At 41.7% G+C, this 72,089-nt stretch overlaps 2 protein-coding genes across 8 annotated transcripts in view; both read left to right on the plus strand.

Moving 5' to 3' along the window:
* Positions 1-4,467, plus strand: part of PRKAG2 (protein kinase AMP-activated non-catalytic subunit gamma 2) — a 262,399-nt gene extending 257,932 nt beyond the window's left edge. For 3 of the 6 annotated variants that reach the window (XR_014176763.1, XM_081970169.1, XM_081970172.1), the window contains 2 exons: positions 937-1,030; positions 3,801-4,467. Coding sequence is in view for 4 of the 6 variants with exons in the window: in XM_081970169.1 (XP_081826295.1) it covers positions 937-1,030; positions 3,801-3,832 (126 nt within the window). In the remaining 2 variants the exon portion in view is untranslated. Of the gene's footprint in view, positions 1-890; positions 1,031-3,800 lie in introns of all 6 variants that reach the window. The other 3 variants (XR_014176764.1, XM_081970168.1, XM_081970171.1) reach the window with 1 other exon arrangement.
* Positions 4,468-10,335: 5,868 nt separating this feature from the next.
* On the plus strand, positions 10,336-43,051 carry RHEB (Ras homolog, mTORC1 binding). 2 transcript variants are annotated; one of them, XM_081931919.1, is made up of 8 exons: positions 10,336-10,605; positions 29,706-29,777; positions 34,240-34,310; positions 35,347-35,429; positions 38,323-38,379; positions 38,499-38,546; positions 40,955-41,036; positions 42,577-43,051. In XM_081931919.1, exons 1-8 carry the CDS (start codon positions 10,554-10,556, stop codon positions 42,667-42,669), a joined length of 558 nt encoding a protein of 185 aa, XP_081788045.1. In that variant the 5' UTR covers positions 10,336-10,553; the 3' UTR covers positions 42,670-43,051. The 2 variants fall into 2 exon arrangements, with proteins under 2 accessions (XP_081788045.1, XP_081788046.1); XM_081931920.1 differs by having other exon boundaries at positions 10,339-10,605; positions 34,240-34,307.
* Positions 43,052-72,089: the final 29,038 nt, after the last annotated feature.

Genomic DNA, 72,089 nt, shown 5'->3' on the forward strand with positions numbered 1-72,089 from the left:
GAATGTGTGTACGTGTGTACACACACACACACTCATAATTTGGTAATGTTATACATAAATTAGTTTTTGCTGTCATATAAACTTCTTTCAAATCTCACGATCTTCCAAAATAATACATGACATAGGTTAGCTACTCAAAACATTTGCTGGGAAAATGCTATCATACTATACTCTTTGGAGCATAAATTATAAAAACACGCAATTAGGATGCAGCTTTTATTAGGTTGTTCTAATTTTAAATATAGTTTATGTTTGAAAACTGTAACATTACACTTCACTTTTATCGTAAAAATAGACTTGTTGGCTTTATTCTGTTCCTTGTTAGATTATGTTTCAGTATTTAGTTATAATCTCTATTTTTATCAAGAATCTTCTACTTAAATTTATTTATAACCAGTAGCTATTCTGTTGGAAGCAATGAATAAATACCTACATACAAGGGAATCCTTGCTGTTAAACTAATACTTTGTTAGCTTTTCAACAATTACTATTGATTAGCTGTGTGAAATTCACCTGTTCTAGCGTAGAATATGTATGCCTTTAGTTTCACCTAAGTTCACAGAAAGGACCTATGTGCCAATGCACACAGCACTGATAGTTAAGAACAGGACTTGGAATGTGTTGCAATGGCATATTGTTAATAAAGCTAAATGTAACTTGATCCAGACATCAGATGGGAGTTTGGGGAAACAGATGTCATTGCTAATGTTTGCTCTTTGTAGACTACATAAATCACTTAAGTAAGAGTTGCTCTCTAAAGGAAAACAAATCCACTTTTTAGAAAGTGCTTAAAATGTTCACGTTAATTTGATTTGGGAAGTAACCATTCCTCTACGTAAAATAATCTAATTGTTTCTTAACCTGTATATTCTTATTTTTATTGTGCTTAGGAGGACAATTGGACAGCCATTACTGTTATGTGCATTGTGTTTGCAGGTCCATCGATTGGTGGTTGTGAATGAAACTGATACTATTGTTGGTATCATCTCCCTCTCTGACATCCTCCAAGCATTAGTGCTTACACCAACAGGTATGAGTTCCGCATTTGACTAGTAAGCATTTTCTCTAGGAACATGACAAGTATTTTACATTGCTTTTCTTTACAACTCCTCCTAAAACATAGGTAGACTATGAAAGGATTCCCCATTGAAATTGAAGACAATGAATAAAGATATTTTTATGCATGTGCCTCTCAAATGTAGTAATAATTCATTTTAAACCAGCATATGCTTTAGATATAATCCTCCAACTTTAAAAAATCATTAAAACTTGGTCCAGATGCAATTATAAAAGTAGGAATCTCATTTCCGATTTCTAATTGGCTAAGTTCTAGGTTTAAAATCCAGTGATCCTCCAGTGGTTAAGACACCAGGCTAGATACCAGGTGAGTTCTAGTCCTGCCTTAGGCGTGAAAACCAACTAGGTAACTTTGGACCAATCACTCTCTCAGCCCAGCTCACTTTACAGGGCTACTATGAGGAAAAATAGGAGGAGGAATAAGTATTAGGTAAGTTTATTTTTATTTATTTATTAAGTTTCTACGTCACACACTTCACAAGTTGAGCAATCTTGATGTTTGCCACCTTGACTTATTTATAAACATATAAGAAAGATAGGATTTTAAAAAATCTTTAAAAATAATATAATGGGTGAGTATGTTCTTACATGTAGTTTGTATACTGGGATTTCTTAAACATTACAAGTGAACAAGAGAATTATTATTATTGTTAAATACATTTGACATTTACAGAGTCCTGATTCAGTCTCAACATAAAAGTTTAAAATAAATGAAAGACATTAATATATTAGCTGCACTAGAAGTTCTTTGTACTAGAAGTTTAAAAGTATATTGTAAACTAGAAATATTCCAGTTGATCTAAATATGCATAAAAATATTTTTGACAGAACGTAAAAGATGTTTTAATCTATTGTGCATATACAGAGGCCTGGCATATACAGTGCATTCAGGGTGTTCGGACATCCTTGACTTTTATTGATTTTGTTATGCTGAAGCTTGACTCTACAGTTATTGAAATTCTTTTCCCCCCCTCATTAGTCTACATTGAATACCCCATAATGCCAAAGTGAAAATAGAATTTTAGAAATTACTGTAAATTTATTAAAAAGAAAAAACTGAACTAAACTTTGGCAGCAATTACAAGTCCATTGTTCTTTGCAAATCCTTTCAAGCTCAGTCAGTTTGGATGGTCACCGTTGGTTGTCAGCCATTTTAGAGGCCTCTAGAGATGTTCGATAGAGTTCAAGTCAAGTCTGGCTAGGCCACTCACAGAGTTGTCCCTAAGAGACTCCTGTGTTGTCTTGGCTGTGTGCTTAGGATTGTCCTCATGTTGGAAAGTGAATCTTTGGCCCAAACAGAGATCCTGAGCACTGTGGAACAGATTTTCATTGAGGATATCTCTGTACTATACTCCATTTAGCTTTCCCTTAATCCTGACCAGTCTCCCAGTCCCTGCTGATAAAAAAAATACCCCCACAGCATGATATTGCCACCGCATGCTTCACTGTTGGGATGGCATTGGGCAGGTGATGAGCGGTACCTGATTTCCTTTGAGATTTAACATTTAGAATTGAGGCCAAACAATTCAATCTTGGTTTCACCAGACCAGAGAATCTTGTTCTTCATAGTCTGAGAATCCTTTAGGTGCTTTTTTACAAATTCCAAGTGGGCTTTCACATGTTTTGCACTGAGGAGTGGTTTCTGTCTAGCCACTCAGTGGAGGGCTGCAGTGGTGGTTGTCCTTCTGGAATTTTGTCCCATCTCCATACAGGATCTCTGGAGCTGAGTCAGAGTAACCATTGGGTTCTTTGTCATCTTTTTAAGGCCCTTCTCCCCCAATTGCTTTGATTGGGTGAGCAACTCTTGGAAGAGACCTGATTGTGTCAAACTTCCTCTATTTGAGAATTATGGAAGCCATTGTGCTGCTCGGAACCTTCAGTGCAGCAGAAATTTTATTATAGCCTTCCCCATATCTGTGCCTTGCAATAAACCTGCCTCTGAGCTCTGCTGGCAGTTCTTTTAACCTCATGGCTCTTGGTCTGCTACAGTATGCATTCTCAACTGTGAGGCCTTCTGTAGTGATGTGTGCCTTTCCAAATAATGTCCAATCAATTTAACATAGGTCGACTCCAAATCAAGGTGTAGAAACACATCAGCAACGATAAAGAGAAATGGGAGGCACCTGAACTAAATTTCAAGTGTTATTGCAAAAGGTCTGAATAATTATGTCAATGTGCTATTTCATTTTTTTCTTTTTAATAAATTTACAGACATTTCTAAAATTCTGTTTTCACTTTGTCATTGTGGGGTACTGAGTGTAGATTAATGAGAAAAAATGAATTTCAACAACTGTAGAATCAGGCTGCAGCATAACAAAATTGACAAAAGTGAATGGAGTCTGAATATTTTCTGAATGTATTAAGCCTTTATATAGGAAGAACAAAAGTGTGAGTAGCACTGAGGTGAACTAGACAGTGCTGGGCCTAATCCATCTGTGCAGAAATCCTTAGCCCTGTGATATAAGCATGGCATTATCTTGAAATGGGCTCAGATTTTAAGATGCGCAGTCTCTATTTCTTACAAGGAATAACATGAGATATTAAAGTAACTAATTTCATGAAGTACAATAGGAATAAAAAAGAAGGGAAATAATTCTACAGATAATATACCACAAAAGAAACACATTTTAAGGGAAACCATGAGAAAGCAAGCTGTAAATGGGAAAATACATACTTGCTGCACAGAGATGCCAGAGATTTATCTATTTGCTGTTTATTAACAGGCGCCCGGCAAAAGGAGAGTGGAACTGAATGACTACTTTAAACAGAACCACCTTGGAAAGAATTCGAATAAAGTGGCCGGGTCATCTTTGCCTCAAGAACATTGATGGCAGTAGAGAAGAGTCAAGTGATGATAAGAATGTGTGTGTATTAGGCTAAGTGATGGATAGTCTATTATTTCCCAGTGACTGTCGCAAAACAAGCAGCATGACAAAAAGCTTCTGTATTCAATGCAGGCTTGCATATCAACATGTTTGCCAAAAGATTTCATCTGATGTCCATCTCAAATGCACTGGAAAAGAATAGCATTTAATGTTATGTTTTAATCTGATGCAAGTCACTGGTCAGCAACAGATCTCCGACATAAGGCAAGTGTATGGCATATTCATATCAGAGTGCCTTATGTCAAAAAGCCAACAATATGTCATCACTGTTGCCCATCATAGTAAAAGAACTTGCTCTGCGAAACAAGATACTGTATTTGAAAATTCAAGTCGCTAAGCCTAAAACCAAATCAATTTCAGTTATCATTAGATTTGTTCTAAAAGCTGTAATTTAAATATCAGTAGATTACTTTAAACTTTAATTACAACTGTGTGTTTCTAAATGTTACATTCAGAACAGAGATGGTAAAACAAAACTGATTAAAAGCAGCTTTATTTATTTTTATTTCTGCAATTTTTACACATCTTTGGTGGATAGTTAAACTTCACCATATTCATTAATAAAGCATTGATTCATATGTAAGAAGCAATTCTCTTATTACTGAAACAGATAATAGAAGCCATCTTTACAGATGCATTACACAAAAGGCTGAGAAATTGTTTATTAAATGTATTGCTACCCAACATGTTTTGTTTGTCCAGAGCAGAGAAATCATATAGTGGTATTCTAAATGAATAAACTATGTTAAATTTAAGTTGCCAGAAGGTAAGAATGTAGTGCTAGAAATCTATCTCCTACTAAAACTCTCTTTGGGATAAGCTTTAACTGGGCGAAATGATGCATCATAGGACAACAATTTTTGAACCAAGGGTACCTCAAATAGTTTAATTTACAGAAAGTGTTCAAAATCTGGGATCCATGATTCCTGAAGGAATATTAGGGAAATTTGTGGCTTCTTCAGCTCTGATCACATGATGCTCATTTTGAACAGTTCTGTGAAATCTACGAGAGTTTCCCAGCTACTTAAATATTTGTTTTTTTAAAAAAAAATAGAAAATTTGAAGTCCAAAGCACATGGATACACAAATTTACCTGCAGAGTTAGTTCATAATTTTTTAAAAAATTATCAGTACTACTGGATTTTTCTAAAATATTGAATGAGGGGAATTTTACATTGCCTAACTGCATATTGGTAACAACCTCTTGAAAAACAGGTAGATTTCAGGCAGAGTTAAAGCTTGCTTAATTTTGTTGAACAGATGCTCAGCTTTTAGATTAACTTTTAAAATTATACAGACTAAATAGGTACACTGATGGAAGAAAACAATCTGGAAAAAGCACCCATCTGCCCTGTTTGACTATGCTCTCTTTAAATAAAGGCAGAATTCAAATTGAGGTGTGCAGATGTACACAATTTGCTGGTGAGAACATTTTATTCCACATGTAATTTTTTTCATTGGATAATTCTTCAAACTCATTTGCACTTGCCCAACCTCCAACATTCCTTTCTCAGGGTATGATGACCTGAAGTGAGCACAGCCTTCAACTTGTCAACTAGTCTGTTTCTGCTCCTTTGCTCATGACGCCAATCATTTGCCATTGTTTTTTTCTCCAGCAAGCATCACTTTCTTGGTCATTCACCAGTAACTCAGCAAATATGTATGTAACTCCCCCCCCCCCCCCCCCGTTAACTACTTTTGCCATTTTCATGCCCATTCAAGGCAGATCCTTCAATGCAGATCTCTTCAATGTCTCCTTAAAAAAAATAGAGTACCTTGCTATCAGTATAAACAATGCCTGAAATTTTTAGGCTGATCTTTCAAATTTATCCTCTATATGGCTGGATTCTTTCAAGCATTACATAAACAATCTGGCAAGTGCTAAAAATCTAATATTCTATATTATGCTCAATCTTGATAATTTTCATATATGTGGACTTCAGTTCCTAGAATTCTTCAGGAGGCTGGCAAGGAATTCTGGTAGTCCACATATCTTAAACTCACCAAGATTCAGAAATTTGAATTTACAATTAATCAGAAACTAATCCCAGCAACATATTCAAACATGATTGTATTTTCAGCACATGAATGGTTCATTCATTGAATAAAGACTGAAAATATGTTTTTTATCAACAGAGCCTACAGTTTTACTCCTCCTGGCATGTACACTTAAGATACAATAAACACCTGCATGCAGTAAGGAGAAAGGTGGTAAAACTGCCATTATTAAACATGAGAAGCAGGGTCGATTTATGAAGCGGTTGCAGCCGGATTAAAGTTCCCGGTTTGCTGAATCTGTGCCTACCAGCTGTGTTCTGCCTACTCTGCATTGCACCTGTCCCAGCATATATATGTATAAAATGTTAGAACTCCTGAGACGAGTATGCAACTCGTAAAGCAGAGAAACCTGATGTGATGGCCGCCGAGGGAAGAAAAGCAGCTGCGTCCTTCTGCATGCAGACCCCCTGCAAGCTGGATTAAGGGAAGCCCCCTCTCCGTCCTCAGCATCTTGAGACTCAGAGGCTAGAATTATTGATGCTGGGCTGCACGTGGAGCCACCGCTAGATGGCAATAGAGCAGTTTGGAAACCAACCTCTGGTTATGGGCGAGAAAAAGTATGCACATACATGTGGAGGAAAAAAATAGAGAAAAGTGGGCTATTTACAGGGACTGGGTGTAAAGGAAGATACATACATGTAGCTACATTCTCAGTTCTGTTTATTTCCCTTTGTCCAATGTTTCTCAACCTTGATGGCTTGAAGATATGTCAACAAACTCCCAGAGTTACCCAGCAGCAGTCTGGCTGGGGGTTTCTGGGAAATGAAGTCCACATATCTTAACATCGTTGAGAAACACTGGGCATAAGATAGACAAGTATGTTACCCAGCAGAGAATATTGCAAATCACATTGTTTCAACTGTATCTGCAGGAAGGAGATCAAAATCTGCAAGTTGGTGCTGTGTTGAGATCCAGGACCTGGCCCTTTTGTACCTTGCAAATGTTGATCTTGCTTTTCAGAGCTGATTTGATCTGTCCCTGAAGCTTTGATTTGATCAGCTGGAATTTCTACAGATCTTGTGAGCATTCTGGTTTTCAGGGCATGAACCCTTAATTCCATTCCAGGATCTCTTATAGGTTGTGATCAAGATGATGGCCACAATGGTACAATCAAAGCTCCCGTTTTTACATACATTTTTAAAATCCACATGTGCAGAGCTTTTATTGCACTATTTTGACAGATATCTTGATTTTTTTTGACAGTATCTCACAGACACTCCTACTGCTTGCTCAGAATTATTTTTTTTCCATTGCCCCCAAAGATGTGCATCAACTCTTCATGCAGCCTGCCTCTTTCTGTGTGCATTGATTGGAATATATTCCCAACCTCTAGTCCATCAGTCATAACAGCAGGAACTAGGACTTCTGCTCTTGGAGAAAGCCCCTAGTTGCTCAGTAACTTGCAAATGCCCCTTTATTTTTTACCAGAAGAGTGTACCAACTACTATTACATTAACCTGGCCCACCAGGACAGGATGGCAAGGTATGTTACAGATCCCATCGAATAGGTATGTACCTCTGGTGGGACTGCAAAAAAGGGCCTTCTCTGTGATGACCCTTTCCCTATGGAAGATAATTCCAACTGAGTAACAGTTGGCTCCCACCGTGTTTGTTTGTTTGCTTATTTATCTTACCACCAGGTAACTGGGCAGCTTACAATATTAAAAAGATAAAACTATACAAATAAAAAAAATCATAAAAATATAATACTGAATGTTCCTTTTCTAAAAGGCAGTAAAATGTGGTTTGGTCAGAGACCACATATGGAGGTGAAGCCAAATAAGTAGTTGATTTAATTGTGTGACTGATGTCGTGGGTGGGGTGTCATTTTTAACGGGCTTTTATAATGTGATTTTTAATGTGAGCTATTTGGAGGCATTTATGTATGAGTTGCATGGCCCTGTAGATTTGTTTAATTAATTAGATTAGATATTGTAATATATTTGGGATGGAAGTAGAAGACGACCAGGCTGAGCCCCAAGGACAGGGTCAAATTTATCATCATTGTGGAGTCTCTATGCCCCTGAAAGAGATCTAAGACCAGCCACCCTTGAGGTTTGTTGACTCTTACCTGGCGCCAATTTGCCTTGACTGTTGATACATCAGATTCTTGTGTATAGTTACATGGAATAAACTTACAGAGCTTTTGAACTCTATCCTGGTTCCTAGTTTCTTGCGCCTGATAGTGAATACATGAATGATATTGGTTGGTCTCTGCACCTCTGTACTAAATAATGGAGAATAACTTCATTATTTTGTTCCAGTCTCTGGACATTTAGCCACTTTTCAGACAAAAGAATCTGAAGCGCTTAAAAATAACTATTCCTGGGAAGCAGCCTGAAAGGCTACAAGCAGTCCAGACTTTTTCAGACTTTCTTTGCATCTGCCATAAAGTCAACACTAGACTCCCCAATCTCTGCTTTCCCAACATCGTCACTGTAGTACAATCCAAGTGACATTTTGAAGCAGCCTTACTTCACAGGAAACGGAGAACAATTTACAGTGCAGTGATTTTGAACAAATGTTTCTTTCTCCACCCCCCACCCCCCTCTTCTGACATTTTGCTCAGAATGCTGTTTGCTTAAAGGCTGGCCAAGAGAGAACGGGTATGTTTTCACTGCGATGTGCTGTTAACAAGGGCACAAAATCCATGGGGGTTTGTTCAGGGAACCAAACCTTAAGAGCACTTGAAGGTTGCACTCTTCTTTCACCTGGAATTGCAAGCTCAGGTGATGCATTCCTACTCTCCAAAAAGAACATCATATAATGTAGGCATCTCTGAGCTGACTTATTAGTAAATGAAGAATTGTTGGGGAGCACAGTGCATATAAATCCTTAACTTACAACCATTCATTTCGTGACTGTTCAAAGTTACAGTGGCATTGAAAAAAGTGACTTACATCTAACTTATCCTCACACCTATATCCATTGCATCATCTCCACGTTCACGTGATCAAAATTCTGGCAGTAAGCAACCGGGATGTTCGCCATTTGTAACCTTCCCAGCCAGCTTCCAACAAGCTAAATCAATGGGGGAAACCAGATTCCCTTAACCAAATGATTCAGTTAATGATGTCAATGATCCATTTAACAACTGTGGCTAAAAAAGTTGTAAAATATGGTGCAACTCACTGTACAACCACCTTGCTTAGCAATAGAAATTCTGGTCCCAATCGTGGTTGTAAATAGTCCTTACCTGTAATGGGCTCCCTGAGTTTCAGTTGCCTTTTTCCCATCCAAAACTGCAAGCAGAAAGCAATGCTATTCTGTTTCTTCCCCCAAGGAATTTTTTTATTGTCCCTAATTGCATATAACTACCAAAATCCTAGATTACAGAATATTCTAAGATTACACGAACTAGTCAGTCTTAACATCACAGAAGCTTATTGCACGGGAAGCATTACTACTGTGTATCTGGCTTCATTCTAAAAATTTCATTAAAACAAAATCAATTCCGCTTTTATTCTGGGGCCGCAAACTTTTTGGAGTTTGCTTTTCCAAGGAAAGCCAAAGCCTTCATCCTGAAAAAGGAAGATTTTCAAATGGAAACATTTCCATCGTTCTTTAAAGCTCTTTTTGTTACCTTGACCATTTTAATGTTTTGTGGACTTCAATTCCCAGAATTCCACAGCCGGCTCAGTAACTTGTTAAAAGGAGCAAAGTGCAACTCCCCAAAAGTTTCAGCAAGCATATAGCTGGGAAATTCTGGAAGCTGAAGTTCACACATCTTAAAATTGTCAAGATTGAGAAATACTAATTGAAACTGAAAATAAAAGTGTACCAAAAACCACCACTATTCATAGTCTTGTTTAGGAAAGAGGCTGTCAGGCGGCGCCTCCATTTCCCCGCGAATTCCGGCAGCCCCGCCCACCGTTCGTATTGTGAACGTTTTGACAATGAGTCCTGCATGGAAGCATGCATAAGCGGCGTACACGCCCTTCTGTCCTCGCGCAACCCCGCCCTGCCGCCGCTCACCAATCAGAAGGCAGTATCCTTCCCGACCCCGCCCTTCTCGCACTCCTGTGGCCAATAGCCGAAGCATCGAGGAAAAAAATCAATAGCGAGGGGGTGGGAAGCGTGCATCCCACGATCGCGAGGAGGAGGAAGAGAGGAGGAAGAGGCGGGACCCCGGCCGTTGGGCGGAGTAATCTTCGGAGAGCAATGACGCCGCGAAATTTCGAGGGCCAGCGAGCGCCTCTGGTCGGCCAATGGGCGGGGCCGTCGCCCTCTTCTCCCCGCCCCCTTCCGGGGGCGTCCCCACGCTGGGGGGGGGATCCCGGGCAGGCAAACGGGGCGTGGAAGCGCGAGTGCGCGCGCGCGGGGGCGGGGCTCGAGGAGGATGGCGGTTGTCGTCACATGAACTAAAAAGCCGCCGCCGCCGTCGCGTCCCTCAGACAGTCCTCACGGGAGTCCCGCGCAGGTCACCCGCAGCCAGTTCAGCAGAGCCTCCGCGCCCGCTCGCCTTCTCTGATCGGCCGCCGCTCCTGCCTCCGCCACAGCCCTTGATGCCGTTGGGTGCTCGGCGGGGAAAAGATGCCACCGTCCAAGTCTCGTAAGATCGCCATCCTGGGATACCGGAGCGTCGGTGAGTCCCGCCCTGAGGTGACCGGAGGTGGTGTTGGGTGCACGGCGGGCTCTGTCCCCGCTTCACCCGGCGGCGGAGAGGCGGCGTGGGGGGAGCAGGCGGACGAGGCCTTCCTGTCAGAGCCCGGCGCTGGCAGGTGCCAGGGATCTGTCCGGGCCTCTCCCGCACTGGCGGCCGGTGCTGCCCTGGCCGATCGGCCGCCGCCGCCGCCGCCTGAGCGAGGTTTGCATTTCCCGCCTGGGCAGAGCCAATGCCACGGGCCTTCCTGGGCGGGAGGCGATCCTGGGAGCACGCAGGGATGCTCGCTCCGCTCTCCCGGAAGGCGCCGCCCGGGGTCTCCCGATCGCCCCCACCCCTGGCTTCCACCCGGCAGCCCCGATCGCGCCTCCCTGGCAGCGGCAGCGTTGGGAGAAGGGGTCCGGGTGGGCGGAGGCGCCTCCTCTCGCCCACCTTGTCCCCTGAGTGGAGGCTGCGAAGGGCCGGTCCGATCTCCGCGACTCTCGCCGCCTCAAAAGGACCCAGCTGCTTTTACGGCCGCCATAAAACTTTGGGCTGAGTTGGGTGGGAGTCACCGGCCCTTTCGGAGGGCATCGGCGGGGAAAAGGTTAACGCGGGTTACGCAACCTTTTGTTTTGCTTCCTCAAATTACCACACTGGCTTTTGTGTGTGTGTGTGTGTGTCGGTGTCAAGGTGATTTGGGCTTTTTGTCCCCCTTTCCCCTCTCCGCTTTCGGGAATAAAAAATTAAGGGGATGCTGTGAGCCGGAGGAGGATTAATAAGACTACCTTGAGTTTCACAGTAGAATAAATGTAAACCGAAGGTGACTTTTAAATTGTAATGTTCATTCAGCCTTGACTTGTTAAGTTCAGCAGGTGTGCTTGGAGTAAAAGTTTTCTTTTGTTTTCCTAGTAATTATAAATACACCATGTGTTAACAGGGTTGGGCATGCCACAAAAGTGAAAGTGATGCTTTAGGGAAAGCTATTTCCACTTCTCCAGCACCAATCGCATGAAGAAGACTACTTGTGCATTCTGCTTCTTGGGTTAAATTTGGACAGCACTCTCTTTCTCTCCCTCTTTTTGTCTCTCTCTTCCACTTTCCCTCTCTCTTCCCTTTTTCTCTTTCTTTTCTTTCTCTCTTCCCCTTTTTCTCTCTCTCACTCTCCTTCCTTCCCCCCCTTCCCCGCTTCTCTCTGTCTCCTGTACCTTTTCGTACCTTTATATCTTTGCAATCCATTTGGAATGTTCTCCGAAGGACAAGGAAGTGAAGAGTCAAGATGGAGAGGATGGCCACATGTTCTAAAACCCACCCTTTACTGTGCAGGTTGCCTAGTGTTTTATGTACAGTATATTAGTGACCTCCTCTCTTGTTCCACCACACATACTTCTTAAGTACTCTATTCCCACCATCTTCAATTTCCTTATATGTTACTCCAGACATTCCCACAGCTCTCTTCCCTATGAGAGGCAGAATTATGCTCTTCTAGGTAGCCATCTTTTTTTGACACACACATCACCTTCTGCCTATTTTTCCTTCTGTCCCCATTTCCCTGGCTTACATTTTCTCCCATTCTGTTGCAAATATTTTAGGAATATTTTGTATACTTGTCCATGATGGTATAAGGACTCCCGCATTGGCCAGGGAGTAGGACTAGAAGACCTCAAAGGACCCTTCCAGCTCTATTGATTCTTTCTTTCTCCCCCTCTCCCCCAATTTCATTTCCATTGTCACCTGCTTGCTCAGAGTTTTGAAGTTGAAGGAGGCTTTATTGTCCCTTGAATTAAACACATAAATAATGCTGTTAGTAAAGCTGCACAGTTGTATACAATTGGAGAAATCAAGAGATCTAATTCAGGAAGACTAGGTATTCCCAAATTTGCTTTCAGAATGCTAATTTTCAGATCAAGAAGCAATGAGGCACATTTTGTATTCCCAATTTTTTTGTGGTCTTTGTAATTCTGTAGGATTCTCAGTGTTGAAAACTGTCCAGAATGGCCTCCTACTTAAAATTAGGTTCCCCCTAATTCTGGCCCCCTTGTGGAAAAAAGTGAAGACAGAGCTCTTTTGCAGGAGGTTGGGAGGGGGAGTATGTCTGTGTGAGATGTCAAATGGATGGGTCATATGTGTGTTATGTTTTCATTTTTGGAGTTCTTTCTATTATCTTGCTATCATGCTTTATAAATAGTTGAGAGTCAAATTAGATTGCAAAGGCTAAACAAAATTTTAATCAATTAATAAACAATAAACTATTACATTCAGAGGTCCTTAAATTACAGGATTGTTATGGTTTGATGTCTGTGTTTTGACTTTTCTCTAGGAACATCAAGGCAACATAATTAGTTCTTCACCAACCTTCAACCTGTTATTCCTGCAATAAACTCAAGCAGTAGTTAGGCTGGAAGAGAGTAACTAGCACAAATTACCTAATGAATTTCCTTTTTGACTGACTAAGAATCCTAGAGAATTACAAAGTGAATTTGAACTTGACCCATGCCTCTAATCTTCTACCAGGACTCATCTCTAGTTAATTTTCTTCACCACCTGATTGTGACTTATTTAGGTGACCATCAGGAAGAGTAATAAAGTAGAGGCAGACTAGTTTCCTTGTCTGGTAAAGAAAACTATCTGGGTATTTATAGAAAGTCAGCAGAAAGCAAGCTAGATAGAAAATTTACATTTATTCTGCAAGCCATACAATCTCCTAATGGCTACTGAAAAACTAAATGCAGAATCAGAAGAAAAATTAAGAGTAGTCTAGAACAAAGCCCTCTCAGATTATTTGACAATAAAATGAGATTTGTTGAACATGAAATGTGAAGTTGTTCCTAAGGAAATTTCCCTTTTGCTAACTGCTGAAAGCAGACTGAAGCTTTCTTAGGAATTACAAAGACTTTGCAATTTGTATTGTTTCTCATTATTTCCCCTAACTGGCATAACAAGTAAATATAGGTTAACATGCATTCATAGTTTCTTCTATGGCTATTGCATTTAAACATGCAGTTGACAGAACATACTGAGTAATTCTAATGTAGATTTTCTTGCATTGAAGAAATGTGATCACCTAGTTGCTATTGGTGACCTCAAAGCTTTTCCTGGTAATTACATTTGTGAATGATTTTGAAGGAGGAGCTCCTTTTTAGAATCACGTGAGTGTGTTGGTGATATTCAGGAACAAACTAATGATCAGCTAGAGTGGATGTCCAGTCTTATTCAGATAAATGTGTTAATTTTAAAAAATATTGGTTAAGGTGAACAGAATATAAAAGTCAATTATTTTAGGACTGGAAAACACTGCCTGGTTAAAGACTTACAATTAGAGATAATTTGCAGACATAGACTTACAAAACAAAATGTAAGTGACAATTACATGCCATGTTTTCATGTATTATACAGCATATTGTTAGGGAGTTACACATGGCAGTAATCTCTTCTGATGCTTATGCCTGGTTCAATACTTGGTTTGCCTACAAGTGCAATAACTGAATGCTTATTGAAGTTCTCATAACATAAATCAGTTTTACTAGTATTCTACCCCCAGATGATTACAAGCTAAACTGAATCTACTTTAAAGATGTATTGTCTGCTTCCCCCTTCCCCTTTCCTTTAAGGGCTTTAAAGAACTTTAAACAAGGAGCCATTGACATTCTTTACATATTTGTTCTATTGTAAACAGTGATGTTAAAGAACAAGGTGAATCAGAGAATAGATTCAAAGTCCAACCAGGTATGCAGGCTTGGGCTGCAACATCTATGTACATGGGAGGATTGCATAATAATGAATTGTCTGAAATCAAGTAATTTCCATGCAAACTAAAGAGAAAATATCAAAAGTAAAATGATTAGCAGTATCACAGTAAACTTTGGGGTGTGTTTACTATATAATGTGGAAATATAACAGGTAATTCAGTCAGAATTTTTATATTATATTCCTATAGAGAGCTGAACATTGGATTTAATGGCCTAAACACTTTCTAAGGCATCTTTCTGGCATTTCTCTTTCATTTGTATGAATTTTGTCTTGTAGCATGTATATTTTTGAACAAGAGGTTGAACCCCAAGAACTAAGGATGATAAGTATGCAAGATTTACCTGTAAAGTCAAGCTTTATTTTTTTATTTTTTATAAGCAGACAAATAACGTCATCATATTCATTCCCTGCCAAAAAGTATAGATTTCCTGTTTGAGGTAGATTCAATTGTTTTATTAATATCTACAAATAATTACTAAGACCTATCGTATATAGTTCTAAAACAGTATATGTTTTGTAGAGACAAGGCAATTGAATTATTATAAAAGAATCATTATTCTAGTCTTCCTTTTCTTAGCAAACTAATGGGAATATGGAGAACCAGTAGATAAGTAGTTTGAGACTCTGTTAAGTGCTTTTTAAATGACCAATCAGCATTTTCCAGCTCAGTCTACCTCAAAAGTTTCTCATGGGGATAAAATGAGGGGAAGATCTCTATGTGTTCTCTTTCAGTTCTACAAGAATGGTTGATAAAAATGTAATACAGTACAGTAGTAAGAATCAAAAGGATGCAGTCTTAGTGAAACAGATTGGCAATTCCTGTTGAGGTGTGACAATAACTCTCATGGGGAAGAGGGTCAGACTTTCAATTGAAAATTATATATAATAAAGATATATCTAAGACCGTCTGTATGCTTACTTGTTTTCCAGTTTTTTCTCCTTCTTTTCTGTCTTCCCGTTTTTATTCTCCAAGGACACAAACAGATGTATCCTGAAATGGAAAAAAGAGAATAAAACTACATGTGAAAATTGGAGAAAAAAATATCAATTTGCTTTAAATAAACACCAGAATTTGTACTATCTATAGTCCTCAACTTATGACCACAACTGATTCCAACATTTCTGTTGCTAAGTAAGAGAGTTGTTAAGTGAGTTTTGCCCCATTTTACAACCTTTCTTACTACAGTTGCTAAGTGAACCACAGCAGTTAAGTTAGTACCCGTGTTTCCTGGGAAATAAGACCGTCAATGTTCCCTCTAAGGTGCGTGGCTGCGCGGCCGCGCACGTGGCAAGAAAACACCACGCAGCAGTTTTCAACTGCCGCGCAGTGATTTCTATTGCCACAGGCTCCAGAAGCTGGGGAGGTCCTTTGCAGGCAGCTAGAACGGGCCGCCCGCAAAGGACTTCCCCGGACTTGCTTTGATGAGCACGGGCGACTGAGGGTAGTTGTGAAGCCCCAAAGCCCCCGCCGCCACCGGAATAACTGCTGCCACCTCCTCCTCCTCTAACAGCACTGCCAGATTTGCCGCCCAGCGCTGCGGCTGAGAAGCCGCCAAAGCTCCAGCCGGCATCCCCGCGCATGGCAGCGGCGCCTCCCCTCCGCTCGGAGCACCTGAGCTCAGCGCTGCGTTACCCCTGCTCCCCCTCCTCCTCCGCCGTGCTTTTGGGGAGCCATGAGGCTGCAGGAGCCAGTAGGAAGGCGGGGGGGAGCAGGGGGGAAAAAAGCCTCATGGCTCCTCAAAAGCACGGCGGAGGAGGAGGGGGCAGGGGTAACGCGGCGCTGAGCTCAGGTGCAAATCTGGTGGTGCTGTTGGAGGAGGAGGAGGAGGTAGCAGCAGTTATTCTGGTGGCAGCTCGTCGGCATCTTCAGCAGCAGCCCTGCCCACGATGAAGAAAGCAAAGATGGAGCAGATGCACGCAGATGACGTCGCTGCAACATGACTGGAGGAGGAATTCTGGGAGTTGAAGTCTACAAGTCTTAAAGCTGTCAGGTTTGAAGATCTCTGCGGTTTTTTTCTAAAGGGTTAGGGGTGCAAGGGTCTTGTAACTTGACAGCTTTAAGACTTGCACACTTCAAATGCCAGAGTTTCTGAGCCAACATGACTGGAGGAGGAATTCTGGGAGTTGAAGTCCACAAGTCTTAAAGCTGTCAAGTTTGAACACCCCTGGGTTTTTTTTCTAAAGGGTTAGGGGTGCAAGGGTCTTGTAACTTGACAGCTTTAAGACTTGCGTGCTTCAAATGCCAGAGTTTCTGAGCCAACATTTTGGTTGCTAAGCAGGAGCGTTGTTAAGTGATACTGATATTATATAACACTTTTAATTAAGCGGGTACCTTGAAGAAACATAACTTTGAGTTTCAAATAATACTGATTTCGTTTTTGTCTTAGGTGACATCTGTGAAAAAAATTCAGGTGCTCAGGCATGAAAATGTGCGGCTCAAACATTATACTTTTCTGCTCACATTGAAAAAAAATTAGAGGGAACATTGAAGACCGTGTCTTGTTTTCTTTGACCTCTGAAAAACCGGCTAGGACTTCTTTTGGGGGAGAGTCTAATTGACTCATCTTGTGGCGGCAGCACTGACAGCCCCGCCCATCAGGAGCCCGTTGCCAGCCCACTTCTGGGGCTGCTTGCCACTGCTCACACGCATCACACCTGGCCTTCATTTCATCATCAGAGCCTTCTGAAAAGCCCTCTGCAACTGAAAAATGGGGTCCAGATTGATGCGTGCGTCACCCCCAGCTTCCATTTTGCCTTCAGAGACCTTCCGGAAAGCCTTCTACAGCCGATAAGAGAGCTCCAGATCAATCTGGAGCTCTTTTATTGGCTACAGATTCTTTCCAGAAAGCTCTTTGCAGCTGATAACAAAGCTCCAGATTGATCTGGAGTTCTCTTATTGACTGCAGAGGAGTTTTCGGAAGTCCTGTCAAGGCAAAACGGAAGCCAGGGGTGCAGCCAACGGAAGCCAGGGGTGTATCAATCCATAGCCTGTTTCTCAGCTGCAGAGGAGTTTCCGGAAGGCTCTGGTGGCAAAACAGAGGACAGGGGCAACATGTGTGAGTATTGGCAAGCAGCCACAGAAGAAGGTGAGGCAGGTATCAAGGTGTGCGAGGCTTGGTAAGTAGGTAAGCTCCACCCTCCATCCCCACCCTAGCTTAATTTTTACCTGTGTGCCTCACCCCACTCTCTGCTCCCTAGGGTGGGTGGGGTCTTAATTAGGGCTAATTTTGGGGGTAGGGCTTAATTCAAGTGCATGCGTTAAAAACATGATAGGGCTCACCTTTTCGAGGTGAGTTTTATTTTAGGGGAAACATGGTAAATGAATTTTGGCTTCTTACTAACATTGCTTGCCGGAAGGTCTCAAAAATTGACCATGTGACCCCAGGATATTGTAACCATCATAAATATGAATTGGTTGCCAAGCATCTGAATTTTGATCATATGACAATGGAGATTCTACAACGATCGTCATGTCACATTTTCAGAGCCATTGTAACTTTGATCACTAAACGAATGGTTGTAAGTTGAGGACTACCTCTATTTAGGCATTATGCAGAGAAATTATTCTGGAGATGCAAAATACTGTATTTTTCAGAATATAAGACACACTTTTTCCCCAAAAAAAGAGGATGAAAATCTGGGTGCGTCTGATACACTGAATACAGCATTTTTGCCCTCCCGAAACCATGCCCCCTTTGCAAAAATGGACATGCAGAGGTTTTGGGAGGTTTGCAAAGTGCTCCTGGGGGCTGGGGAGGGAAAATATAAGCAAAAAACGTTCCATTTCTGTTCTCCCCCTCCCAGCCCCCAGGAGCACTATACAAGCTTCCCAAAGCCTCTTCATGCCCTTTTCTTTCTTTTTTTTTTTGCAAAAAATGAGCCTGGAGAGGGTTTGGGAGGCCTGCAGAATGAAAAAAAACATGCTTTTAAAAAAAATTTCCTCTTCAAAATCATGGTGCGTCTTATACTCTGAAAAATACGGTAGTTTTCTTATGTGAGAAGTCAACTAGAGAATCCAAAGTGAGAAAGTTCTAATACTGTGCTGAGAAAATAAAATATCTGATGAGCATTGAATAGATCTAAATTTGCACGGATTTTGATTTTTTTATTCATTGACACATTGAAGATCCAATCCTATATTGGTGTGCTTCAACCGTAATCAGAAAATTATCCACAGAATACTCGAATAAAACTCATCCTTAATTATTAAAAACGTAGACAAATACAATTAAGGATCTCAGTATAAATTTGATATATAGAGGAGAATTGGACAAAGAAAGAGATTTGTTCCATAAAGAAAGAATTCATATCATCAAATCATCTTGGAGTACTGTGTGCCAATTCTGACATTAATGTGTTTCATTTTGCTGCTCATTGTGTTTTAATTATTCTAGTGCTGTGGAGAATTCATTCAGCATTAAATGCATTTGGGTGGGGGGTGATTATGTTACATAGCTACACTTTGCAAAGTTGCCAAATCTTTAATAATAAAACTGAAATAGTAGTTCAGCAAAAGTTAAACATTATGTTGGGTAAGGAGTTTCCACTGGATTCCCAAAGTGCTAGAGCCTAGAGATCATGCTAGCATGTTGGCTGTTCCTCAATAGTAGCCTAAAATGCCAACTTTAATTAAAAGCTTCATTTTATGCTTGCCTACCTAGTGGCAAATCTTACTGCAGTGAACTTGTAAGTGGGAGCAGTAAGCACTAGAGGCAGTATTCTTAACTGTAATATTGAGCCAGAGAAAGGGTTGTCTAAGGACACTGTGCTAGAATTAACTCTTGAATTACCTGTATGCATTTGCTTAGCTTTGATCTCACTTTCAGAAGTATTTGATTACTTAAACAGCACCTTTAATACACTATGTCCCAACATTTAGATGTTTTTACTCTACTTTCTAGCTGTATTTATTTACAGATTGGCTTTTTTAAGTGGGCTGCATAACTTATATATCCCATCGTAATTGAATCTTGGATCACTGTGCTGTGGACATTTCTGATATAAGTAGTTCCAAAAGGAAGCTATTTGATACAGTGAAATCAGCATAGTTCTAATATTCTAAAACTCCAATAGTTGTGTTTGAAAAAATGTGCACAAGTGCTGTCTTAGAGGATGAATTGCACTCACTTATTTCAAATATTTTTGTAGGAAAAAATAAGCATACTGGATTGAATTCTCAGGACCACATGGAATCCTGAAAGCCAAAAGTCTTAAGGTGCCTTGCCTATTTTAGTTTATAATTTCCATAATACAAATTTGGAAGATGTTGAATATATTGCAATTTGTTTGAAATTCCTCTTATATTCTGCATGAAATAGAAAGGTCATACTTTTATGAAAATCAAGTTAGGCATCACTCAGATTATAATTAGAGTGTACAGCAGAATGTGATGAAGTTTAATCTTAGGTTGATTTTGGTCTGACAAGCACATTAAATGGATTGTTGAAATATTAAGTTTTGGTTCTGCAATTTAACATTGTGAAGGAAACTACAATATCCAAAGAACATAAATTGGGATCCTCAGTATGCCTATTTGCTTGCAAAATGCTAGATTTCTAGAGAGAGCATTTTTCTATAAAGAAAAGGGACAACATCATATATTTATTTGAATGTTGAACTTGCATTTCTCACAGTCCTGACACATGGTAAAATACTTTCTGAAATGGAAGGATTATTTTCCCCAAAAGCAATTTATTATATGTGATGCTGATTTGTTAACTATATTAAAATCACTCTAAAAAGGCCTGGAGACAATGTTCTTTACCCTGGCTTTGGTATAAGATTCAAAAGTTTAACATAGTCTTTCTGTTCATATTTGACTCAATATTATTTGGAATTTGGTCCATCAAGTGCCTATAATTCTGTTGACAACTTCATAAATATTAGTATTATTATTTGTTTATCAGACTTTATCTTTCTTTCATTTTTGTCAGCTCAAAGCAGCATGCATGCCTAATTCTCCTGTCTTTTATTTTGCCTGCAACAATAACACTGGGGGCAACTGTCCCAAAGTCGGCCAGCCAGCTTTTATGCCTAAAAGGATTAGAACTCATGGCCTCTAAGTTTCTAACCCAGGACTTTACCTACTCTCTCAATTCTCTTTCTTTGCTTTCATCAACGTCTTCCAGATTTAAAGCTCTCTTACAGGTATACAGGTAGTCTTCAACTTACAACCACAATTTGGAATGGAATCCTTGTTGTTGAGCGAAGCAGTCTTTAAGTCCAGCTACCCACGTGACTGTTTTGCTCAGGGACTGCAGTTCCAACACTCCCAGAGCTTGGGTTTGTGGGATCTGAATTCCATTCTTTCATCCTGTCGAAGGAATTCAACTCCCCTCAACAAACATTTCTTTGAACCAGTCCCTCGAGACAAGAGGGAGTCAGCCCTTTTGGCAGGCAGCAGCAGCTTACAACCTTCCCTGCCTGGTTTTCTATTCAACTTTCTGGGGAAACCCGCCAAGAAGATTGCAAATGGCAGTTGTATGACTGTGAGACGCTTGGCAACTGGTCATAAGTGTGAACAGGTAACCAAGCACCACTCATATCACAATCATGTGACTGCGAGGTAGAAGTGATAACCTTTTACAATGGCCGGCAATGTTCTATGAGCCAAAAATTACTCTTTCTGAGATTGACCATAAGGCAAGCACTACATATACTAAACATTCTGTATATGAATCATTTCATGTACAGAATAGCTAATTTAGGATGGTGCTTATAGAAACCAGAATTCGGATTTTCAGAGTCTTGTTATATATATGGAATGATACAGGGCTGTTTGGTTCTCAATGGAAAGCAAAACAGAATTATTGTGGTTAAGAGCCTAAAAAGCAGAAAAAAAGCTGGGGGGGGGGGTTTACAATTGTGCAGACTTTGGCAACAATTGGAGAGAGAGCAGAAAGGACGCTGGCTGGGAGAATCAGAGGGTAGGTAGAACTTATAGAGGAAGAAGAGAAAATGGGAACATATGTAAGTGAATTAATCTTGCCCTACCTAGTGCATTAAATATATCTAGGTTCCTTCTAGATTTTATTTTCAGTTAAAACCCGGGGTACAAAATTTTCCAGGCTTTGTTTCTGCAAAACTGTGACAAATTTGAAACATTTTTGGTAAGACTTCCAGGGCCCTGTCTGTAGTATTTACAGATAAAGGGTTAAATACAAAGTAAGTTAGCCAGACTTACCATAAGTTTCAATGGCAGTGACATCAATGACAGTGAAGAGATTTGGAAAAGCCAGTAAAATCATCAAGGCAAAGAAACATTTTCCAAGAGCAGTTCTAATAAATAATAGGACTGGGCATAATTTTGCAAAGAGTTTAGAAATGCTTTTTCAGAGGAGGGTGGTTATGAACTTGCAAACAGGTGCTGCATTGATCTCCCACACATTCAATACTATGAAGCACCTTTTTGGAATAAAATCCAAAAGACATTTTCCAGATTTACTTTTCTAATAAATACATTCTTAATATTTTGAGAACTGTTTTTTAAATTATAATAGTGGAACATTTTTTTTACCTTCTGGATTTTATCCCCAAAGAGCTTTTGTTTACATTTGGGAGTTGTTAGAATCTTCCAAAACAGTGTGACAGAAATTTTGTATTGGTAGATAGGGGCAAAAATCATGTATTTGGTGATAGAAATTGGAAAACTTGTGAGTTTCCAGTAAGATTAAAATATTGTATTAATGGTGACAAAATTAGACTAAAGCTGGAAGAACAGGTAGTCCTCGACTTACAACAATTCATTTAGTGACCATTCAAAGTTACAATGATGACCGTTTTTCACGCTTACAACCATTGCAGCATCCCCATAATCATGTGATCAAAATTCATGCACTTGGCAATTGATTAATTTATGACGGGTGCAGTGTTCCTGTAATCACATGATCTCCTTTTGCAACCCTCTGGCAAGCAAAGTCAATGGGGAAGCCAGATTTACTTATCAACCATGTTACTAATTTAGCAACTGCACTGATTCACTTAACAACAGTGGCAAGAAAGGTAATAAAATGAGAAAAATTTCACGTAACTGTCTCATTTAACGTCCGAAAGTTTGGACTCAGTTGTCGTAAATCAAGGCCTACCTGTATTCATTTTTTTATGTTAGGTAGGAATTGAAGTGGTATATAAATTATATGAATAAATATGTATAGCACTATGTTGAAAGCATATTTTGCCTTTGACTCCCTTCTTCCATTGTTGCTATTTGCTTTTTTATTTGCGTATCCTATCCCTTTAACAACTAGAAAATAGCAGATGGGATAGGATGCTATTGATTCTGGCTATTAAAAAAGCTTACCTAAAAAGATAAGTAATGAGAGGTTAAGGAATGTGACTATTTTGACTTTGGGCCATCTGGATATGGTCTTCAACTCACAGAGTTCCCAGCTGGCCATGTGTGTTAAAAGTAGCCTGAGAGTCTTTGCAAATTTTTAAACAGTTAATAGGTTATTAATATTTAACAATTATAGGCGGAGACATTTATGTAAAACAACTTATTTGGATAGTATAGTGTATAATGTAGGCCTATACATTTAATAAATAAGTAAATTTACAGCTTTTTCCAACTTTGTACTTTCAGCATTTCACATTCTGGATGCAAATTCTGCAAGTTTTTGTCCTAACATATTGGGAGGGTATCCAGTTGGGGAATGCTGACATATATTGCTATGTATGTAATTATTTTGAAACAAAGCAAACCTTTCAATTTCAGAAATTTCCCTCATGAAATTTTTGTCAGTATTGAAAGTGAGCAATATGATCCTAGTGCCAAAATTATTTGTCTTCTCTATTCCCTTCTTTTGTGTAAAATAGAAAAAATGTTTGAGTAATAAGAGAAAAAATAGCCCTCTATTAATAGCTCAAGCAGAGAGAAAAAAAGATTGCTGCAACTTACAAAAATATGCAAGAATTGCACCATTCTTGATTATTTCAATGTCCTAATAGCATAAGATTTAATGTTAATGCCCTTTATTGAATACTATGCAGATTGTTCTGGATTTATTTACTTACAATCTCTTACATCCGCCCACAGCTAAACTGATAGACTGAAATAATCACTTATCACTGGCATGCATATCACCAGTAACTTCAGTCACCATATCCTCATATATTCCTAATCATTTCCTCTGTTTGCCCATAAAGTATTACTGTCTCCCATTCAGAATTAAGCATCGTATCATGTAGTTTCTTATATCCTGAACAATTGCAAGTAACCCTGGCTTCACTACCTTGTTTTGCTAAAATAAACCCTCTGAAAATATTGCAACACAGCAGCAGCCATGAGTGACTAGGCTCGCTGCCTCCTACACCTCAAAAATAATAAGATTTCCCTGAAAATAAGGCCAAGTGCTTATTTTGGAGGTCAAAAGAAAATAAGACCCTGTTTTATTTTTTGGGAAACACAGTATAAGTGGCTACTTAGTTCTTAAGTGACATAGTCATAAGTGACATTACATGACCCCGCCAACTTACGATGGCAGTTATAGCAATCCCAGTTACTATTAGGCAAGTCCCATGCACTTGTAGCATCCCACCATCACATTTTTACCTGTTACGACCTCTTGCCAGCTTCCCCCATTGACTTGACTTGTCAGAAGTCAGCAGTGAAGATCGCACAAATGGTGATTGATTGAGTGGTTAAAATTATACACTGCCCACATCACTGTCTAATGACTCTAGCGGTTAATAAGTAAAACCTTTGTGATCACATCACTGTGGGATGTTGCAGCTATTGTAATTGCAAGCAATTTGCCAAGTATCAGATGGTGGTCCTGTTCCTGGGGGGATGCTGGAATGGTCACAACTACATAGATCCGGGACGTGCAGTCAGGGGAGGCAGAGCCTCACCGCTCTCACCATGAAAATAAAAAAAAAGGGAAAAGGCGCTGAGGAGCCTTCTGAACATGTGGTCCGGGAATGGGACCACCTGTGCAGGAGGCTCCTCTAGCCTCAGCCTCCCTCCTGCACACGTGGTCCCATTCCCCGCCTTCCTGAGTCAACATGAAGGGGACTGCGGAGCGCGAGCCATGGGACCGGGGAGTAACTCAGAATAGTCAGTGGTCATTCAACATGAAATAATAGAGTTGGAAGGGACCTTGGAGGACTTCTAGTCTACCCCTCTGCTCAGGCAGGAAACCCTATACCTGGGATGGCAAACCTATGGCATGCATGGCACAGGTGGCACATGGAGCCATTTGTCAGGGCACGCAAGGTGTTGCCCTGTCAGCTGGCCAGAGCGCATGCTCATGCTGCCAGCTGAGTTCAGCCTTTTTTTAAGCCATTTTTCGCCCTCCCCAGGCTCCAGAGGCTTTGTAGGAGCCTGGGGAGGGCAAAAAGAGCCCCACCCCACCCCAGAGGCTTCAGGAGCTTCCCTGAAGCCTCCGGCGCACATAACACCTGCCCTATGGGCAAACCGGTGGTTCGGGAACGGACTTCTGGTTTGCTCATAGGGTCGTTTTTAGTCCTCCGGAGGCTTTAGGGAAGCCTCCTGAAGGTCCCTGAAGCTGGGGGGGGGGCTGTCTTCTTCCTCCCCGGGCTCCTATAAAGCCTCTGGAGCCTGAGGAGGGTGAAAAAATCATGCAAAAAATGGGGGGAGTGCCTCATGCGCGCATGCACACTGGGGGAGTTGCGCATTGCATTATGGGTGCACGACCATGCACGACACCCCTGCGCTCCTCCCCTTATGGCACGCGAGCCAAAAAAGGTTCGCCATCGCTGCCCTATACCATTGTAAACCAATTGTTGTATAATACTTTAAAAACCTCCAGTGATGAAATACCCACAATCTTTGAAGGCAAGCCATTCCATTGGTTTATGGTTTTCACTGTCAAGAAATTCCTCCTCAGTTCTAGGTTGCTTCTCTCCTTGATTAATTTCTACCCATTGCTTCTTTTTCGGGTGCCTTGGAGAATAGTTTGACTCCCTCTTCTTTGTGGCAACCCCTGAGATATTGGAACACTGCTATCATGTCTCCCCTAGTCCTTCTTTCTATTAAACTAGACATACTCAGTTCCTGCAACCGTTCTTCATATGTCTTTGTTGTTGTTCTCTGCACTCTTTCTAGAGTCTCCACATCTTTTTTAACATTATGGTGACCAAAACTGGATGCATGAATAACTCATGAGATTAAGATGAAATGTTGAGAATCATTCCTGATTTAATAGGAAAGGGCATAACTATTATCTAAGCTACACAAACTTAAAGTTAAAGTGTAGCTTCAATAGTCTCCCTTCTTTCCCACCATTGTTTTCAAAATAATATGAATCATTCCAGATATCCCTAAAATGTATAATAGCCTTCTCTCCACGTGCTATGATCCAAAAGGGTTTGCCTTATAAAAAGATTCCCAGCAGCTTTGTGAGCATTAGATTTGGGCAGGATTCCAATATATCTTGAAGACATCCGGTAGATAGGGATAGTCTAGGGCAAATTATTTACAAGACTTTGAATTAAAGTAATTTCTGAGACTGTTCCAGTTTTCACTCACAGATGGCAGCCTGATATGAAGATAAACTATGCCAATGATTTGGTACAGGCAAACATGTCCAACTTAAAGATCCAGTATTCTGTTCTTCCCACTCAAAATAAAAAGTAGGCAGGTAAAATAGTGCCAGTAATCTTGTTTGATTATAACTTTATAAAATTATAATCTACTCTAGTGTCTTTCAGTCAGCTCTGAATTGCAGCTGATGGTGCAACCTGCATGCCTACATTTTGTTGGCAAGAATGAAACATGAATGTCACATAGCTGACATCTTCTGGGATGATATTCTTTTTACATTACTATAATTTGATTTGTTTGTTTTTGAATAATACTACTTATATATTGTCAGGGATTCTACATTATTGCTTTTTCTCATCCAGTTTTTCTAACAGCTGCATTCTTCTACAACTGTGATTGCAACATATTTCAGGCCCTATACCCAGTAGGGTTTAATGCATAAAATGTTGATCCTAATTTTAACATATACACTGTTTGGAATCTGTATGTAATAACATATAATGTGTATGTTGCTTGAATGTAAGTCCTAATACTAACAACTTGAGTGAAGAATAAATGTGATCAATGATCATATGAAGAAGATGGAAATAGCACTTGAAAAACGAGTTTTATATTTCATCAACATAAACATTGGTCTAAACTGGTGTTTTTCAAACATAGCAATATTAAGATTTGTGGACTTCAACTCCCAAAATTGCTGTCTGGGAAATTCTGGGAATTGAAATCTATACATTTTAACATTGCCGGGTTTGAATAAAACTGGTCTAAACAAAACATTAAACCAGACATAAATTTATGCCAAACTATTCTTTGAATGAAGGTACAATATATTTTGTGTCTTTATGCATGTTTTAATGAAACTGATAGGTAGTGCCTACTTCTGTTCAGTCTCCCCTTTTCCTCCTTCCATTCTTTCAGATAAAACAGGAACTTCCTTTACTAACAAAACCACCCTGTACAAGGTAAGAAAGAAACTAGTCAGTGTTTTTTTTTAAGTAAGTGAAATCTCTTCTTTGGTTTCCATGAATTCTTTAAATAAGCAATATTAGTACTGAAAATGATATATTGAATATTAATCTAAAATGGTATTCTATATATTCTAGAGTAGGCTTTTCGAACAGCGAGTCACAATCTTCTAGAGCAGTGTTTCTCAAACTTGGCGACTTTAAGTCCTGTGGACTTCAACTCCCAGAATCCCCCAGCCAGCATAGCTGGCTGGGGAATTCTGAGAGTTGAAGTCCACAGGACTTAAAGTCGCCAAGTTTGAGAAACACTGTTCTAGAGTTATCACATGCAAATTTAAGAGAGTTTGCAACCACCAGAACTGGAATGATGATGATGATGACAGCTTATCAAGATAACAAGGTTTTTAATGCCAGGTTAAACTAAGGAAATTAAGGAACAGTGCTAGAAAGTTCTTTTTGTACCCAGCAAACTTTTAACTCAGCTCTCCCTGTTTGGGAGTGACAGAAGAGTTGGTGAAGAGTAAGGGCAATATCCTCATTGCCTAAGCGTGCATGAGAAATATTAATATTTCCTAAAGAGAATGAGTAAATTAATCTATACTTTCTGGTGGGGGTGGGAGGGTTCTTATTTCTATTATACCCATCATTACTTATTGCTACATATATTTCTGGATATTTACAATACTATTGTAGTTATTACTATCTTAGTATCCATCATAGTGTGGGTAAAAATATACACACGTTTGTGTTTTGCGTAATGACTTTGACCTGTTCTTGCTGTGGAAGTACTTTCATGTTAGCGTCCATGATAGGCAGCTGACCTGATTCTTCCCATTCCCTTTAAATAGAAGAACTTTTGGTGTTTCATTTGTGCTGCTTAAACATCTGTGGTCTGAGGATGGAGATTAGGCCTAACCTTGTAAATTTTGTAAGTTTGTCTCCTGCACAAGGTTGGGAAGGAGGAATCGAGTTAGAATCGAGTTTATCAGGGGGCATATCGCCCAAACCTATTTACTATTTTAAAGAATTACAACATTACAATGATTTTCCTTTCCATATGATTTGTTCAGAGACTAATTTTAAGTCTCCCTTGATGAACCTGTGCCCTAGCATGTTTTTAAGGTCAACTGTTCCTATGGATGAAAATGCATACAGTAGATGAACAGACATCGATTAATTGAAAATTGGCTATGACTGGTGCCTCTTGGTTTTAGGTTGCTTTTAAAAGCACTTTGATCACCTGCAGTGTGATGCCAATTATGACTGACAATCAGCTATAGGAAGTTCTCACTTAACTGATTGCAGTTGGTACAATGCATGTCAGTTGCCAAGTGCCTGAATCTCAACCAAGTGTCCGTCAGGTGGCACTGGCGGAACTTCAAAAACTAATCATAAATCTTCTTTTTCAATGTTGTTGTAACTTCAAACAGTCGCTAGAAGAGCAGTTGGTGAGCAAGGATTACTTGTTTTCCTATCTTGGTACCTTCCAGGCGTGATGTTACTGCTGCTGCCCCAAAATTTGGCCTTGGTGTCTGAAAATCTTGAAATTCTAGTCCCATCACATCTGAAGGGTACCAGACTGGATCTATAGTAGATTCAACATCTCTCAGAAAAGTGATTATGGCATAACCCTTTAAAAATATCTGTATACAGAGGAAATATGAGGGACCACGTTAATTTGAAAGCTCAGTCTTTATTACACCATGACTCTTTCTTTATGGTGAAATACTAACATAAATATAACTTTAGAATTAGAAAAATGTAAACCTCAGATGAAAATACCCAATACGTATCATGGTTCAAAAATTATATTGCCTGTAGACAAACATATCAAGCAGAAATTCAGTAGGTATTTCATTAAGCTGGGCAGTATAGGCGAAAAAATATAGTTAAATTTTAAAATAGTTTTCCATGTGTCTAAATTAAGGGTGGCATTCTGTTTCATATTATATTGTGCTTCTGAGGCTTAAAATCTGTTATTAACTTATGTGCCGCCCAACAATAAGTACATTAGTCAAAATATTATTTTTCAGGGATTCAACTTTGAGAATAGGTTTAATATTTGATTATAATAAGTCTATGAATTAAAGGACAGCTTATGCTGTACTCTAAGAACTGTGTCTATTGAACTAATAATCATAGAGACATAAGCAAAGAATGAAATTATAGCCAGTTCCTCATCACAAAAATATTTGATTTCTGGTTGATGATCAAAATAATATTGTTTTAAAATATATCTGTTGTCCACAATCAAAAAAATACAAGCAAGTCAGTTTCTATAATTCTAGAAACAATTGTGGTGAATTGAAAGCTGTAGCATCTGACATGTAAATTGTTGTGATTTCACTTGGAGCAGGTATTAGGATAGCCTTCCCTCTCCTGTGTTTCAGGAATATTTTGTTGGACAATCTGGGTGTACTTTGTATATTAAGAAGGCTATCCAGGAGTGCTTTGTGTTCAGTTTGTGGCATCTTCAAGTAGGGCTGAATGACAGTCATCTAGAAAAGCTTTAAAAGTTGATGTAGGCAAGGCTTCCCTGTCCCAATGTTTTTTTAGATTATTAGGGCCAATACTGGCGATGTTTGCTGGGCATAAAGAGGGAACAACAAGTTGGAGAAGGCTGTTATCGATAGAACTAGATAAATAGTTTATAGTATGGTAAGATTCAGAATATCTGAATTGAGGATCATAAAATAACCACTCCTATGTACTTCAGCTAAACATAATCAAGCAATGGAAAATATTTATGGACTGAAATTCCTATCATTTTTTCAGATCTCAGTCCATTTTTTTCAGGATGCTGAAAAACAAAAATCTGTCTGAAAAAAAATGTTCTTAATGTATAGTGTGCAGCACTTGTAATACTTCCTTTGCTTTCTTCATAGGGAAATCATCTTTGACCATTCAGTTTGTGGAAGGCCAATTTGTTGATTCCTATGATCCTACCATAGAGAACAGTAAGTAATTCTGAACTCTGCACAATCAGAAGAATTCTCAACTATTTCACACAGTTTCTGTATCTTGTTTTTTTTTTAATGTTTTCCCCTAAATGTTTGGCTATCTTAATGTTAAATGTTCAATAAAGACAGAAATATATTCTACGTATATTATATACACATACACTATATTGTGGTAATACTTCTTATATAGCCAACTTTGTGGCGTGTAATCATTATTTTCATTTTTTAAATAAAATAAAATATACAGCTACCAAATATATATATCTTAACTAACCCAGTAGTCTTCCTGGGAGCCACCTCCAGATATTCTTACAATTTAATCCATACATAAGATAAACCAATGCTCGGTTAATTATGGAATTCCTACTTTGTAATATATTTTATATTATTTTTATTTATTTTTCAGAATATGGATCAATTTAAGATTCAATCATTTAACATTGTTTACATTACATTTTATCCTGTCTTTGCCCAAACTACCTCAATAATACGCTAGAATTTTATATTACTAAATACATCAGAGAAATATCTGGGCAGTGTCTAAGGTACTTTGTCTGTAAATAAAGGCAAATATATGTGCCTAGGCCAGGGGTGTCCAAACTTGGGAACTTTAAGACTTGTGGACTTCAACTCCCAGAATTCCCCATGGCTGGCTGGGGAATTCTGGGAGTTGAAGTCCACAAGTCTTAAAGTTCCCAAGTTTGGACACCCCTGGCCTAGGATCATGTTGCAAGATCCAGTCTGGGCCAGTCACTGGGACCAAAGGTTTACTTTTCTGAGCTTTCGGACTCCTGCTGGAGCCCATCTTCAGGGAGCCTCTAAGAGAAGTTAGAGAAGTTCCCTGAATATGGGTTCCTGCAGGAGTCCGAAAACTTGGAAGAGTAAATCTCCAGTCCTGGTGATTGACCCAGATTGGATCTTGTCCTTTGTCTGCCTCTCAAAAAGGTTATGTGAAGATTTTCTTATTAAATGTCAATGAGTTCTAGCTGTCTATTCCCACACATCTACAAATACATCCACTGACATGCTGAGTGTACCGGAAATGAGGCCCCATAGGCCAATCACAATACAGTTTATTTATTTATTTCTCAGAAAAAATGTTATTGTACTTAGGAATGTTCAACGGTCACATGTCAAATGAGAAAGGAAGTGTTTAGAAGCAAATAACAACCAAATCATTTATAGTTTAATTCATGTAATAAATGACCATATTTTTTGGAGTATAAGACGCACCAAGGTTTTGAAGAGGCAAATGAAAAAAAAAGTTTTTGCGCTCTGCAGACCTCCCAAAAATGGCTCATTTTTTGTGAAAACGGGCCCGTTTTTTTTTTTCTTCAAAAAAGGGCATGCATAGCCTTTAGGAAGCTCATAGAGTGCTCCTGAGGGCTGCGTGGGGGGGGGGCAAAATTGAGCAAAAAACGGCCCATTTTTCACCCATTTCTGCCCTCCCCAGCCCCCACGAGCACTCTGCAAGGCTCCTAGAGGCCATGCAGAGCCATTTTGGTGAAGGAGGCTGGGTTTCAGGAGGCAAAAAATGCTGTATTCAGTGTATAAGATGCACCCAGATTTTCAGCCTCTTCTTTGAAGGAAAAAGGTGCGTCTTATACTCCAAAAAATACGGTATCTGTGGGACCTGACTTTTGATATACCCTGTATAGGCAGGTGCATATCCAGACACACAAAATTATACATTACACTGTATGTGTGTGTACAGTATGCACAGAGACAATACTATGCCACATGGTTTTAGTTAGCATTCCTGAAGGTTATTTAATCTTATTTCAAAAATATAAGTGTGAACACTATTTCTCATATTTAACACTCCATTATAGATGAGAAGTAAGAGTTCTACAATGTGTTGGCCTGTAATAAATATTAATTGTAGTAATTTTAGAGAACTAGGTCAATTTTTGCATTTTTGGTGGGTGTTTTCCCCTCCCTTATGTTTGAATTGGAAACATTTGCAAATATAATTGTTGTCTGTGAATCATAAATATGTTTAGAAGTAACAAAGTAAAATCTCAGTCCTCAGTGAGGATTATAAAACAAGTCTGAGATTTACAAAGTTCTCCAGTTGTCTAGTTTGGCTGTATTCAAAATATATTCACAAAATCTTTGAGACTTCATTCTGTATATATATTGTGAAATACACCAGATTCAGTTCGGTAGCTTAAAATTCATTTTTGTAATCATGGCGTCCTTCAAACGTTGAAAGATGAACTTGATTTGAAGTCTGTTGCAAAGTACAGAATTGATAAACTGTCATATGGTGTGATGATCTGTCTACCAGCAGAGCTGGCTGGAGAATTCTGGGAGTTGAAGTCCACCACTCTTAAAGTTGCCAAGTTTGAAGACCTCTGGTCTACTGTATTATTGCCAGGAACCTTGTGAAACCTTGGTGGAAAAATTCTCCAGTGCTCCTGTTTTGACTCAAATTCTGAGACCTTGGTAGAAAAGTTCCTCAATTTTCCTGTTTTGACTATAAATGTTTGAGACCTTGGAAGAAAAATCCCTCAATTTTCCTGTTTTGACTATAAATGATTGAGACCTTGGAAGAAAAATTTCCCAGTGCTACTGTTTCGATTCAAGTTAGCTTTGCAGCTGGACCTTCTCTGCATAAAAGTGCTTAGATCGGTGGCCTTAGTATAGCAGCTATTTCTTCAGCAATAATGAATGTTTTGCAAGATGTATTGCATTTATCACTCTGAAATTTTATCCACCTCACATTGCTGCTGATAGAATATCTAATGTTTATATTTGGAATGATTTGGAAGGCATTACAAAAAAAAAGACATAGATTATACAGATCATTTCAACATATTTTTTTATAAAATAGAATTTGATTTACGCTAACAAGATGTTGGCTTCATTGAACATTCATTGTCAGTCTTGTATTCAAATGCTGCATTTCTTGACTTCCATTCACTGTAACAATTTCTGTTGTTTTCATGTGCTAAACACTTTAGCACAAGATGATGGATATGCCAAGCTGCAGGTACTAAATTGGGGCAGGCAGCCTTAATGATAGCAGATACAATTCATGAAATGGAATTCCAAATCTAGAAACCTGCTGCTATCAAGCTTAATTAACTTTAAAGATTCTGATTAGTTAAGGAAATTAAATTCATGTGTAATCAAGTACAATATATTTAAAGGCAGATAAGTAAAATTTAAAAGCAAGAAGCATATGAGAAACAAGGATATTAGTTTAATTTTGCAAATGTAAAAAAAAGCATTAAAGTCAGTTAAAATGTAATTACTTGAGTCAGCCCTTTGTTAAATATTGTTTATAATTTCTTAGATGAGAAGAATCATAAAGTCCTCAAGTCCAGCATCTTCCTACAAGGAGGAGTTATAAAATTTTCCAATGCAGCCTGCAATTTCTAAGTGTTGTGTACAAGCAAATGGACTGTAAAAAGTAACTTTTTCTGCCTCTGAAAAAGCAAGAGTGTCTTTCATGGAGACAAATGCAGCTAAATAACCTTCATTTCATGTTCTTGAATGTACTTTAGTGGAAATATTGCACCGTGTGGTTTCCTTACATTGTGTTAGCATCACTTTTCAAACTTTTAATATAATTTATAATTTTGGGGAAACTATTATTATTTATTATTATTATTATTATTATTATTATTATTATTATTATTATTATTATTATTATTAAAATAATACATATATACTAGAACCAAACTTTTAATGTCCAATTGGGTTTGGGTTTTGTATTTGGCCTGTGCATGTTTGGTCAGCCCCTCCCTCTCTCTCTTTCTCTCAGCCCAACCCCCACCTCACAGGCTTAATGTGAGGAAAATAGGAAAAGGGAGGTATGTTTGGATATGTTTGCTGCTTTGAGTTATTTATGAAATTAATAAAGGCAGGATATAAATAAATAAATTATTCTGATGGAAAAATTAAATCTCTTATTAGCACATCATTATTATTATTATTATTATTATTATTATTATTATTATTATTATTATTATTATTATTATTATTATTGGTTGTTCTTGTTGTTATTATTATTATTTATCTTTGATGAGATTCACATCCTTTGGGGCTGGTTGGTAGCTCAACAGCTGGAGTCCTAACCAAGGACCTAGGAACTGTTAAGGTAACGTCGGAGGATATAAGCTGTTCCAAGTAGGGTGGTTTTTTGTAGAGTCAGAATGTTCAAGTCAGGTAAATTTAGAATTTCCAAATCGTGAGGTGGTGGTATTATTATTATTATTATTATTATTATTATTATTATTATTATTATTATTATTATTATTATTATTATTATTATTTAAATCCACTCAGGCATCATAACTGACATTTTTGGGGATTGTTTATTAACATATAACATTTCCCATGATACCTAAAATAGTTTTATTTCAATACTAATGCTGTATTTTATCAAATGCATGATTTTAATGAACTATGCATCTGAAACAATAATATATTCTTATTTTTATTTGTCCAGCATTCACAAAGCTGATTACTGTCAATGGACAAGAATATCACCTTCAAGTGGTTGACACCGCTGGCCAGGTATTAGTTTGGGTTCAATATCTTCAAATTGCACAGATATTTGTTGATGTCCTTGTAGAACTGTGTAGTGATCAAATGGGTTCAGTCTTTTTAGAGTTACCTTCTTCACACACTTTATCTTCATCTCTGTCCTCCCCGTTTTAACAAGAGCAAAAGCCACTACGAAGTCAATTCCAGAGGATTTGCCCAACCCAAGTGCAGGGGAGAACCATAACCTAAGAAAATGTCTCACACAAGACCATCTGTAATTCTCAGATGGATAAAGAAAGTGGCAAGATTCTGTTGCTACAACCTTATAATATAAGTAGTATTGGCAAAGTCTGTCCCCAACAGGCAATCAAGAAAATGCTATGGTAAATGGCAATATCTCTGAAAGGTGCTTGGGCTGACTTGGAAGGCAACCAAAATAGAACCTTTAGAACTTTGGGAATGTCTCATAATAAGCAGCAGGATTAAAGTTCAGATCTTTGGAACTTAGACTATTGTTTTGTCCAGCCTTTTGTGCAATATTATTTATGCCCGTTCCGGATTTTGCTATAAACTGAAGTCTTAAGTCTAACCTTTGTAATGCAGTTGAGTATGTGCAAAGTTACTAAAGTGGTTTATCTAATTTCGCATTCTTAACAGCAAAAACATAAAATTGATAAAATGTAAATCTAGTAACATAATAGTTTATTTTAATAGTCTTCTTGCAACTCAATTTTAATATAGCAATTTAGGAATGCAAAGTTCAGTATTACCAAATTCCCATTTAGCATTTGTCAAAATCATTTGTTTAGAAATGTGATTATGTGGACATGCCATTTTCAGTAATACTGCTTCCATGCCTTGTATTTTCAACTGATTTCTTGCTGACCCTTGTACAGGCATTGAAATCTTTCAGCTATGCCTGGAAAGATTATAAGACACAGTGGTGAAAAGATGTCAGTTTGTATACATTCATGTATGTGTTCCAATGTTGTGATGATTGTGTTTAATCTTAAGCATCAAAGGTGTGTGTTGCTACAGAACTTCAATATGAAGCTTTCTCTTCCAACAGGATGAATATTCCATATTTCCTCAGACCTATTCCATAGATATCAATGGCTACATTCTTGTTTACTCAGTCACTTCAATAAAAAGGTAAATTATGTTCCTATATACTGTACACTATACCTTTGTTGTCTGATTTTGAGCTGTTTTAATCTGTGCTTCAGTCTTTCCATAAAAATAAAAATTTGTTTTATGGGCTGTGGTTGCTTTTATATGCATTGAGGAGTTACAGCACATGAGCTAAAATACATCCTATAATGGAAGGCTTAAAAACAGAAGAGCTGAATTGTATTTTATGCTTTTCACTCAAGTTGCCAGTTTCACCACTGTTCCTCACCACTGTGAAGCTACAAGGAAAAAATATGTGGTCAGAGCAGTGAGTGTGCTACCTAATGTCAAAGCGACCTTTTAATAAAGTTAGGATATAAGTTGAGTAAAGACTGTTAGTACAATTACAATCAGATTTACAGTACATGTTTAAACTTATGGGCGTCTGAGATCTTCATGGTTTTAATGCTAGTCTAAACATTGGGACGTCTAAACTGCATATGTACGAGTTCTGAATTGTCTCAAGGTTATCCACTATTTTAGATAACATATTTAAAAATTAAATAATGGAACAAGTAAAAATATCCAATGATTATGCAGGAACTTGAAAAGGAACTTTCTGATCTGTTTCTCACACTTCCCCTAGCAAGCAAGGGGTGATAATTTATTTCAGTACAGCACTGAATTCTCCACTAAGTTGGCATTTGTTCTTTTTTTTGCCTCCTGAAGTAAAAACCTTGGTGCTTTCTCAAAGCAGTTAAAACTTGAGATGCTAAATCCCGTTACTCTAAATATAAAAATTTTTTTTTGCCTTTAGTTCATTCATGTATATAAGGTTATATCGTGATATGCCTGATAGTGTGTATAAAATAAGGCAGGCAAGCAGAGTTAAGATTCAGACAGACCTCCTTATTGGAAGTTGTGACCCAGGATGTATTTATACAGGGCAATAGAGAACAAAACCTTAATGGACAAAATAACCTCAGCTTCTGAATTGGTACTGAGGCCAACACTGGAAATTTCCTTTGCTGGGACTCAATTATCGCTTTCTCATATGTGTGTGTTCTTGGCTGCAGGGGATAGAAAATCTTTTACTTTTGTTTTTTAAAAACATTTAAAATAGGCTTTTGGCATTGCAGCTAGTCGGAGAATTAATAAAAGTTGTGATGCGGTAATCTTCGGTTTCCAAATTAATATGCTGAAAACTTTTGAGAGACTTCTTACATGCGAAATGATCTTTTTTTTTATTAAAGCCTTTTCTTTCTTCCGTGGCTTTCAACAGATTTGTTTATGGTTTATTGATTTCAAAGATTAGTTTCATAAGGATGTTTTGCCCCCTACAATGATTGACCTTGTGTGAAGTGGCCAAGTATGTATATCCTCTTTCCAACTGACCTTGATAGGGTTTAGGGCTCCCCGCTCTTGCCTTGACCTGCTATATGCTTGCCGGCCACTGCCACTCAGCCTTTCCGGGTGGCACAGATTGGCATCCTCTCATAGAAACATAGGAAACAGATGACAGAAAAATATCTAATGGTTTGTCGAGTCTGCCCATTGAGTTTTTGTTGTTGTTTTCTTTTATCTATTATTTTATTTTAATTTTTGACATTTTGCATCCAATTAGAAATTTTAAACCTGTTTTTAACAGAAAATGCTGTGATTTTTTTTTAAATCTAAAAATATGCATAGCTTTTTAACATTTTTGAATTAAAATGACTGAAATCTCATGAGATTAGGTGGCAGACCCTGGTTCTTGTAATGTTGGACTACTTCCTTCTATTTCATAGCATCTGTAAGTACTCTATTACTTACCCCATCTCTAAACAATATAGTTAAGTAAGCTGCACCCAATTTTATAACCTTTTTTTGCCACAGTTGTTAAGTGAATCACCATGAATCATATAGTTGTTAAGTGAAACTGCCTCCACTGACTTGGCTTGTCAGAAGCCAGCTGGAAGGTCGCTAATGGGGATCACATGATCCCAGGACTCTACAACTGTCAAAAATAAATGCCAGTTCCAATGCATTGGGACTGCCAAAATAAATTTGAATTTATTTTAATGTGACAATTCACTTTGTCACATGAATTTTGATAACGTGACAATGAGGATGCTGCAACAGCCATTAAGTACAAGAACTGATCCCAAGACACTTTTTAGTACTGTCTTAACTTTGAATGGTTGTTGAATGAATGATCAAAAGCCAAATATACAATCTTTCATTTATCCTGAAATACATGTCCTACATTTTGGTAATATTACCCTTTTCTGCTTTTCTTTTATTTCCATCTGGGTTTTCTCTCTCAGAATTTTCTTTCTTTGTTTTTATGTTTCTTGTATTGTTACTGGTTTTTAATTTTATTAATGCTTTTAACAACTTGTAGTTTCTGGGAGTCGGGCAGCATATACATTTTAAAAATAATAATATTAATGTAAAACAGACCCCTTATTTTGAATATGCAATCATTGTATTTAGTTATGAGATTTTACCATTTTAAAAAAATCAAATTCATAGGCAGCCCAATTAACATTTCTAGCCATGAATAAATTGGGCTAAAGACTAATTGATCATTTCAAAATATATGTCTATGAAAATGTTATCATTGGCAAGTTTTCGCTGATTATGTATGGACTAATTTTTTCCAGGTCTGAAATTTGGCACTGGAGCGCCGGGTCACCAAATCTCTTTCTGCTCCAGACAACCCACTGCCAGAAATGACCCAATCTCCCTGGAAGGTTTCAGTTTGCTCTCTGGAAAGACAGAATATTCTTTACACAACCATCATCTTTATTTTTCACATTTATTTCTAGGCAAATAGATACTCTAAGAGTTTAATAGAATCATTCGATGTATTTAAAACTATTTGTAGACTGGGTAGAAATGTTACAAATACAACTTTGATTGTCAGATATAATGTCATCCTTTTATTTTGCAGTTTTGAAGTGATTAAAGTTATCCATGGCAAGTTACTGGACATGGTGGGAAAAGTCCAGTAAGTAGCAACATAGTCATTTTCATTCCATGTTTCATTTTTTAAATTGTTTGCAGTTGTTTTACTCCCTAAGCATTTGAATCTATTCTGAAATTAGTTGTATGTCTTTTCTTCCACAGGATTCCCATTATGCTGGTTGGGAATAAGAAGGACCTGCATATGGAACGGTATTGAATATTTCCTTTTAAATAGGAAGGTCCTGCTGCAGTTATGTTAAACTTAAAACATAGTGCGATATTTAGGGGACTTCATATTTTTTCCCCTCCAATGTTCTACCTTGGACACAAAATTTTCATCTGATCCTTTTTTCCTGGCCTTTATTTGCTTGTAAACCCAACTAAGCTTGGATGATTGGCCAGTCAATGACCTATTTAGCTGAAGGCAAGAATTGCGGGCCACCAAGGACATGCTATATTTATCCTACATTTATCACTTTTTCCAAGGGTCTTAGGGTTATTCAGGTTCAATCTCACAGGCTCCCTATGTAGCTGGTTAGATTAAGACCACATAAGAGGTTCAGGTTCACCCAGTGATCTTCACAGGATATGTAGGAAATCTAGTGTTACCTAAATTCTTGATTTGCTTTCTCGTTCTACAATGAATCCATGTGGCATTCACGTTGGTGCGTGCCCACCCACTTGCACTCTCTGTGTGGGGCAAGCAGATGAAAATGGGCACTTGTTGTGAAAATGAGTATTTTTCATTACATTATCGGGGGTAGATCTGGAGCAATAGTTCATTGACAGCTGTGTTGTCAGACAGATTGTTCTGAGGTTTTATTTTCTCTTTTTGGCAGTGTTTTATTGCCTTTTACTTCTCTATGCATGTACACCTTATTTCATGCATTACAATTATTCTTGAAAATGTTGTTTACATTCCTCGCTTCCTATTCAGGTTATTGTTAGGCACCAGGATCATTGTTGCCACTGCTACATCTACCAGTACTACCTACATTGAGAATTTTGGCCAGTTTCATGGCTTTTCAAGATGCTTGCAATACAGCTATCATTGACCACTTGCAGTGTTTCTCCCTGTCTCAGTTGCTTTCTCTAACCCAACATTCCCCAAATGCATTGGGATACAACTCCCATAACTTCTTGCAGTTGACTTGTTGGGTTCCATAAACCATCTAAGAACTCACCATAGCTGGAAAAATTGGGCTAGCTGGAAAAATTGCTTAGTGTCAGAGATATTTATATTTGCTTGTGGGTCTGGCCTATTGAAAGGACTGTCTATCCTCTATTACATCCACCTGGCCTACAGGATGTGAAGGCAAAGCTTGTTATGGATCCTATCAATTAGGGATGTGTATACATCTGGCGGGACCACAAAAAGAGCCTTCTCAGTGGTGGCCCCTTCTCTATGTAACATATTCCCTAACCCAAGTCATGGTTGGCCCTCACCCAGTTGCCTCTCTAGAAGGCCCTAAAAACCAGCTCTTGTCAGCGGGCCTGGGAACCCCGAATGGAGCCAATCAAATAGCTGATTTCATTGTGTTGTTGTACTGTAGGGGATGAATATAGATTTTTTAAAAAATGTTATTTACCCAACATATGTGAGTTGGGTAGCTATCCAGTTGTGGTTGACTTAAACCACAACTGAGCCAAAAATTGCCATTGCTAAGTGAGACAGCACTTTTTTGTGAGTTTTGCCTCATTTTATGCCCTTTCTTGCCAGAGTTGTTAAGTGAATCACTTCAATTAAGTTAATAACACAGTTGTTAAGTGAATCTGTCTTCCCCTATTGATTTTGCTTGTCAGAAGGTCGCAAAAGGTGATCACATGATCCCTGGGACCTCTGCAACCATCATAAATATGAGCCAGTTGCCCGATGTCTGAATTTTGATCGCATGACCCATGGGGGTATTGAAATAGTTGCAAGTGCGAAAACTGGTTATAAGTCACTTTTTTCAGTGCCATTGTAACTGTCATTAACGGTCATTAAATGAATGGTTGTAAGTCAAAGACTACGTCTATACATTTATTTAATAAATAAATATTTAATGCTTGAGCCAGAACTCCTAATTATGATAACAAATTCTTTTGTTGTTACTTCACATTTCTGAATATTCTTTTACAAGAAAGATTCCCCAAATAATGACTCTTTCTGAACTGATCAGTACAGGACTCTGCAAAATGTATGGCATTTCCCTAATGGGCCCAATTGGCTGTTCCAAAAATAACATCCAGCAAATTGCTTGTGAAGCTGTTGTAATGTGCAACTGGAGATGGTGCCTAAGTTGTTGCTACCAAACAATTGGGATCGTTTGTAACAATAAGAGTCCATCCCTTTCCAGCGATATGTGGATTGCATAACTTTATAATGAAAACGACTACAGATTGTTTTTCCCATGCCGTGTTGACCCACATGGCCTGGCAACTGGCTCATATTTATGACATTTGCACTGTCCCGGGGTCACATGATCACCTTTTGCGACCTTCTCACAAGGCTACAAAACTCACGCACCAGGACTCCAGGGCCAAGCTACCATTGAACTTCCGGGTGAGCAAATGGGTCTTCTCCCTATCATGAGTCCCTCCCAACAAATTGCCTTTTTCTCCCATCTCCGCTCTAGGGTGATCAGCTATGAAGAAGGGAAAGCTTTAGCAGAATCATGGAATGCAGCTTTCCTGGAATCTTCTGCTAAAGAAAACCAGGTAACAAAATATATATATATTCAAATCCCATTTTTGAAATTCAGCAAGAAAGAGACATAACACTCTCAAGATCCTGTAAAAATATTATAATTATTAAAGCTTTTATGTCACCAAATAGTAATAGCAACAGACCAGCTTTCAGCCACATGCAATTTTGCACAGCAATCCAGTCAATTAGTTTATGGATGTGCAGAAGGTAAAATAATTTGTGGTTTATTTCATTTTTGTGGGGGTCATTTTGCTTCTATTTTTATTTATAAATACATGCCACACATTTTAAAAAATATTTATATCCTATGTAGTTAAATTATTTTTTGTTTATTGCAGCAGCATTCTTATCTGTTCATACACACTCATTTCGTTGCTTTCATAACCTGATGCTATTCCACATTAGATGTTTAACTGGAACAGACACAGGGAATAACCCATTTTAGAAATTTGACGATATGTGTTTTGTGATTCATGTTAGTCCTTTCTTCTGTATTGCTTTTGTTTTTACAGTTCTTTCAAGAAAGGAAACATTTTCTAAACAGGCTTAAACAAAAATCACTCTTCCTACAACTTGCTAATAATCCTTTTTCAAGGGGGAAAATTCAAGACTGCCATTTTTTGACTCTTTCTGTCACAAGTCACCATATGTTACCCATTTCAGCCATTGAGGCTATCATTTGATTCATCAAAACAATGTTCCTATAGATTTTTTCCTAAAGAGAAAGTGACTTGCAGGTTAGAAATCAGTGTAGAAAAAATGTTGATTAATTGTCAATACAGTTTAGGATCGTGCTAAAGTAATATTCAGGAGAAATAAATTAACTAGCTCCTTATGGACCATTTATATATATATAGGAATACATTGATATGGTGAACATTTCATTTTAGTTTTTAAAATGTCACATGAAACCCTGTGCACATCTGACCATAAACAAAACACTGTTCAATTACTTGTTGTATCACATTTTTAAGATGCCCAAGGGATAATTTGAATCCATGGAACAAATTAGACAGGAAACCCAATTCAAAATTAAACCTTGTTAACAAATAATTATTGCAACATGAGGCAGGCATTGGATTTGCTAATGGGTGGGATTCACTAATTATTGGAACCAATATTTTCTCCTAGTGCATTTTCTGGGCAACTGTTTCTTCTTCAGTTCCAATCCTCAAATACATTTCAATGTATGTTTTAAAAACAATGGAGGCAAAACTGCTAATGAAAAGCAACGACATAGTAAGAGGCGGATTATTTTAATCAGGCCACAGAAAGCCAGTATTTGGATAGAAAATTTATAGTTCCTGGGTTGTTGTTCCGTTGTATTCTTTAGTGTAGCTTTACTCAACTTGATGATTTCTGGATAGATTTAAGATTACATTTCTCTAAATTCACTGCCAGAACCTCAAAGGACAGGTGCAGTATCTAATCCATCCCATTTAACCACCAGCATTGCCACTGGGTATTAATCATCGTTCTAACACAAAGGAAGGAACTCTTACAATTGTGCATTGGGTTCTTAGAAGATCTCCTTCTGTTTCCTTCTTTCAGACTGCTGTGGACGTTTTCCGGAGGATAATTTTGGAAGCAGAGAAGATTGATGGAGCATCTTCACAAGGGAAATCTTCCTGCTCAATGATGTGATTGCACACTGGAGGCTCTAAAGTGGGGATATGTCTTCTCTCTAAAGAAGCAAACTGCCTGTTCCCCTCACAGTGAAATTACGCTTTTTATTCTGTTAACTTGAACTATATACACTCAATTTGAGACTTTTCCCTTCTGATTATGTTAAAGTCTGACTCAGAAAGGCTTCATTTTCATTTTCAAATTTTAAGCAATCATATTTTCAATTTATATATTTCTTAATATTATGACCAAGAATTTATTGGCATTAATTTTTAAATGTAATTGGATTAGAATAATCATCCAGATGAAGCATATTGTTACACTACTAACTAGGCTTAAATATCAGTGTTTCTTTGTGTTCAATGTATACTTGTAAATAAAATACTGCAAATTAGGTGTGCCTCTTGTTGAAGTTCTTTCAGGATTGCAGTTCTTTTCACATTAACAATGATTTACGTCAGTTGCCCAGAATAATACAATTCAATGTGGCATTTCTGAACTCTGATGGTATATGTCAAAAAGAAAATTCTCGGAGGTAACTTAGAATCATAGGTCAGGAAGGGACTTTGGAGATCTTCTAATCCAATTCCCTGTCCAAGGCAAGATATCTTATTGTATCCTGGACAAATGATTGTCCAGTCTTTTCTTGAAGGTATTCTACTGATTAATTGCTCTCATGGTCAGAATTTTTTCTCCTTACCTGTATGTATGTCCCATTGACAATTTTCCACCCATGACTTCTTGTCCTTTCGTCCTATTCCACCCATGGCTTTGGCCTGGTGCCCTAGAGAATAAATCAATCTTCTCTTCTGTGACAGCCCTTCAAAGGCTGGAAGACAGCTATCGTGTAACCCTTAATCCTTCTCTTGGATAGACTAGCTTTTTCAATCACACAATTTAATCTACAGATCCATTATCATCTTGGTTGCTCTTTTATATTGTGGTGACTTAAAGAAACTGGAAGATTTTGATTGATTGATTGACTGATTGATATACAGAATTATATGGCTACCTCTCACCTACGGTGACTCTAGGAAGCTCACAGCAGTGCTTAAAATAATTAGCTAAAAAGAAATGCATCTGGCAAAAGCCACATCCTAGACTTAGCCCATTTATGGTGCTTGAAGGAAGAGACAGGTCTCACTGGAAGGTTAAAAGGTTGGGGTCCCCTCAGATCTTAGGTCGGAAGTTGTTGCAAAGAGCTAGGGTGATCACAAAGAAGGCACACTTCTGAAATCCCATCAGGTATCCACATTTAAGAGAGAGGAATTAGAGTGTGTCCATTCATCCCTTGAGGAAAGCAACTGCTAGTCAATGCAGCTGACATAGCAGTGGTGTTACTTGGCACCCCAAACTGCAAATGTTACTGCATTCTGCACCCGTTGCAGCTACCAAAATTGTCTTCCAAGGACAGTCCCATATAGAAGGCATTGTAGCAATCCAAATGGAAGATGGTTAAGGCATGGCTGCCGATGAGCAAGTACTTTTGGTCCAGGTTTCAATCATTTCAGCTGGCAAGAGCTTTCATAGGCAGGAGAGGGGATTATAGTTCAAAAGATGAGCGCAATCACACAGTTGAAGACTCGGTTACGTGCATTCCAGAAAACAGGCCTTCAATTGCAATATTTCTACTGCCATCTTGACTCACCCTAGAGAAGTCCCTAATGACTGGTTCTTACTCTGTAGGCAATTAACTCTTTTTGGTGATTATATTTTAATTTGGCATTACATGTGTATTTACTCTCTTAACTTCTTGGGAAACATTTTTTTTTCCTTTTCTTGCTTCATATTCTTGTGAAGATTATTTTCAGTGTGTTCTGAAATAAGGCGTGATCTGAAAGTGTCATGACAAACTTTCCTGTAAAGCTTATCCTGATACAGCTGACTGTTGAGGTGTGTGGGAATGCATCAATTGACCACTATCACTGTGAATGTGCTTTAAGTTGATGTTTTTATCTTGAGTAATGGAAACAGACTGCAGAACGATTGTTTTAAATTGCCAGCTATTTTACTAGAGCAAGCAGCATGTTGTGATCTTTGCTCACTTAGTAGATCCTGCACACAGTATTACAACACACATTCAGCCATTGTGAAGTTGCAATTAGGCAGAAAATTCAAATCACTTTCCTTGAGGATGCCTTTTGCCTTTGTCTCCTATGGCTGTAAGGTGGCTGTAAGATACTTTTGGGGTGAATCTCTCTGCTAATTGGAAAGAAGAAACTTATTTCTAAGTTCTGCCATTTAATTTTGCTCCAAGAAGAAATTAGGACATTACAGATTTTGGACCATAAGCCTTAGAAATGGGCAAATCTGAATCAGATTATTCCAATTATTATTATTTAAAGTGTTTTAGCTGAAGATTTTTTGGAAAATTGGATAACACAATTTGTTCTTAACAAAAAAGGGATTGGCATGTTCTTCTCCAAATAGCTTGAGTGCAGTACAGATAATCTACAACATAACCAAAATTGGGATTCGAACTTCTATTGCTAAGCAAGATGGTTACTTATGAGTCACACCTGATTTTTACAACTTTTTTCCCTGGTTAAGCAAATCAGTGGTCGTTAAGTGAAGCACAGCGGTAAGTGGGTCCAGCTTCTGGCTTGTCAGAAGCTAGTTGGTTGCAGATAGTGATCACATGACCCCAGGATCCTGCAACCATCATAAATCCTTGCTAGTTGCCAAGGGCCTGAATTTTTATCATGTAGGAAACATAAAGCCATGTTCCAAAATAAATCGTGTGTTTTTCATGTTGATTGGTATTGTTGTAAACCATTTCTAACAGCACTTTAAAATAGATCCACAAAAGCAAGTCTCCAAGTGTTTATGTTTTATATACTGATTCCTTATCTGCTATAATTCCATAAGGGGGCTGGAAATATCCAGGACTATTTTTCAGTGATTTATTTTACAAATGAATAAGGATCAATACCTAAATAAATCCTTGCTAGTTGCCAAGGGCCTGAATTTTTATCATGTAGCCATGGGGATGCTGTGATCATAAGAGTGAGGATCAGTCATATGTCTACCTCTTTCAGCACCGTTGCAACTGCAAATGTTTCCTAAATAAATTGACAATTTGAATGGAATGCTCCATTCAATATATGCTGTTATAACAAAGGATTTGAGGCTGTTGCTGGAGACTCGATCATAGGAGATCTCTGCTTTTGATGGCTAAAAGGCTAAATCAAATTCTTCTCCAAAGCAGAAGCAACATCTCCATGGTCATCGGCCAATATATTCCACATTGAAACATATACAGGTAATCCTCAACTTAAAACCACAATTGAGCCCAAAATATCCATTGCCAAGCAAGATGCTAAGTGAGTTTTGCCCCAGTTTATGAGCTTTCTTGATACAGTTGCTAAGTGAATCACTGCATTTGTTAAGTGAATCATTTGCTGATTAAGCAAATCTGGCTTCCCCTGTTGACTTTGCTTGACAGAAGGTAGCCAAAGGTGATCATATGACCCCTGGGAGACCGCAACTGCCATAAATATATGCTAGTTGCCAAGTGCCTGGAATTTGATCCCATGTCCATCGGGATGCTGCAACTATCATAAGTGTAAAAAATGGTTATGCCATCTTTTTTTCAGTGCCATGGTAACTTCAAACGGTCACTAAATGAATGGGTGTAAGTCAAGGACTATTTGTAGCATTCTGGCCTTGGGAATCCACTTAATGGCCCTGATCCCCTAGTAGGCACCAGATTGCAAGCTGCCTTCTGCTACTTCTTAGGGCTCAATTTCCCCATCTCTAGAAAAAGGACAATTGCCATTAGCTTTATCCCCAGGGTGATGTGAAGATTTAATTAGCTTATGTCCCCAGAGTGCTTTGAGCAGAAATCTTCCTGCTAATAAATGATGTGTGGGACCAAAATAGCACTTGCTAAGCCAGTTTACTTCCATTCTGAATTATTTGGGAATTAACCCTGTAGTGCTCAGAACTTTTGCAAGCATTAGAGCATGGAAGGAAAATCAGTCCAAAAAATTATAGCAGTCTTTTGAATACAAGAGAAGTTAACTTGCCTTCATTCCTAGTACCACAAATAGGACTAACGCTTATTAAACAACAATAATGTTTGCAGTTAAGTCTGCAGAACAGGTGTGCACAATGTAACTGTCGGTGTTTTAGCAAACGTAGAAACATAAATTGGATAAAATGCAGAAATCACATATGATTGTGTTTACATTGTTACTAACTTATTAATGATGGCCATTCATGAAACAATTGGTGACAATCTTTTGTTGGTGAACTAACAAATATATGTGATGTGATAAAGAAAGCAAAGGCTACTGTGCCTTTCCAATGGCTGCAGGCTAACTTTTTTTCAGATAGTTGGTTAACGCATGGATAGTTTTCGTGCTGTCTTACACCAGCACGGTTCTTGCTTTCTTGGGAAGAAATTAGGCTTGATGGGCATGCCTGATCCTCCTCCCGAAGTCACAGATAAACTTGTTTTGGAGGCCTAAATGACAACAGAAAGCCACGTTCCAAAACAAATCATGAGTGTTTTTCATGTTGATTGGTATTGTTGTAAACCATTTCTAACAGCACTTTAAAATAGGTCCACAGAAGCAAGTCTGCAAGAGTTTATGTTTTATATATTGATTCCTTATCTACTATCCTATCTATCTATACTATCTACTATATACTGATTCCATAAGGGGGATGGAAATATCCAGGACTATTTTTCCAATGATTTGTCTTACAAACGAATAAGTTTGTAATGTTGTTTACTGAAATCAAGATGAAACTCATTTACTACAGATTGTTTCTGTCAGGCACAACCAACCAGATCCTTGTAGAGTTCAGGGTTACTACTTTATTATCCAAAAGATACTTTTTCAGAAGGCAACTGGACTTCCTTGTTTTTTCTTTTGAAGATGTTTTGCTTCTCATCCAAGAAGCTTCTTCAGCTCTGACAGGATAATGGGGAATGGAAGGATTTATATATTCCTTGCAGACAGCTGGTAATTTGCATCCTTTAGCGGGTCGTTAGTCGTTGAAAGACCTGGAAGTTTATCTGTATCCTCAGGGTCACCTTCCATTCCCCACTATCCTGTGAGAGCTGAAGAAGCTTCTTGGGTGAGTAGTGTAGCCTTCAAAAGAAAAAACAAGGAAGTCCAGTTGCCTCCTGAAAAAGCACCTTTGGGACAATCATGACCTGGATGAGTGCGAAACTCTACAGATGTTTACTACTTTTATTATATTCTGCCTATTATACAGGAATCGCCAGACTCTCGGCCTTTGTCTGGGAATAGATAAAATAGGCTATATGAGCTTAAGAGGAGGGGGTCAGTTCTGCACCTGTTATGGCTGCACAAGGAACTAATGATGTTCTTGAGTCCCATTCCCAGAACCGCCCTGCCGCCCTGTTTCGGGTGTCCCACTCCCTCTTGTTTCAGAGGCCGCGGGAGGCCCCTCTACAGGGCAGAGCAGAGGAATTTGGGAAATATCTGCAGGATAAAATCGCTCAAATCCGGAAGGATTGGGTCCCTGTCAGTGGTCCAATGGAGACGTCCGTGGCGAGTCTTGAGGAATCGACCTGGGAGGAGTTTGACTTGGTTGCCATCGAGGATTTGGACAGATTGCGTGGACGACTGCGACCCACCACATGTTTATTGGACCCGTGCCCCTCCTGGCTTGTACTGGCATCCTGGGAGGTTACACGAGACTGGCTCCTGGGCCTAGTGAATGCTTCACTGAGCGAGGGGTCTCTCCCGGCCGCCTTGAAAGAGGCGGTGGTGAGACCCTTGCTCAAGAAGCCTTCCCTGGACCCTTTGAAGCTAGCCAATTATCGTCCTGTCTCCAACCTTCCCTTTTTGGCGAAGGTTGTAGAGAGTGTGGTGGCCTACCAGTTTCCACGGCATCTGGAGGAAAATGATTATCTAGACCCGCGCCAGTCCGGCTTCCGCCCCGGTCACAGCACGGAGACGGCCTTGGTCGCATTGGTGGATGATCTCTGGAGGGCCAGAGATAGAGGTTGTTCCTCTATCCTGGTCCTATTAGACCTCTCGGCGGCTTTTGATACCATCGACCATGGTATCCTGCTGCGCCGGCTGGAGGGGTTGGGGGTCCGGGGCACCGTTTTGCAGTGGTTCGGCTCCTACCTTTCTGGCCAGACGCAGCGTGTGTTGGCAGGGGAGGAGAGGTCGACCCTACGCCCCCTTACTTGTGGGGTACCACAGGGGTCGGTCCTCTCACCACTCCTGTTCAACACATATATGAAGCCGCTGGGTGAGATCATCCGTGGTTTCGGGGTGGGATACCACCTGTACGCTGATGATACTCAGCTGTACTTTTCCACCCCGAACCACCCCAACGAGGCCATCGAAGTGATGTCCCGGTGTGTGGAAGCCGTACGGATCTGGATGGATGACAACCGACTCAAACTCAACCCCTCCAAGACGGAGTGGCTGTGGGTACCGGCTCCCCGGTTCAGCCAATTAATTCCATCATTGGCCATCGGGGGCATTCAACTTGCCCCCATGGAGCGGGCGCGCAATTTGGGCGTCCTCCTGGATGCCCGGCTGTCCATGGATGACCATGTGACAGCCGTGGCAAGGGGGGCGTTCCACCAGGTTCGCTTGGTGCGCCAATTGCGCCCCCTACTGGACCGGGACGCCTTACGCACAGTCACTCATGCGCTGGTGACGTCTCGCTTGGACTACTGTAACGCTCTCTACATGGGGCTTGCCTTGAAATGCACCCGGAGGCTACAGTTGGTCCAGAACGCAGCCGCGCGGGTAATTATGGGGAGTACTAGGTACTCCCATGTGACACCGTTCCTGCGCAAGCTGCACTGGCTTCCTGTGGTCTATCGGGTGCGTTTCAAGGTTTTGATAACAATCTTTAAAGCGCTCCATGGCTCAGGACCTAGTTACTTGCGGGATTGTATTCTGCCCCATACATCCCTGCGACCAATTCGCTCGCACAGAGAGGGCCTCCTCCAGGTGCTGTCCACCAGACAGTGTCGAGGGGCGGCGCCTAGGAATAGAGCCTTCTCTGTGGCGGGCCCAGCCCTGTGGAATGACCTCCCTCCGGATATTAGGAATACCTCTGACCTCCGCTCCTTTCGTATTAAGCTCAAGACCCACCTATTCCAAGTAGCTGGCCTGGCTCAACTTTGATCTAACTATATCGTTCCTGACGGGTTTTTATTTGGGTATTTTAATTGTATTCAATTATTTAGGGGTTTTTAAACATTGTATTTTAATTGTTTTTATTTAGCCGACCTCCTCCTTGTACATGTCTTGGTATATGTCTTTGTTATATGTATGTCTTGTCTATATATTTATTTCATATGTTTTATTGTACGCCGCCCCGAGTCTTTCGGGAGAGGGTGCGGCTAAGAAATAAATATTTATTTATTTATTTATTTATTCCCTCCCCCCCCTCCCCATGACCCAACAATTTCAATGAGTCTGCTTTACATTAAAGGTATCAGGGGTGGGCTGCTGCTGATTTTACTACACGTTCGCAACCTGCATGCATCAGGCGCATGCCGTGCATGTGTTTACTTTTCAGTGTAAATTGTTCTTCGTGCATGTGCAGAACAATTTACAATGAACTGAGCACGCACAGTGACTAAAATTCAAAATGGCAGTGGTGCGGCAAGGAAACCAGCTTGGGGTGTGTGGAGGCCAGGGTCGCTGCCGGTTCTGCGACCCAGGCCTGAATTCCACTATCGCTTCAGTCGAACCGGGCCGAACCAGGAGCAACCCACCTCTGAAAGGTATCCCTAATTGGCTTGCAGAAATGTGAAGAAACGCTAGATGGCAGCAGAGTGTTTCTATAGATCTTTATTGCTGTCTAGTGGATCTTTGCATTTCTGCAGTGAGATCCAGTATGCCTCAGTTTAGCTGCGGAATTTGGAGACTGAAAGGCCAAACTATTAGGTGGCACTATATTTAATGATACTCTGTGTTAGATATCTACAATAGCAACTATGGTTTCCACCAAGGTCCTCTGTTCCGGTGGGAACAGAGGTTTGATTCTATTGGTTGAGAGGTGTGACAGCTCCCTATAAAAGGGCTACTGTCAGACCCATGCTTTGCTGGATTGTTCACACTTGTTATCGTTAATAAAGAGCTGTTGCACTGTTAGCCTGTGTCTGCCTATGCATTACCCGATCTAACATTATGGACTTTCTTCTGAAGATATTTAGCTATTCCAGGATAGGAAGTTTAAGTGGAAACAGACTATGTGAGAAACAATCTTTTCAGTATTTCTTTCTATTTGTCCACCTTGGCAGTACAAAGATGTGTAGACTTCAATCCTCAGAATTCCCCACTGGGAAATCCTGGAAATTGAAGTCCACACACCTTCAAGCTGCTAAGGTTGACAAATACTGTTTTAACTACTAAGTCTGTTCTAAAGGAAATAGTAAGCACTTAACACTTGTTATAGAACTGCCTCAATGGAGTGATTCTTTTCTTAAATTATCAGGTTTACATTAAAATTCCTACATCAACTGAATCTAAGCTTTGGAGTTCTTGTCAGGTAAACATGAATTATTCCCATGATCTATTATTTGGTAGATTTGCCTCTTACCTGGTCTCAGCTTTACTCACTTGAAGAATTTGCATTGGTACTCTTTGCAACTACCAACAGAAAACGTTCCCAACTATTCTCCATAATCAGAGAAAGTGTTTTATACTATTTCACTGTTCATATATTGATATTATTAACAAGATACTGCAAGGCAGAAATGAAAGTTAAACATTCCAATGGATTGGATGATTTCAAGGGGCAATCAGGGAAAAATCCAGAATTGTGTTGTCTTGCCAGTCAATGTTGCACAACTGGGGTGGTCCACAATGTGCAAAGATTCCCTTTGAAATGCAAAGAAGGGAAAAGGGGATTGAGAAATAAAATGGAGAGTATCCTAATTAATCTAAATATACAATTTAACAGTGACGTTTACAAAGCTCCCAAGAGGAAATTTGAATTAGGGGCCACACACAGTGTTACATGCTGGAGCAAAGTTGCATATTTATTAATTTTTTTTGTTTAAAACACTCAGTTTTCAGTGAGCTGATTCACTAGATGCAAAAGTCAATCTCTTTTGTAGGAGATGCCATCAACATGGATAACCAATGAATATTGGAATGGGATAACTTACTTATCCAGGTTAAGAATTTATGAGTAGATGGAGCAAGTCCAGTGGAACAAGTCTCTCCCTTCTAGATCAGGGGTCTCCAACCTTGGCAACTTTAAGCCTGGAAGACCAATTCCCAGAATTCCCCAGCCAGATTTCAATTCTGGGAATTGAAGTCCGCCAAGCTTAAAGTTGCCAAGGTTGGAGACCCCTGTTGTAGATTATCTTCCATGTTTCCTAGGCCAGAAACTGGAGATAGGCAGGCGCTATGATCATTTCCAGAAAAGGACATTCATGAGCTCAGTTAATTCCCTCTTGTAGATGCTATGAAATTTGGATCTAATATAATCATGCAGACTTTCAAGGCTCACAGGAGCATTGGAGTGGGGAAGGAACAAAACTGAACAAATTAATTTCTCTTCTTGTCTGACCCACATTCAATCCTGATGAAGCAATGTTGGATTTCTTTTCTAAGATCATCTCTGCATTTCAGGGAGAAACTGTCCATATTTATCAGAAACACTTTTAATAAAAGTTCAAATGCCGAGATGTTATTTGTTCCAGCTTGAGAACTTTTTTTGTAAATGCATCCATTGCTTTAAGTAGTGCCCATTGATTTTTTTTCCCCCCTTGCAAATTCTGAGACAGGATGAAAACAGGTTAAGGCCTTGTTATGCAGCTCAGTCTTTAAGTTGGGTCATAGATTAGAGGGAAATTAATCAAAGAGACATATTAACTCCTTTGGGAGTTAATAGATCAGTAGGAATAGATCTGCAAAAATTAAAAAGAATGAGAAAGCATCAAGACAGGAAAAAGAGACATATTTACATTTTTGAAGGCATTTTTGGAAATTAATAGATTTTTAGATACGAAGATAGATACCATAGGAAGACTACTGAAGTCTTTAAGCTTCAGAAGACCACTGAGGTAGTCAGGAGTCAGTGAGTCAGAAGTCCATGGGTAGCCAAGAAAACTAACTAATGTATCATTGAAAATATTAACCCAGAGTTCTCATTTAGTTGCAAATAACCAGGCCCCCAATTAGCCTAATCATTATGCAAAGTCCAGTTCTCTGAAGATGACTTTAATGCTAGGAAAGTTGGAAGGAAAGAGAAGGCAGCAAACAGAAGCCAGCGTGATGGACTCAATTATGGTGATGATGGGACACCATTGGAAGTCCTGAAAGTTCAGGTTTGGGTTATATATATATATATCAGGGGTGTCAAACTGGCAGCCCATGGGTCAGATGCATCACACACAGGCCACACCCACCCCGGCTCTGCAAAGGCAAAAAATGTCACAATACATCACATGATGTCACATGACACTTGAGTTTGACACCTGTGTTTTAGATCCTTGTTTAAAAAATTTAATACTATGGTCACTAGGAGTCAAAATGATGGAAGATGATCAATAAAACAATGGCGTTCAGACAGATTTCTGGGGAATCATAGAAGAAGAATCCTTGGGTTTAATTTGCACCAATGGGGCCTACAAAACAGATGTCGGTTGCTCTTGGTTCAACCTGGATCGGGCCAACCGGTAGTGGTGACGGCGGGAGGTTCCACCCACCCACCTGGATGCTGATATGATTCACTTAATAACTGCAGTGATTCATTTAACAATTATGACAAAATGGGTCATAAAATTGGACGTGATTCCTTACCAATCACTTTGCTTAGCAACAGAAACTCTAGTCCCAATTGTGGTTGGAAGTCAAGGACTACCTGTATGTCATATTTAGATCCGAAGTAAAAAATGGTGCTTCAGATCCAGGATGGGTCACCTCCTTACAGCTGTTGGAGCCTTCTTAACATTTCCTTAATTGAAATGTGTTTTCTTGTACAGCAGCTCTCTATATCCAGCAGCTTGCTTGAGTTTCAATAGGTTCAACAAGAATACCATGCTGTACTGCAAGCACCTTTCTACTTTGCATCCATACCCTGCACAAATCTAGTAAATTGCAACAATTTTGAGTATGATGATGATTTGCTGGTGTGTTGAGCTTTGATGTGCATATTTACTATATAGATGCTTCTAGGTCCACCTGTTGAGCTTTAGGATGCGTATAAGCATGGGAAACCTCAAAGCTAGTTCGGGTTAATTTGTTGAACTTTTTATTTTTAATATTCAGGTTGTATTTAAAATGTAATTCATACATGTTCATTTGGGCTTGTTGAACTTTAAAAGGATTTTGTAAACATTCTTAATTGTGCTTTCCTGATGTTGAATTTCAAGAATACATTACAAACACCAAGATTCTATGTTGGCTAGTGGGAGTGTGGCTGAGAATTGTGCATGACTATTTTGCCCTGATGAAAGACAAAATATAGTCAACCTTTGCTTGCTGGTTGTAGAATCAGGAGCAATAACTCTTTTTTTTTTCCCTTAATTGAGCTGTAATCTTTATTTATTGAAACAAAAATTACCGTGTTTCCCTGACAATAAGACAGGGTCTTATTTTCTTTTGACCCCTGAAATAAGCACTTGGCCTTATTTGCAGGGAGGCTTATTATTTGTGAGGTGTAGGAAGCGGCGAGCATGCTGCTGTGTTGCAATATTTTCGGGGAGGGCTTATTTTCAGGGAAACAGGGTATAAACAATATTTGATTACAAAAACTTTTTTTAAAAAATAAAGTAAAAACGGTTTCATAGAAATGAACTATATGTGTGTGTGTGTGTGTGTGTGTGTGTGTGTGTTATATTTGTACTGATAAATAAATAAAGGGAGACTAGTATAGATCTATTTCGAGCTAGTTAGCTCTCATCAGCTAGCCATACCCTTACTGGGATTCGAACCTGGGCTGTATTATATCTTAGGCAGAAGTCTTAGCCACTAAGCCACAGGCTCATCTCCTTATCAGTTGATATTAAATATTAGTTGATATTAAATATTAGTTGATATTAAAAATAAAAATATGGTTTTCTGCCTGCATGGTCTTCTGTGATAAGCCGAAGGACAGAAATGAGGGAGTAGTGACCTTCCTCCCATATGGTCTCACTTGCCATCCTCAGGCTGGTGTTTTTGGCTTAAAGCATGGCTGGAGCTGCCATCTTTCTATAAATCTTGGTGGGGGTATGTGGAGTGCTGGCGTTGTTTCAGTAAGTGGATTGATTGGATGTGCGGCTGTATCATGATTGGTAGATTGGTGCTGATTGGTGCTGGCTGTGGGTCCGTTGTTGTTTTGTGTTGTAATGGCCTGGGTGGTGGGTGGGGCTTATTTGCACCATGCACAAATCAACTCTGTAGCCAAGACCCTCATCTCCAGAATCAAACGCCTAGCTGACAAAGACCACCTGAAAACTAAATTACACACTCTCACAAACGTATTAATCCCCAACGGATTCCAAAGAAAAACAATTACCAACCTAATCCAAAGGGAGACCCCCCCAAAAAAACCAAGACACAGAACAGAACAACGGCATCGCTTTCCTCCCTTACATCAAAGGCACCATAGATAAAATCAGCAAAATTCTCCATAAACACAATTTCAAGGCAGCCTTCAACACTGATCAAAAAATAGCCAACATCTTAAAAAGACAAAATCCAGCTACAAAACCAAGGAGTCTACGAAATACCAGGCAAAATCTGCCTTACAACATACATAGGACAAACGAACAGGAGAATAAATGCATGCATCGCAGAACACAAGAACGCAGTAAGAAAAAAAGAAAAAAATTCCACCCTTTTCCAGCACCTTAAAGCTACAAGACATGAAATTAATTTTGGAGGAACCAGGTTAATCTCCAAAACAGAACACTTCAACAAGAGAATAATTATGGAAGCTATTGAAATAGAGAAACACCCCCACAACATGAATAAACACGACGATACCTCCCACCTACCAGACATCTGGAAACCAGCCCTAGTCAACAAACGAGCCCCACCCACCTCCCAGGCCATTACAACATGAAACAACAAGATAGAGAGAGAGAGAGAGAGAGCATTGGTCCTTACCTGAACGCTTCTTTTATGTGGTGAAGGCGGGAGGGGCTATAACAGGGTTTGTTACAGCCTGATTGGTCCAGAGACTGAGGGATTTTTCTTAAGTACTTCCTTTCCCTCCTGGCTCCCAGTTTCCAAGGTCGAATGGAAGAAGCTGATAGCAATATATAAGGAAACAACACCACATCCATTGCGAAGAACACCGACCACCCCGACCCTTTAATATAACCCAGGGTGGGAAAGTAGCCCCTCCCACCTTCACCACATAAAAGAAGCGTTCAGGTAAGGACCAACACTGTTTTTCCTGTGGCTTTGGCAGGAGGGGCTACAACAGGGACATACCCAAGCTAAGTCCCAGGGCAGGTCATATGCTTCGGGGGAGGGGGGGTCACCACCTGTTGGAGCACTCTACGGCCGAAGGCCGCATCCACCGAAGCAAAACGATCCAGACGGTAATGTCGGATAAAGGGGGAAAGGGAGGCCCAGGTGGCCGCCCTTCAAATATCCTTCAGCGGAGCCCTGGTAGCCCAGGCGCCCGTGGTAGTCGCACTCTTGGTGGAGAGGGCTGTGATTCCCTGTGGTGGAACCTGGTGAACTGCTTGATAGGCCTCCGTAATGGCTTGCCGCACCCACCTACCTATAGTGGCGGAAGATAACCTAGCCCCTAGAGGAAGGACAAGAACAGGGCCTCTGACTGCCTGAAGGGGGATGTGCACCTGAGGTAAATGCGAAGAGTGCGACGGACATCTAGGCAATGCCAACGGACCTCCCTCTTGTGGGCAGGGGAGGGGCAGAAGTTGGGCAGGATGACCTCCTGTGACCTATGAAATATGGAATTGACCTTAGGTAGGAAAGTTGGATCTAGCCTCAGGACAACTCTGTCTTGGTGGAACTGACACAAGTCCTCCTTGGACAACAGGGCGCCCAACTTGGAAATGCGTCTTGCCGAAGTGACGGCGACAAGGAAAACTACCTTCAGGTTAAGGAATCTAAGGTGTACGGTTCTCAGAGGTTCGAAGGGGGGCCCTGTTAGGGCTCTAAGAACCAGGGACAGATCCCACGTGGGGAACCTATGAACCAGGGGGAGCACAGGTTTGCCGCACCCTTAAGGAAGCATTTCACTAATGGCGACTGAGTTAACGATCAGTGCCCCTCCCCCGCCAAGACTGAGGAAAGGGCAGCTGCCTGCCTCCGTAAGGTGTTATGAGACAGGCCGCGGTCTAGACTGTGCTGTAGGAATTCGAGGACCTGAGCGACCGAGGTAGAAGCCAGGGGTATCTGGAACCTCCCACACCAGGACACAAAGGTGGACCATGTTGAATTATAAATGCGAGTGGTTGAGGGGTGCCTGAATGCCTCAATAGTGGAGATAACCTTGGAAGACAGGTTCGTGTCCCTCAGGAGGCGCCGCTCAAGTGCCAGGTGGTCAGCTGGACCCACTGGGGCTCCAGATGTCTCAGGATCCCCTGGCACAGAGTGACCTCCTCCCTGGGAAGCCTCCAGGGTGGGAACACAGATAGCTGGACAAGGTCCGCGAACCAAGGACGCCTTGGCCAAAACGGGGCCACTGGATGACATGGGCCCCCTCTAACACTATTTTCCTCAAGGTTCCCTGGATGAGGGGAAGGGGAGGAAAGACATTAAAAAGGCCAGGGGGCCACGGGCTCCTGAGAGCATCCGTGTCCTCCACGTTGCATGCAGGAAAGCAGGAAAAGAAGTGGGGAAGCTGAGCGTTGCTCGGGCTGGCGAACAAGTCCACCATTGGATCACCGAATCTGAGGCAGATCCTGTGGAACATCTCCGGTTCCAGCTGCCACTTGCCCTGATCCACTGTCGTCCAGCTCAGCCAATCTGCCTGGTGATTGGCAACGCCTGAGATGTGGTTCGACAGGATTGATGCCAAATTCTTCTCCATCCACCGACCTAGCTTTCAAGCCTCCTGCCACAGGCTCATGGAGTGGGTCCCCCCTTGACGATTTATGTGGGCCTTTGCTGCAACATCGTCCATCAAGAGGAGGACATGCTGATTGGCTATCGAGACTCAAAAGTGAAGAAAGGCTAGGGGGCCGCCTTCAGTTCCAGCCAATTGATATTGTGGTGCAGGTCGGATTTGGACCATCATCCCTGGGCCAGGCTGGACTCCATCACTGCTCCCCAGCTGAAGAGGCTGGCATCCGTCATGATGGATATGCCACGTGGTTCCCAGAATTCAGTCCCGCGGTTCAAAGACGGGGACAACCACCACCTCAGAGACCAGCAGATGTCCGGCGTGAGTCGAATGGGACGCAGACAGTTGCTCAATCGCTGTCGCTGGAATGGAATGAGGGTCCACTGAAGTGTTCTGGAGTGCAGTTGGGCCCACGGAACAATCCCTATGCACGACACCATCTTGCCCAATAATCGCACCAAGGTCAGGATGTAAGCGGACCGACTTGCGTGGACGTGTCGTGCTAGAGTTTGCAGACTTGTTAGACATTCTGATGAAAGACGAACTAGCCCTGTTCTTGAGTCTATCACTGTGCCTAAATGGAGGATTCTTGTTGATGGCGAGAGATGGCTCTTGGGGAAATTGATAGAGAACCCCAGGGATTGCAGTGTCTGGATGGTAATCTGTAAATCCCAAATCGCTTGCATTCGGGATTGGGCGAGAACGAGCACGTCGTCGAGGTAACAATGGAGTCTCACCAGCCTGGATTGCAGGTGAGCCACCATCACCGCCAGGACCTTCGTGAACTGTGGGGAGTAGAGGCCAGGCCGAAGGGAAGTGCCCTGTACTGAAAATGTCGACCCCCGTGGGAGAAATGGAGGAATTTGCGGTGAGTAGGCCGAATGTGTAAGTATGCCTCTGCTAGATCTATTGATGCCATAAAGCCACCCTGTCTGATTCCCAGTAATATGGATTTGAGGGAGGACATCTTGAAGCGCCGGTAGACCAGGAAAGAATTCAGACGCTTCAAATCCAGAATTGCTCTCCATTCCCCGGAGCTCTTCGGGACTACAAAGAGGTTTGAGTACATGCCTTGTCCCCACTTCCCCGGAGGGACCGGTTCGACTGCCCGAATGTCCAGCAGGTGCTGGATTGCCAGGAGCATCAGGCAGTGCCTCTAGTCCTGAAGAGCATCGGGGAGGGGCAAGGAACTCCAGCCCGAGGCCCTCTCTGACTGTTGACCTGACCCAGACATCTGATGTTATCTGATCCCACTGATCTGTGAAGGATGCCAGACGGCTGCCTATGGGTAGACTTGGGTTGGAATCATTTCCCCCTGCAGAAGGGACGGCTGCCCCCTGCCCGCCTGCGAAAGGGCCATTTTGGATTGGCTCTGGAACCTATTCCTATCTTGATAGAACGGCTGCCGGCTCTGCCTATCATACCTATAGGGAACGTACCATTGCTGTCGGTAATCCTGGTCAGAAGACCTGAAGGATGAAGGCCTCCGGTATGAAGACGGACGAATGTCTGACTTCTTGGTACTAGAGGTCATGTGGTTAAAGTAGGAAGCTGCCGCGGCTGCTTTAATGGCCCAGGCAGAAGCGTTGAACTTCTTACGAAGAGTAAGTTCCGCACGCTTGTCCTCTGGCTTCAGCTTGTCGGCCACGTCCCCCGAGACAACCATGGACGCATTGGCCAACAGGGCAACCAGGGCATCTACAGTGGGGAGTTGTAGGGCCCGAGCAAAGGCCTGCTCCATATTGTAATAACGTTTGTCATTGCCACCAGGATTAGGCAAGGGTGAGGCCCTGGCCCACTGACTCTGCACCACCTCTAGGAAGAGGGGAGGAGCAGGAACCTCCTCTTTGTCTATATTGGGATTTATAAACATGCCCAGGTTAGGATCCCTGTGTTGGGAGACTGGTGGAGCCCCCGTGCCAATTTGAGTGGTCTTTTTGGCCTTGTGCAACATAGGCTTGAAGGTGGGAGGAGGAAAAAGCCCCGGGAATGCTGGAGCCTCTGGGGGTATGGTATCCTCATCCTCTGAGAACCCCAAGTCTGGGTGAGTCACCTACCCCAAAAAGGACCCCTCATTGACCACAGAAGGAGAAGGGAGTCTGGGATTATTGTGTCCCCTGGAGGAGGAGGGGGATCTGTGCCTGGAAACCGTCATGGGCCTAGATCTCCCTTGAGATGAATTTTCTCTTTGGGCTAGGCCCGAGGAAATGCCTCTATATATAGCTGTAGAGATCAGTCTTCTAATGTTGTCTGGCAACTGGTCTAAATCTTCTAAATCTTCCTTGGATGGGCCTCGAGATGGGAGCCCTCATGGGGCTAGTTGGGCTGCTAGCAGAGCCCACCTCACCTGGATCATCCACCCCTTCCCTGTATGTTCTAGGTGAGATGGGTGGAGAAGGGGAGGTCACCTCCCTTCTGGGTCTTGCAGGAGAGAGAGAAGGTGAAGAAGGGCTGAAGCCCCTGGGGGGGTGAACCAGATGTGTGAGAACAGGCCCCAATCGGAGACCTGGATCTGCTGGGGGATTCCGGCCTAGTCGCCTGAGCTAGTCTTTCTGCCCTGGCTACCTGTTTCTCCAAGGCTTTTTGCTTCCTGGATTCATCTCTAGCAGCAGCTCTGGAAGGGCGCTGATCTGCTGTAGGCCTGGAGGCCGCCTCCCTGGGTCTAAGCCTGCTCTGGGCCTCCTCCACCCCCTCTCCTTGCACATCCGAAGCTGTGAAGGCCATGCCTCACTCACGTGTCTGGAGGGCGACTGTCGGTCTCGATCTCTGTCTTGCTGCAATTTGCTTCGTGAAGCCTGGCATGCCTCTGCCCAGTGGCGTAGCGTGGGGGGTGCAGGGGGGGCCAGCCGCACCGGGCGCAACATCTGGGGGGGGCGCGCTCGCACTCGCAGCTCTGACGATGCCATAGGTCCCTTTTCCGATCTGTTTCAGCTTCTCGAACTCCTTGACGCTCCGGCAACTTCCCAGCTGGAAGGAGAGCTGGTGAGAAGGCCGTTTCTGCGGCTTGGGGGCACGGGGGGGGGGAAGCAGCCGGTGTGTGTGTGTCGGGGTGGGCTGGGGGAGCAGCTCCTGCCTGGATGCAGCACCGGCGCCCGGCAGGTGAGCACGGACTACACAACCCAGCCCGCCTGGCCGCCGGGGGAGCGTGAAGGGCACCCTGGCAGTCGGAGTCCGCTCACCCGGTGTGCGGGAGGCACCGCGAAGAAGCCGCCGTGCAGCCGCTTCAGGCGCAGAGGCTTGGGCTCTTGCTCCGCCATGCTCTTCCCTCCGCCGCCTCCCACTTCCGCACAGGCCAGCCCCATGCACACACACCCCGGTCCCTTTGGGAGGAAAGGCCGAGGGGCGGAGGGGGTTCGCCCCGGGAGGCTCCAGGCGGGGCGTCTCCTCCTTCCCTCCCTCCCTCCCTTTGTCAGGCCAAGGAAGCGGCCGAGGGGAAGAGGGCAGGCAGTGTGGCCCAGTGGTTGGGGCGTCAGACTGGCCCGTCTCAGCACCGGAAGCTCCTGGGATGACCCTGCCCAGTGCAGCAGGGGGGCAGTGGTGTAGCGTGGGGGGTGCAGGGGGGGCCGGCCGCACCGGGCGCAACATCTTAGGGGGCGCAAATTACTTGCCTTGCCCCGGGTGCTGACAACCCACGCTACGCCACTGCCTCTGCCCTGTAGCTTTCGCTTCCCTTAGTCTGCTGCTGCAGTTGGGACACGCAGCAAGAGACCGCTGCCCACGAGGTCGCACCAAAAATGGCCACTGCACCTCGTGGATGTAGAATCAGGCGATCAATGGAAATGGCCCTGAGGGGTTTAGCTTCACGACGAGCCAAGCTAGAGACTCCTTTTTTGTTTTTCTTTTGCGCCAGCTGCTTCTCGATGGGGCAGCTATGCACTGCGCTGGCTGGCGATCTGATCGGCACTCCCTCTGCAAAGTAGCAGACCTTGGCTTGGCTTTGAAGCTGCAGCAAGAGCTCCGGCAGGTCTCTGAAGCCATGGCAAGGGCTCGGCGTCAGCGGCGCTAAATAGCTGATCAAGATGCTTTCATCCCCTTTAGGTTTGAGTTAAACGGTCTCTGCAGCGCTCTGGAGAAGCCAACAGCTCTCAGGGAGCCCCCGGAGCCTGGAGGCGAGCCCCCAGCTCCCTTTTTTTGCGAGGCAGGAGTCTCTTTGAAATTTGCTTTTACATTGTAATAATTTTTAGAATTTCCAATTAATCCAATTTATCCAATATTAATGATTAAACTACCTCACAGGAGCCACAGCTAGTTCTTGGACCAAAGACTGAGGAAACTGGGAGCCAAGAGGGAAAGGGAGTATTTAAGAAAAATCCCTTAGTCACTGGACCAATCAGGCTGTAACAAACCCTATTGTAGCCCCTCCCACCGAAGCCACAGGAAAAAGAGAGATGTTTCACTTGAATGAATGTGGAGTAAGCACTGAAACGATTTCGCAAGGAGATCTTCTCATATAATAGAGAGAAACAACATGGCTCTAAGATACAGAGTCAAATAATCCTAGTTTCTCTCTCTGGTATAAATGGGAAAAATTGATTTTAAAAACTAACACAGAAGTATAGAAGCTGGGGGAGAAGAGATTGTATTGATATTATTTCACTATTTGTATTTTTAATATTTTACTATCTATAAGTTGTGAGAACCTTATGCACTCAAGCATCAGATTTAGAAAGGTAGATGCTAGATGAAGCCATCTCAGAAGATTGGTAAGTGATAGTGGAAAGTATCAAGTTGCTATATTGGAGCAGGAGATAAATTCAGGATGTGAAAACCTGGGAGGATTCTGGGAGAGGAAGTTTCAAACATCCAGTCTTCCACCAAGAAGCTTAGCTATTTCGCTTCTTTCCCTTATGCTGGGAAGTGTTTCTAAGTGCTGACAAAATAAATGTTTTTGAAATGAACACTTTTGTCCTCTTAACAACTTTTGTTAGTGCTTATTGCAAGAGCTAAAAATGCCTTTTATGAATGAAGGCAAATATACATCTCCTAGGATAATGTTACAGGATACAATCTGGGTCTGTCACTGGGAAGAGGTTTACTCTTCCAAGCTTTCGGACTCATGCTTCCAGAGAGAAGTTCCCCGAGGAAGGGCTCAAGCACAAATCCGAACACACGGAAGACAAAAGTCCTCGTCCCAGTGACTGAGCCAGACAGCATTCTGCTAAAAAACAAATATTATTTTATTAAGACATTTATTTCATGATATTTTAACTAATTTTGAGCTACTGTTTCCCAACACAATCCTTTTCTATTGCTCTTTAATGCTTGTAAACATGTTTTTAAAATCTTTATTTTTTTCTGCAAGTTGAATAGCAAGTCACAGTAAGAATTAGAAGCAGACCAGTTTTATAGGTATACAATTCGCTGCTGCTGTTTATTTTCTTTTTTTAAAGGTTTATGGTTTTGATATTGCATTTTTCCAGTATCCAAGATTCAATGTATATTTATTCAGAAAAATCTGAGTTTTCTAAAGGCTCATAGGTATACTGAAGGAATATGCAATCTTCTTCAGGGTAAGTGTTATGCTTGTTTTTTAAATGGCCACACGCCAAAAGGAAGCCAGAGGCAGATAAAATAAATATGGTTAAGACAAAGCTACATTTGACATGATTTAAAGGAGGAGGAGCTTCCGGTGATGGCGGTCGCCTCTTGAGCTCCGGAAAACGCCACGGAGCTCCCGATGGGTTAAGGACTGCTACCGGGCCCCATGTCATCGGAGGCCCGAGAGTCTGATAGCCCGTCCACCCTGGCTTGATTTGAGACCGTTTCGGGCTGCCAGGGTGGCCGGGGGAGTATGGAGTTCGGCGGAGAACGCGGAAAAGGAAGGAAGGCTGTTTGAGTGAGGAGAAGGCTGGGCTGTAATGGCGGCAACAGCGGCACGGAGCGCAGCGCAGCGTAGCGCGTTGTGGACTGCGGATTGCGCTGGCGCGAACGGTGAAAGTCACTGGCAAGGACAACAAGGCACCGGGGAGGAGAACAACAAACCAGGACAGATGGGTGTGAGGCGCAAGTTACGAGGTTTGCATTGCTGCTGGCGGCAAAAAGACCTTGATAATAAGATCAGAAGAACAAAAGGACCTTGATAATAAGATCAGAAGAACAAAAGACCGGGGAGGAGAACAAGACATGGCTAGGAGGCGGTGAGTTAGCAGGGAGAGACCAATTGGAGGCGGCTATGGCGGCGGGTGAGGGAAAGAAAGGTCGCCATTGCCTGGACTCCTGTCGTTTTCCATCATATCCTGGCTGCTCCCAATGCCCCTATGACCCCCCCCCGGGCCTTGTCGACGCCAGCAGGGGGGCGCCAAATGCTCACTATAAGTCTCTGTGGACCTTTGGGGAAGTTTGGTGAATTTCTAGAGAGTTCTACCTTAAACTTCACCCTGCATTTTTGGAGAACCCTGGAACGCCGGGTGGGAGCCCCTGGAACCATCTTGAACCAGTGTGAACAGTCTCCCACTTTTGGGTCATCTTTGCCATGGAACACCTTGAATAGTCTCTCACCTTGTGGTCATCTTTGTCATTCTATGTAACCAAGGGATATTCGATCATTCCCCCCCTTCTTCTCCATCTAAGTACTTTAACATCTCCTTCCTCCCTCTAAGACCCCGACTCATCATCTATCAACTTTTATCAACTTTTTATCAACTTTTATTAGCATCCCGATCCCACTGGGCTTTTAACTAACTATTTACTCGAGGTCAGATCTGCTCCGCCTGCGGGAGGCCCCTCTCTCGCAGGTATGGCCCTTGGCCCTCTCAAGGGCCTGCCTTGATGACGGGTTTGCGAACCCCGAGAGGTGGAAGAAACGGAGGCTGAGGGGCTTTTTATCTAAATGTTTTTTATTGCTATTAAGGGGTTCCAGGGTGGGGGGGGGGGATAACCAGGCCGGGAGAGGAGCCAGTGCCAGTGCCAGACGAACAGGTGAGTCCGGGAAGGAAGTGAGCGGAGTGGGGGGGGGGGAGAAGGAACAAGTTATTCCAACAGAGGGTTGTTTGATTACAACGGTCGCGGGGAGGGGGGGATGCGAGGACAAGAGAAGATCACAAGGTCGGTTGGGAGACCGTGGCTGCTGGCTACGCCTGGTCGTTTGTACCAACCCCCGCAACCTAGGTGGCCAGGAACTACAGAGCCGGGGCCTGCGGCTGATGCTTTGCAATGCAAGGTCCGTAACCAACAAGGCCCCCCTCATTAATGAGTTGATCTCTGAGGGGGAGCTGGACCTTGCAGGGATAACGGAGACCTGGTTGGACCACGAGGGTGGTTTACCCCTCGTGGAAATGTGCCCACCAGGTTTCCGTGCATTCCATCAGCCTCGGGCCCTGGGTAAGGGTGGTGGGGTGGCAGTAGTTATGCGGGAAGGTCTAGAGCCGAGGGAATTCACTGTTCCTCAGATATCTGGGTGTGAGTCCCTTGGTGTGAAATGGGGCCCAGGGAAGCAGTTGGGTTTGCTGATTGTATACTTGGCTCCTCGCTATACATCAGCGGCCCTGCCCGAGCTCCTCGAGCTGATCTCGGAGACGGCGGTTGAGATCCCCAAGCTTGTGGTTATGGGGGATTTCAACCTGCCGTCGACGGGAGCAGCTTCTGAGGTGGCTCGGGAGTTCATGGCTTCCATGACAGCCATGGGCCTGACCCAATTAATTCAGGGCCCCACACACGAAGGCGGCCACACACTGGACCTTGTTTTTGTATCTGAGCAGTGGACGAGTGATCTGGGTATAGGGGACTTAGTTGTTACACCCCTGTCATGGTCAGATCACTCATATCTCCGGCTGGACTTCCCTGGCGCTACCCCCCACCGCGAGGAGGTGGGACCAGACGGTCCAAGCTGGTACCGCCCCAAGCACCTGATGGAGCTGGATAGGTTCCAGACGGAGCTTGGGCCATTACCTGTAGCCCTGACCCGTGCTCGGTCGGAGGACCTAGCGGCCGCCTGGAATAGGGCGGCGGCTGGGGCCTTGGACCGGGTTGCGCCTTTGCGACCTCTCGTGCGGCAGCGACCCACCCGGGCTCCTTGGTATACCGTGGAGCTGAGGGTGATGAAGCGCCATAGGAGACGTCTAGAGAGCAGGTGGAGGTCCTCATGCTCCGAATCTGATCGAACACAGGTAAGAGCCTATTTACGGACCTACCTTGTGGCATTAAGGGCGGCCAAACGTAGATATTGTGCCGCTCTTATTGCATCCGCGGATAACCGCCCTGCCGCCCTGTTTAGGGTGACCCGCTCCCTCTTGTCACAGAGGACGCAGGGGGCACCCTTGCAGGGCAGAGCAGAGGAGTTTGGGGAATATCTGCAGGACAAAGTCGCTCAGATCCGGAGCGGATGGGCCCCCCTCAGTGGACCGGACGGGCCGCCAACAGCGAGTCTTGTGAGACCATCCTGGGAGGAGTTTGATTCTGTTGCCCCCGAGGATTTGGACAGGTTGCGTGGACGGCTGCGACCCACCACATGTTTAATGGACCCGTGTCCCTCCTGGTTGGTACTGGCATCTTGGGAGGTGACCCGAGGCTGGCTTCTGGGCCTGGTGAATGCCTCATTGGGTGAGGGATCCTTACCAACCGCCTTGAAGGAGGCGGTGGTGAGGCCCTTACTTAAGAGGCCTTCACTTGACCCAACGGAGCTAGCTAATTACCGTCCAGTCTCCAACCTTCCCTTTCTAGCGAAGGTTGTCGAGAATGTGGTGGCGCAGCAGTTTCCACGACACCTTGACGAATCCGATTATCTAGACTCATGCCAGTCCGGCTTCCGACCCGGGCACAGCACGGAGACAGCCTTGGTCGCGTTGGTCGATGATCTCTGGAGGGCCAGAGATAGAGGTTGTTCCTCTATCCTGGTCCTATTAGACCTCTCGGCGGCTTTTGATACCATCGACCATGGTATCCTATTGCGCCGGTTGGAGGGGATGGGAGTCGGAGGTACCGTTCTGCGGTGGTTCGGCTCCTACCTCTCCGACCGGAAGCAATGTCGGTTGACAGGGGGTCAGAGGTCGACCCCGAGGCCACTCACTTGTGGAGTGCCACAGGGGTCGGTCCTCTCGCCTCTCCTGTTCAACACATATGTGAAGCCGCTGGGTGAGATCATCCGTGGTTTTGGGGTTGAGTATCACCTCTACGCTGATGATACTCAGCTGTATATTTCAACCCCAAACCACCCCAACAAGGCTGTCGAAGTGATGTCCCGGTGTTTGGAAGCCGTCGGGGTCTGGATGGGGGACAACAGACTTAAACTCAACCCCTCCAAGACTGAGTGGCTGTGGCTACCGGCACCTCGGTTCAGCCAGCTGATTCCATCGCTGGCCATAGGGGGCGAACAATTGCCCCCTGTGGAACGGGCGCGCAATTTGGGCGTCCTCCTTGATGCCCGGCTGTCAATGGATGACCATGTGGCAGCCGTGGCAAGGGGGGCGTTCCACCAGGTTCGCCTGGTGCGCCAATTGCGCCCCCTACTGGACCGGGATGCCCTACGCACGGTCACTCATGCGCTGGTGATGTCCCGCCTGGATTACTGCAACGCTCTCTACATGGGGCTGCCCTTGGGACGCACCCGGAGACTGCAGTTAGTTCAGAATGCAGCCGCGCGGGCTGTGATGGGGAGTACGAGGTACTCCCACGTAACACCTCTCCTGCACGAGCTGCACTGGCTACCTGTGGTTTTTTGGGTGCGTTTCAAGGTGCTGATTACCATCTTTAAAGCGCTCCATGGCACGGGACCTAGTTACTTGCGGGATCGCATCCTCCCACATACATCCCTGCGGCCAATTCGCTCACACAGAGAGGGACTTCTCCTGGTGCCGTCCAGTAGGCAATGCCAACGGGCGGCACCAAGGAGTAGGGCCTTCTCTGTGATGGGCCCAACCCTCTGGAATGACCTCCCCCCCGACATTAGAACCACTACTGACCTCCGCTCCTTCCGGCAAAAATTGAAGACTCACCTGTTCCGATTAGCAGGCCTGGCATAATTACAACTGTCCCTCCTGGCAAATGGACTATTAACTGGTTATTTTAGGGGTATTGTTTTTAATTTATTGTGTGTGTTTTAGGGGTTTAAAAACTTATATTTATATATACGGCTTTGTACAGTTCTTTTAATTCCATTTTTAACCTCCTCCATTCCAACTGTACATATTCAACTTTTTATTGTATTTTGATATATTTTGCATGGACTGTACACCGCCCCGAGTCCCTTTTGGGAGAGGGGGTGGTCTAGAAGCACGACAAATAAATAAATAAATAAATAAGATTTTAATTTTAATTTAATCAAAATTGAATATTCTATCATGTTCACTCCTTTGGTATTGAGTTCCCCTTTTAAAAATATTCTGTGCAGTACATTTTAAAAGAGTTCTCCTTTTTAAAATATTGTGTAATATCATAACATTTCTCCAGATCCTTGTTTGCTTAAGGTACCATGAGCATGCTTGGAATCAGTGTGGGATTTAGTTATGTTTGTGGCATATTGTGCAAAATGTGCTAAAAATGACTAGTTGTAGGAGAAAGAGTGACAGAATCTGGGGGTGAAATCAAAAGAGGAATCAGCCAGAATCTCAACATAGTCACAAATGGCCCAAGTCCAACCCCTCTTGAATTTCATTGGCTATTTTCTAGTGCCAAAATAGTGTTAACAATTAGTTGAAAAGGTTCCTGTGCACATGCCAATTAGCATAAATCAGTTTACTTGAAATGTCATGTGTGATCTTGATCTTTCACACTTGATACTAGACTAGTATTGTCTCTACCATAACCAGGATAAGTTGAATGTGTTATGGGTATGATTGAGGCATATAGCTAATCTATGCCTTTTTTTCCTATATGCTACTAAACTCTTAATTCCTATAACTTTTAACTGAGAAATGCTGCAATCTAGGGAAAACCTTTTGAATCAAATATCTCAAATGGACTAACATACAGAATGCATATCCAAAATTTGGGAAGCCCCATCTCCCCTGGAATTCAAATTGGACAAATTTTATAAAATATAAAAATTATCATAAAACAGTTTCTAACACAATACCAAATGTCAGTAAATATTTCTTATGCTTGTGTTTGAGATGAGAAAACCTCATTTTGTCCAAAGATTCAGGAAACACCTGAGATAATCATGGTTGGATACAAGGATGATGATAGGTTTTCAGTGTGAAACAATCATACGTATCTATTTTTAACCTAGAAAGACAAGGAAAAAAAGCCCAAGAGTGAATGTTATACAAGTGCAAGAAAGAGCAAGACCTGTAGGAAAACGTAGGAAATACACACATAAATAAAGGTAAGGTTCCCCTCGCACATATGTGCTAGTCATTCCTGACTCTAGGGGGAGTGCTCGTCTCAGTTTCAAAGCCGAAGAAGCTAGCACTGTCTGAAGACGTCTCCATGGTCATGTGGCCAGCATGATTAAACACCGAGGGTGCACGGAATGCTGTTACCTTCCCACCAAAGGTGGTTCCTATTTTTCTATTTGCATTTTTACGTGCTTTCAAATTGCTAGGTTGGCAGAAGCTGGGACAAGTAATGGGAGCTTCCTCCATTACGCAGAGCTAGGGATTCGAACCGCTGAACTGCCGACCTTCTGATCAGCAAGCTCAGCGTCTTACATAAACACGCACGCACTAATATTCACACACTTTAACTCTAATTCCGACATTTTACAGTGTTTTAGCCTTGATCTCTCATTCTTCACTTTCCTTGTGAGCTTCCAGAAGCCACCAGGAAGATCACAAATGGCGACCATGTGATCCAGGGATGTTGCAAACCTGGAAACCAGCATGTGGCTTTTTGCCATGCACTCACATTTTGATCATTTAACTGTGCGGATGCTATGATAATCATAATTGCAAGAACCAGTCATAAGTCGCTTTTTCCAGTGCCAGAGAAATTTCACTAAATGAATGGTTGTAAATTGAGGATCATATGTACTGTAGGATTAGGCCAAGCTAATGCATGAGAAGAACAAACATATGCTCTCTTCATCTGCCTTCTACACCTGCCATTTCTCCTCAAGAATTGAAAATTACACAGGATTTCCCTGTAGGAAGTTATCACAGCCCTTATAGCTATGTTTCTCAACCTCAGCCACTTTAAGATACGTGGACTTCAGCTCCCAGAATAACCCTACCAGGATGGCTGGCTGGGCAATTCTGGGAGTTGAGGTCCAAGCACCAGCAGCCTTGTGGCATAAGATATTCTGTTGTGAGTAGAGGAATGGAGTACTCTTCTCATGAAATACTTCTGGACTTGCCCAAATGTCCAATATATTGTGCGGATTCCAGATGTGCTGTATTTGAGAATTGATCTGGCAAAGTCTAGAAACATTGCCTTGTAGGTTAATGAAGATTCTCAGTCCACCAGGTAGAATTGTCTGGAAGTTAAGTCATGGCAGCTGAACTTATTTTCTTGTTGGCTTGAGACATTTCTCTGCCCATTCCAGCAATTTCTTCAATCTGAGCAAATTGGTTAGGGGAATCTGAGTAGGTAGAGAGCAGTTGGAATGTGCCAACTTCTAAGTTTCCTAGGGGTATTCCCACACCAACCTCAGGGTTTATTTCCCGAAGTTGGTGGTTAATATGTCAGTGATAGGTTCAGTTGCCATGATTCAATTTCCAGACCATTCTACTTGGAAGACCGAGAATCTTCATCAACTTATTGCTACACAGGGGAAGAAACTTTGAGGTTGGAATACCCCTAAGAATCTTAGGAATTGGTACATTCCAACGGCTCTCCTATTCCCCTAAACTAGAGGTCTTCAAACTTGGCAACTTTAAGACTTGTGGACTTCAATTGTTGAAGTCCACAAGTCTTAAAAGTTGCCAAGTTTGGGAACCCCTGCTCTAAACCAACTTGTTCAGGCTGAAGAAGCTGCTGTGATGGGCAGCAAAACGTCTCAAATCAACAAGAAAATAAGTGCAGTTGCCATGACTCAACTTCCAGACACTCCCCTGTAGGCTTTCAGCATTTATCTGGCTGGATATTAGTGTTCCCTCAGGGATGAAGAGGAGGGAGGGAGGATCCCACCATTTCTGTCTCATTCCCTGACAAGGGAGAGAGTGGCTGAGTGCTGATTTCACTGTCTGATTTTCTCCTTTCCTTGTACCATGCGCTTCCTCTGGATGAGCCAATCCATCTCTCAGAAGGCATGTGTGTGAGATACGTGCCAGAGAACGCTGAAGGGGGTAAAGCTCTCCGCTGGAGTCAGGGAGTGCTTGGCTTGAACAAGGCACAGCTGGAGTCTTGGTTTATGCTTCCTGGATCTAACCCAAGGGAGCATCTCAAAGGAGGGCAAAAGACAATAACTCTAGGCATGTGGGCCAAAGGGTCTGAATTTCCCTGCCAATGCTTTGCTGTGGCTAGAGAGGGTCTTTTTCTTTTGACGCATCAGCAAAAAACTCTTAATACAATTTTAGTTAAAAACACAGTATTTTCCATGGGGCAGGATTGTTGCTGTGTTGGGATTTCCTCATACATTTCCCTTTCTTCCTCCTTTTTTTGAAAAAGGATCAGGTACAGCAAGGGTCAGGAAAATTCTCAGCTTGAAACCTCAATGTAGTCCTTAGACGTTTCCAGATTCTTCTGCCAAAATTGCAGGCAAATGTTAGGCTGCTGGTGCTGCTGGTGGTGAAATGTCCTCCCTTCTCAAACAATGGGGACATACAGTGAAATTTCAGTCCCTTCCAATCAAATGGAATCACTGTTTCCTCAGTCTTGCTCCCTGGCACCAGTGAGGTCCAAATTTCTGTAATTAATCAGCCCAGCTCTAAGGAAACAGAAGGAATTACCTGGTGAATTCTGATGCTCCATTTTCACAAGAAGGAAAAGGAGAAAGAGGAGGGGAGAGAAAGAAAGAAGAAGGGAAAAGGAGAAAGGGAGAGATATATGAGAAAAGAAGGAGGATGGGGAGAAAAGAGAGGAGGAAAGAAAGAGAAAGAAGGAAAGAAAGAAAAAGAAAGAAGGAAGGAAGGAAATCCTAACCTAATCCATCTTCTATCTGATTTGATTCAGGCTTCAAATGTTGTCCTTGGAGTGCATAAATTATTCCATCCATTCAAACATATAAGGTGCTGAATCTCCCATCATTCTTTACTACCAAATATAGTGATGGTTTATAGAACGGTACAGAAAAAAAAGATCACAATATGTCAGTCAATATTATTAGATGGTGTGCTGAACACAATAGACTCCAGGCAGAGAAACAGATTTGGAAATAGCAACATGCATTTCTCAATCCTTTATATTTAACATGTTTCTCACAATGCCAGGAGCATGCATGGGATTCCTGTCACCATTTGGCGCACTTTGCTACAATCCATAGCTTGTTGTAGATAAAAATAAATGAGCCTGATGTTGCTTTCCTTGAAAGAATCCTGGAGAAATGCTCATCTAATGGAAACTAATCAAGGAGAGAAGCAACTTAGAACTGAGGAGAAATTTCCTGACAGTTAGAACAATTAATCAGT

The sequence above is a fragment of the Natrix helvetica genome (assembly GCF_964273705.1).
Source record: "Natrix helvetica genome assembly, chromosome: Z".
Taxonomy (NCBI): Eukaryota; Metazoa; Chordata; class Lepidosauria; order Squamata; family Natricidae; genus Natrix; species Natrix helvetica.

What these genes read in the sequence shown, in the direction of transcription:
- RHEB (XM_081931919.1), top strand. Translation starts at nt 10,554, where the DNA reads ATGCCACCGTCCAAGTCTCGTAAGATCGCCATCCTGGGATACCGGAGC. An exon ending in TTGACACCGCTGGCCAGGTA is followed by an intron (nt 34,311 to 35,346) that starts TTAGTTTGGGTT and finishes CTCTTCCAACAG; the next exon opens with GATGAATATTCCATATTTCC. An exon ending in GACATGGTGGGAAAAGTCCA is followed by an intron (nt 38,380 to 38,498) that starts GTAAGTAGCAAC and finishes TTTCTTCCACAG; the next exon opens with GATTCCCATTATGCTGGTTG.